Source organism: Bos grunniens, chromosome 21, assembly GCF_055505025.1.
Source record: "Bos grunniens cultivar Pamir isolate PY7600 chromosome 21, Bosgru_T2T1.0, whole genome shotgun sequence".
NCBI classification, from domain to species: Eukaryota; Metazoa; Chordata; class Mammalia; order Artiodactyla; family Bovidae; genus Bos; species Bos grunniens.
In genome coordinates this window covers 50,905,700-50,976,631 of record NC_141185.1, presented here as the reverse complement: position 1 = coordinate 50,976,631, position 70,932 = coordinate 50,905,700, and the positions used below count along the sequence as shown (strand labels likewise).

At 47.1% G+C, this 70,932-nt stretch overlaps 3 protein-coding genes across 8 annotated transcripts in view; 1 reads left to right on the top strand and 2 right to left on the bottom strand.

Annotated features, from left to right (window-relative positions):
* Window positions 1–19,103: 19,103 nt before the first annotated feature.
* On the bottom strand, window positions 19,104–28,391 carry MRPL46 (mitochondrial ribosomal protein L46). 2 transcript variants are annotated; one of them, XM_086364671.1, is made up of 4 exons: window positions 28,146–28,391; window positions 26,654–26,875; window positions 25,509–25,682; window positions 19,104–19,498 (listed from the first exon to the last, which is right to left on the bottom strand). In XM_086364671.1, exons 2-4 carry the CDS (start codon window positions 26,838–26,840, stop codon window positions 19,248–19,250), a joined length of 612 nt encoding a protein of 203 aa, XP_086220797.1. In that variant the 5' UTR covers window positions 26,841–26,875; window positions 28,146–28,391; the 3' UTR covers window positions 19,104–19,247. The 2 variants fall into 2 exon arrangements, with proteins under 2 accessions (XP_086220797.1, XP_086220796.1); XM_086364670.1 differs by having other exon boundaries at window positions 26,654–26,840.
* A 60-nt stretch (window positions 28,392–28,451) lies between these two features.
* MRPS11 (mitochondrial ribosomal protein S11) lies at window positions 28,452–39,370 on the top strand. Its single transcript, XM_086364672.1, has 6 exons — window positions 28,452–28,580; window positions 28,711–28,836; window positions 34,416–34,514; window positions 36,629–36,758; window positions 38,228–38,293; window positions 38,974–39,370. Exons 1-6 carry the CDS (start codon window positions 28,516–28,518, stop codon window positions 39,079–39,081), a joined length of 594 nt encoding a protein of 197 aa, XP_086220798.1. The 5' UTR covers window positions 28,452–28,515; the 3' UTR covers window positions 39,082–39,370.
* Window positions 39,371–66,720: 27,350 nt separating this feature from the next.
* DET1 (DET1 partner of COP1 E3 ubiquitin ligase) overlaps window positions 66,721–70,932 on the bottom strand; it is a 24,913-nt gene continuing 20,701 nt past the window's right edge. For 3 of the 5 annotated variants that reach the window (XR_015150096.1, XR_015150098.1, XM_086364669.1), the window contains one exon: window positions 66,721–67,379. Coding sequence is in view for 2 of the 5 variants with exons in the window: in XM_086364669.1 (XP_086220795.1) it covers window positions 67,190–67,379 (190 nt within the window). In the remaining 3 variants the exon portion in view is untranslated. Of the gene's footprint in view, window positions 67,380–70,143; window positions 70,246–70,932 lie in introns of those variants that run through there. The other 2 variants (XM_086364668.1, XR_015150097.1) reach the window with 2 other exon arrangements.

Below are 70,932 nucleotides of genomic sequence, written 5' to 3'. Positions count from 1 at the left end.
CTGCTGAAATGAGTGTGTTACTTACACTGGATATGGCTCATCTCCCGGCCCCTGCCCCTCAGGCTGTTCTCTATCTTTTGGATCCTTCTGACAGACTTCTTGATTCATGCTTCAGGCTCTCACTGGACTCGGAAAAAAGAGCAGCCTTGCATTCTGCCCAGGTCTTTAAAATTATACACTACACTGGACTTGACAATCTGGACTACCAATTGGCCCTATGCAGCTAACTATTTTTCCCAAGTGCTCCCCACCCCCAACCCTGCATACACACATATGCGAACACACAACCCTAGCAACTACAGTTCTTTCCTTGCCCCCCGCCCCCACCCAAAGATCTCATCCTATTTGAACTCAAAGCAGAGCGTGCTGTGATCCAAGGATTTAAGTGGTTGAAGGACTATTGACCATGGGCACCAATGGCCTTATCAATCAGATTCTTCACATTTTCCCCTGTTGTAACACTTGAGAGATATGTGAAGAATGTAAGAATGAAAGACACCCTAAGTACAGACAGATTTAACAAAAATTTCAAAGCATTTCTCAGACAACTAAGATATTACAATAATTCAGTTATCTCATCAGTAATGGTGAATTATTTAAGATCAGGGGATACAAACCTACAGCCTTATGGGCTAAAAAGCAGTTAGCCCGCAAAAGTATTTCCTTCATTCTGCAGAACATTTTTTAAATATTGGAATTTTTTGCTACCTTGAAAATGAGATGATTTCACACTAAAAGAACAATCATCTGGGCTTCCAATCAATAGAGAAGGTCATAGAAGACAGTCACTATCACCATAACAATGGGAAAACATCAAATAAACCGTAAAATTATATATTGGAAACCCAACAAAGAGTTAAGGATGCAGAGAGATCTAAATGAACTAAATTCTAGACAGAGACAAGCCTTTCATAAATGAATAGAGACCAGCGGCTGTTTTTATTCTTGGAAACACGGGCAGGCAGAGAAGCAAATTTATAATAGACAGGGGTACTTTGCTGAACTAAGAGGAAACCAGATTAACTCATAATGACCAGAAGGGCTGGGATAATGAATTGGATTTTTCTGATTGAGCCCTCAGGTAGAGATGGCAGTCACTACCTGCCAATCCTCCCCCACAGGATGTTTATCAACTATGCCGCAGCATGTGGACTTGGGCTGGAAAGAAAGCAAGAAGTCTCCCACAGAAGGAAAATGTGAAAGCAGGAAAGGGAATCAGAGAGAGAGATTAAGGTCATTTACTATTTAGGGCCCAGAGAAGAGCCCTGATCCTATCTTTAAGGCATTTGAAACCAATGATAAAACCACTATTTTACTGCCGAAGAAAGGACATCGTCTTTCCAGGGATAAATGTTACCTTCTTCACTTTCTACTGTTCTTTTCTATAAAACATCTAGCTTTTGACCCCAAAATACAATAAATGCAAAGAAGGATGACAACTCTAATCAAGAAAAAAATGGTCCAAAGGAGCACACCTACAGATGACCTAGATAATGAATTAACAGACAAGAACTTTGAAATGACAATTGTAAATATTTTAAGAAATTAGTAGAAAGTATAAACATGATGGGTAAAACAATGGAGAATTTCATCAGAGACAGAAACTCTGAAGAAGAATCAAATGGTAATTTCAGAACTAAAAAAAATCTGAAATAAAGAAGTAACTCAATAATGAACTGAACAAAGAAGAAGAAAAGACCAGTAAATTTTTAAAAAAAGATCAACAAGAAAATAACAAAATTGAAACACAAAGAGAAAAAAAAAAAAAAAAGAAGGAAAAAATACGCACATCAGAATGCTGTGGGAAAAACAAATCAAACAGTGTATATAAATGCAACTGGAGTCCAAGAAGAGGAAAGAGAGAACTGAGGTAAAACAAATATCTGAAGGTAAAATGACCAAAATTTTCAAAAGTTTATGGAACACATCAATCTACAGATTTGGGTTTAGTGAATGTCAAGTTGGATAAATACAAAGAACAGCACATCTGATGACGTAATAGTCAAATCACCGATAACCAAAGATGAATAGGAAATTATAAAGCAGCCAGAAAAGGGAGGGACATTAAATTTAGAGTAATAACCATATGATTTACAGAAAATATCTCAATATGGCTTATAGAAAACAATAGAATGACATAGTTTAGCTGCTGCAAGGAAAAAAATCTATAATTCTATATGCTGTGAAAATATTATTCAAAAATGAAAGCAAAATAAAGACATTTTCAGCAAAACAAAAGAAGAGAATATTCACCAATAGCAGAGTGCACCAAAAGAAATACGACAAGAAGCTCTCTGACTGAGGTACAAATGGAGGTCTAGATCTTCAGGAAGGAAGGAAGAGTAAAAGGGAAAGGGTAAATATTTTTTTAACTTTTTATTTTATATTGGAGTATCCATGCATGCGTGTTAAGTCGCTTCCGTCGTGTCTGACTCTGCGATCCTATGGACTGTGGCCCACCAGGCTCCTCTGTCTATGGGATTGTCCAGGCAAGAATACTGGAGTGGGTTGCCATGGCCTCCTCCAGGGGATCTTCCCCACCCAGGGATGGAACCTGTGTTTCTTGTCTCCTGCATTGGCAGGCAGGTTCTTTACCACTAGCGCCACCTATGGTTGATGAACAATATTGTGATAGTTCCAGGTGCACAGCAAAGCGACTCAGTTCAGTCCAGTCGCCCAGTCATGGCCGACTCTTTGCAACCCCACGGACTGCAGCACGCCAGGCTTCCCAGCCCATCACCAACTCCAGGAACTTGCGCCGGGACTCAACCATACACATACATCTATCCATTCTCCCCCAAACTCCCTTCCCATCCAGGCTGCCATATAACACTGAGCAGAGTTCCCTGTGCTATACTGTAGGTGGAAAGGGTATATTAGTATATTACATATTGGTATAGGTAAAATACATTAAAAATAACACCAATGGTGGGAAAGGAAGTAAAGGAATCATACTTTCTAAGGTTCTTACATTATTAAATGGAATAACACTAATACTAATTACAAAATTTAAGTTAAGAATACATATTATAATGTCTAGAAGAGACATTTAAAATAATATAAGGAAGTACAATTTAAAAGCCAACAGGAGAATAAAAAGGAATAATTTAAAATGCTTGATTAACTAATCAAAAGAAGATTGAAAATAAGAAGCATATAAAAAAGAGATAGAAATTGGACACAGAGTAAAAGGGCAAACTTAAAGCCAGTTATATCCTTAATTACACTAAATGTAAATATACCAGACACTTCAACTTTTTTACAAAATGATTGTCTGGATAAAGAATCAATCTCAAATTATGCTATTTGTAAGAGGCACACTTTAAAGACATAATTTGAAAGCAAAGGATGAAAAAAGATATACCATAGAAATGTTAATCAGAAGAAAGTTTGTATAGCTATATTCACATCAGACAAATATTCTTCCAGACAGGAATATTACTAGAAATAAAGGGAACACGTCATAATAATAAGAGTCAATTCATCAGGAAGATCCAACAACTGTAAATGCATATACACCACATATACACCTAATAATAGAGCTTCAAAACACATGAAGCAAAAACTAACACAACTTAAGGAGAGAAACAAATTCACAATCATAGACGAATATTTTCAACTAATAGAACACCTAGTCAAGAAATCAAGAAGTATATAGAAGATTTGAACAGCACTATCAATTAGCTGGATCGAATTAATATTCCCAGAAAACAATATTCAACGACTACAATCTGCACCAGTCACCAAAATAATCCACAGTCTGAGAGACAGAGCAAACCTTGATAAATCTCAGTGGTTAAAGTCATACAGAATATGCTCTCTGATCACAATGAATCAAAATAGAAATCATCAACGAAACAAAACCTGAAAGTCTCTAAATATGTACAAATTAAGTAACACTCTTAAAAGACAAAACAAATAATAACAACAAAACTCCAGGCATCAAAGAAGAAATCCCAAGGAAATGAGAAATATTTTTGAACTGAACAAACAGCATGCTAAAATCTGTGGGATGTAGCCAAATAATGCTTAGAGGGAAATTTATTGCTTTAAAAGGTGCCTATTAAAAAAGAATAAATGTATACAATGGCCAAAGATTTTACCTCAAGAGGCTAAAAAAGGAACAAAATTAACCCAAAATAGAAGAAAGAAAATAAAATATAGGAGCAAACAATCAAAAGAAAGGACGACTTCTCTGGTAGTCTAGCGGTTAAGAATCCACCTGCCAATGCAGGGGACATGGGTTCGATCCCTGGTCCAGGAAGATCCCACATACAAAAGGGCAGTTAAGCCCGTGCGCTGCAACTACTGAGCCCTAGAGCCGATGCTCTGCAACAAGGAAAGCCACTGCAACGAGAAGCCCACGCACAATTAGAGAGTAGCCCCTGCTTGCCACAACTGGAGAAAGCCTGTGAACAGCCACGAAGACCCACTGCAGCCAAAAATAAACAAATAAACAAAAAAATTTAAAAAGACAAAAATAACAGAAATCTCAAAAAGTAAAAACTTCTGTTATTTAAAGATTAATTAAATTGGCTAATGTCTAATAAAAATAATCAAGGAAAAGGAGATTAAACATAATACTAATATTAGGAATAAAAAAGAAAATTATTATAGATCCTACAGATGTTGAAAAGATAATACGGGATATTATGAGCCACTTTATGTTAATAGATTAGACAACTCAGAGGAAATGAAAAATATCCCTTGAAAATCACCACTGAAACTGACGTGAGAAGAGGAAATCCTATTTCATTTTGTTCATTTAATCTGTAGTTTAAAATCTTATATAAACTTCAGACCCAGATGGCTTCACTGATGGATTCTACCAAACATTTGAGGAAAAAGTAGCAGCAGCACCAAGAAAGTGAAAAGGCAAGCCACAGACTGGGAGAAAACAGTCATAGCACACATCTGACAAAGGACTAGTGTTCAGGATATATAAAGAACACAGAGTATATATGTCCTTCTCCAGGGAACCTTCCTGACCCAGGGATCGAACCCGGGTCTCCCGCATTGCAGGCAGGTTCTTTACCATCTGAGCCACCAGGGAAGCCCAATAAAATAAGGCACTCCAATTTTTAAAATGGTCAAGGAATTAAAGAGGAACACCAGAACAGAAAATACTGAATGGCCAATAGATGCACATAAAGGTATATCAGTAGTCACTGGGATATACACACTGAAACCACAGCGAGGCACCACTACACTCCCACTAGGATGGCCAAAAGTGCTGTTGAGGATGCAGAGTCGCTGGAACACCCACACACTGCTGGTGAAAATGTAAACTGACATAACCTCTATGGAAAATTGTCCATTTCTCTTCTTTAAAAATTTATTTATCTAGTTGGCTGTGTTGGGTCTTGGTTGTACATGACACCTTTGTTGTGATACGCAGGATCCTTCACTGCGGTGTGCGGGTTTCTCTCTAGTTGTGATGCATGGGCTTAGTTGCTCTGCAGCACGTGGGATCTTAGTTCCCCAGTCAGAGACCAAATCATGTCCCCTGCATTGGAAGGCGGATTCTTAACCGCTGGATCACCAGAGAAGTCCTGAAAATTGTCCATCGATAATTAAGTGTCAGATTTATACTATGGCCTAGCAATACTACCGGAGAAGGCAATGGCACCCCACTCCAGTACTCTTGCCTGGAAAATCCCATGGACGGAGGAGCCAGGAAGGCTGGAGTCCATGGGGTCGCTGAGGGTCGGACACGAATGAGCGACTTCACTTTCCCTTTTCGCTTTCATGCATTGGAGAAGGAAATGGCAACCCACTCCAGTGTTCTTGCCTGGAGAATCCCAGGGACGGGGGAGCCTGGTGGGCTGCCGTCTACGGGGCTGCACAGAGTCGGACACGACTGAAGTGACTTAGCAGCAGCGGCAGCAGCAATACTACTCCAAGCTGTGTGTATCTGTTATACACACACACACACACACACACATATGCAATAAACCCAAGAGAAATGAGTGCCTGTGTCCAGGAAAAAAAAAAACTTACACTTGAAGGCACATGGCAGTTGTAGTCACAGTAGTCAAGAAGTAAAAGCAGTCCAAATATCCCTCAACAGGAACATGGGTAAACAAAGTGTGGCATTTGGTAGTACTCAGCAATAAAAAGGAATGAACTACTGATAACATGTGGGCTTCCCTGGTGGCTCAGCTGGTAAAGAATCTGCCTGCAATGCAGGAGACCTGGGTTCGATCCCTGAGTTGGGAAGATCCCCTGGAGAAGGGTAAAGCTATCCACTCCAGTATTCTGGCCTGGAGAATTCCACAGACTGTATAGTCCATGGGGTCACAAAGAGTCAGACACGACTGAGCAACTTTCACTTTCACTGATAACATGCCAGATGGAAAACCTCAAGGGTCCTATATTGAACAAAAGAAGCCAGACTCAAAAGTATACATGCTGTAAGATGTCAATCGTAGGAAGTTCAAGATTAAACATAGCTAACTTACAGATATAGAGGTCATGGTTACCTTTGGTGAAGAAGGGGTAGGTACTGACTTAGAAAGAAGCACAATGGAACTTTTAAGAGATGGAAATATTCTCTATCTTCATATGGACAGTGGTTATGTATGTAAAATGTATATATATATGCTAAAAAATTTGTATACTTTATTGTATGCACATTATGCCTCAAAAATAAAATCCCACATGTATCCCGTTTCTTTTGAAAACATGAGAAAATCTGGCAATACAAGGTCCTTATTTGGCCACAACTGGCTGGAGGAACGCACGCGCCACTTCACCACAGTCCCCACCACTCTCTATTGTCACCCACAACCCAGCACACTCATTTCTGCCACCTGTCTGGGTCCCTACTACCCCAAGATCCAACTACCTCAGCACACAGGTCAGGCTGGGAGTCCTGAGGGAGGGCACCACAGCGGCCACTCACCAAGACAGCCTGTGAGCAGACTAGTCAGACTCCAGTTGTTTTTCTGCCTGGAACTTAGAAGTAAGCCTTCTTCCTTCATCCTGAGCCAGTGATTCACTGGGGCAGGAATTCTCAAAAGATAGCCCCTGAATAAAACAGACTGCTCAACCAAGCACTTAACTGAAGACATAAAAGAAATGTGATAGCATCTGCATTCCGAGCTGGTGAAGCAGGTCATATTGATTACATTTTTTAATCATTGAAGCAAACCATCTTTAACAGAGGTATATACTGTTGCCCCAGTTCAACCTCCAGATAGATGCAGGGCTCTGCCTTTGTCCTATAGCTGTGCTGGGGAGCACTGTGGGGATGGGGCTGCACAAGGTACCTGAGGGTGGTGGGCCAGGCATCACATCCACAAGCCAGGGTGACTCAGCTTACTGGCCCGACACCCCCAGGCTATAGACCTGTGATGCCAAATAATTTACCTACCGGTCTGGCACATCCTTGAGCAATCAGAACTGACACTGGCCAAATCACAGGAAAGGGTTCCCATAACTGCTTTAGTTAATGGACCGGTGGGAGCTCTGGGAGGATGGTAAGGGGAAGGCCAGGGTTGCTAGAGTGGTAGGAGGACTCTTGAGCCAGTGGCTATTTACCAACCAGTACAGAAAGTTTTAATATTTATTAAGCAGCCTGATCACACCATTAGTCCTGGACCAGAGCTGTGCCAGAACCAGTCTGCACCAACGCCTAAGAGTCAACGATGAGCACACCTCCCCAATCCTTTATTTAGTGGTACCACGGTGGTGGCTCAAAACCAGCCGGGTAGGAGGATTCACACCATGAAGTGAAAAAAGTGAGTGTTAGTCAGTCCTGTCCAACTCTTTGCGACCCCATGGACTGTAGCCCACCAGGCTCCTCTGTCCATGGGAGTCTCCAGGCAAGAATACTGAAGTGGGTTGTCATTTCCTCCTCCAGGGGATTTTCCTGACCCAGGGGTCAAACCCCAGTCCCCTGCATTGCAGGCAGATTCATTACCGCCTGAGCCGCCTGGGAAGCCTTATTTACACCACAGAAAGTGGCAAGCTCTACAAAGCAACACTCCTGCCCCACTGCCCACCACCTCCAAGGACCTGTCCACCAGCACACCACTGGCACAGACTAAGCATCAGCCACAACCTCACACTCGGGATGGCCTCTGGACTCAGGGACCCTTCTGTTTTATTATAATAAATGTATTATAGTAAACATACGCACTCATTTGATACTCACAGCTACCCCATAAGCTATGTCCTCTGTGTAACCCCATTCTGCAGACGAGGCACAGAGAGGTCGAATGACTCGCCCCAAACCACACAGACATCAGCGGGGCAGAGCTAAGTTCAGACTTGGCTATCTGGAGCCAGAGTCCAGCTGCCTCTCCCCTCCATGACACAGCCCTGCCTCTCTTCCTCCCTCAAAAGCTTCGGTGGACTCTGGGCCCATGAAAGTGTTAGTTGCTCAGCCATGTCTGACTCTGTGCGACCCCATGGACTGTATAGCCCTCCAGGTTCCTCTGTCCATGGGGATTCCCCAGACAAGAATACTGGAGTGGGTAGCCAGTCCCTTCTCCAAGTGGATCTTCCCGACCTAGGGATTGAACCCAGGTCTCCCACCCTGTGGACAGACTCTTTACCATCTGAGCCATAGGGGAAGCCATAGAAAGCAGAACCCAAATTACCAGCTACAGAAAACCTGACTTCCTATTCCTTGAAGGCAGGGCAGGCTAGGCTTCAGAAACACATTCTATCTCTCAAGCTATCTCCATTCTCATGGAGGATGGGAGATCTTTGCATCTAATCTTGATAAAAATCCTCCTCCCCTCAAACCCCCAGACCCAGAAATGTGCCTAATGAGGCCTTTGAAAATGCAAGGTTGAGTTTTCATTACATGAGCAGGTGGGCCGTCCATCTGTGGTAGTAACGGTAATGAATGGGTTCCCGCATCCCTCCTTGAGCTGCAGCTGCTGGGCCCTGCCTTCCTCTCTCTGGCACAGGGGGTAGAAACCCTACGAGGACCCTTGGAAAATCCTGGACTGGCCCCGGGCCCGACAAGCACATCCAGCCCTGGCCCAGGCCCACGCAGGGCCTGAAAAGACCTCAGGGAGGTCCTGGCCAGCAGTGCCAAGACCAGATGGCAGGGGAGATGACTATACTTTTATTTCCACATAGCCCATTAACATGGATGAGCCCGTGTCCCTTCGCATGCCTTATCCTGGAATCCCAGGGAAGCTGTGCAAAGAGTCCAGTTCTCCCACCTCCACAGGCCCCAGATACTGAGCAATCCCGGGTGAGGGATATAAGGGCCAGGGAGCCCTACCAGAGGAGAGGCCATCACCAGTGCCGTGGCAGCTCTTCAGAGCCTGGCATTTGAGAGCGGGAGGGGAGTTCCCTAGGCTTCTAGAAGTAACATATCTCACACTGGAGCCATGAAGACCCCACGTGGCGTCTGGGAAACAGCCTGGGGCTGGAAGTCTGGACTCCCTGGGTCTCCTGCCTGGGCCTCTGGCTCTATATGAGGCCTGAGATGAGAGGCTCTCCCTCTGGGCCTTGTTATCTGAATGTAAAGAGAGGCACTTCCCCGTGGCACTGCAGGAGACAGAAGAGATGCAGGCTCGATCCCTGAGTATGAAGATCCCCCGGAAGAGGGCATGGCAACCCACTCCAGTATTCTTGCCTGGAGAATCACATGGACAGAGGAGCCTGGCAGGGCTGCAAAGAGTCAGATTCGACTGAAGCAACTCAGCACGCACACGCACAAAGAGAGAAACCGAAGCATGGGTGATTTGAGGAGCTCGCTGGCTTCCTGTCTGCCACGTGTGACTCTGGGCAGCACTGCCTTCATGTCTCACGGACAGAACCATCACAACCACCCTGAGGCAGGTAATCACCCCATTAACTGTTTCCAGTACCCAGGGGTATCCTTACTGGCTCATGAGGACCCCGGTTGACATTCCAGCTCTGTGACTGGGTAGGTATATGACAAGGGCCTCACCACTCCACTTCCCTGGCTCCCGGTTACCTGTATCCATCAATGGGGGCCAGCTCCACAGCCCTGCTGTCCTGGGGCATGCTGTAAGGATCACATAAATGTAGGAAGCTGGACGGCAGGGAAATACAGCATGTCAGTCAGTTCAAAGTAAAACTGTATTAAATTGAATCATGTATGTGTGAAAATGCTTGGATGTTGTTATTACTTTATTTTTTCTTGGTTCTGTCTTTCCTTTCAAATTATACCTGTCCCGGGTACCCACACCCTCTTCGTGATTCTGTTTAATCCTACGAGCTCATTCTAATGTGTTAATGACTCCGCCTCACCCTGTCACTGCATATTCGCAGTGATCTTCGATGCTTCAACTCAATTTGTTATAGGCGGAGGACTACTCAGAGGAACTGGCATGCCGGGGAGGCTCTGGGGAGGAAGAACATGGGCTTTCTGACTCCAGGGGCATCGTGGCCGCTTGGGCTGGAGCAGCGTCCGGGGCTGTGTATGAATTTGTGTGTGGCGCCTCCCTGTGGACAACATAAGTACTGCCTGAGACCCACCCCGACCACCAGTCACCAACCCCTGGCAGCCTCCAGCCTTGTGAAGACAACTTCCCTAGGTTGCAGATGAGAAAATATACGTGGGTATGTATTAATGTTCAAGACTAAACCGTTCCTTAGACATTTTATAAACGGAAGTAAGTGATGGGTCATGGTCCCTCGTGATTCTATAAGCAGGATCCTGAGACAAATAACAGCTTGCCCAAGTCAGTTTCAGAACTAGGAATTTACATTCGAGGGCATTTCTCAGACCACAGGTGCACTCAAATCATGAGAGACAGACACTCCCATTCCACTCCGTTTATCTCAGGCATCGAGAGTCCCCTTGCTTCTGATACCACATCTGGCCCAGTGATGCAAAAATCATAAGGCTTCATGACAGCTTCCACGACTCAGCTGAAGGTCACTCACCCTCCACTCTCCAAATGGGCTCTGGCTGAGATGGCCTGGATCTCTATGAGGCTGTGCTAAATGTGGTCATCACAGTCTATCTAGAGAGGGCGGAAGGTGCCCCGAGCCACCTAGTTCAGGGGTCCAACAAGCTCCGCCCCAGAAAAGTCCTGGAACAGGAAGGGGCACTGCACCCATGCATCAACAAATACTGAAGCCCTACTCTGTACCAGGACACCATCCAACACAGACACGAGCACGGCTGGAGGCAAGTGTCGGTCAGGGATGAGACTGTTTTAAAGGGTGGAGCAGTGGCCAGGGTCCAGTTAGGGAAAAGTCACCCATGCCAGGTAGCTCAAAGAAGGAATTTAATACCAAGAGCTAGTTACAGAAGTGTCAGAAAGACTGGAAAACTAAAACGGGGGATGATGAAATGACGCAGAGGTTAGCAAGAGTAGAAGCTGCCACCACCCCTAGAGCTGGAGGGACAGAGGAAGGAGGTGGTGCTGTCAGGACCCTTGCCATCCTTAGGACCTGGAATCATGAAGAAGGCTGCTAGCAGGGGAGGGGACCACAGAGGGATGCTGGGAGAGCGACCCAAACAAAGGAGGGGAAAAGCCTAGCTTCTCCCTTCACCCTCCCACCTGTCACAGGTCAACTCTTATTGGCCAAACCCAGCTGGAATCCAGTGGCAAGAAGGCTTGGAAAATGTAATCTTCAGGGATCAGCATCCCCCCTCAACACACACACACACACCCACACACACACACACACACACACACACACTGCAGAGCAGAGCAGGGGAAGGGAAGGGAATAAATCTGAGAGAAATAGGTAAATGACCTAAACAGTGAACAGCACGTGAGGTGAATCTTCAAGGGTCTGTGTGTGATGTGAATATGCAAGAATGCGCATGTGTATTCTGCTATCAGTTTCAAAGGCATGTGTGTGTGTGTGGAATGTGCGTGTGTGTGTTTCAGTGTGACTGTTCAAGGATACGTATGTATCAGATGGATTTCAGGGGGCTGAATAAATGGGTGATAGGAACAAGCATCCAAGGGTTTGTGTGTGATGTGAACATTCAAGGGTATGTGTTTATGTGACAAGAATATTTAAAGCTCTCAGGGTGTGTGTGTGTGTGTGTGTGTGTGTGTGTGTGTGTGTGTGTGTGTGTGTGCGCTGTGAATGTTCAAGGAGGTGGGTATGTGCTGTGCATGCTCAGAGCTGGGTGATGTGAATGTTCAGAGGTGTGAGACATGCAAGGTGTGTGTGAGACTGCTGAGGAGCGGGGCTGGGAGAGTGGAAAAGCAGAGATGTTCCCTATGGACATTATGGACATGGGAGAAGATGGGGCCATGTGTCTTTGCTGGGGACAGATGTGTAACTGAAACTCTTCATTCAAAATGAGTAAAAATGATGATGTTCAGAGAAGGCTGTATGTAAGAGGCGACTACAACAAACAAACTTTTTTACTATGTTTCCATCCAAATGAGTGTCACCTGCTTCAAAGTAGCAGTCTTAAAAAAATAAGTCTTCATTTTTTTAAAAAAGGAAAATGTTAAATTTGTGTTTTATTGATGCAGCCAAAGTGCAATGAAGTTTTGGGACCTGCCTTCAGTCAGTTTGTGTGCCACATGTAAAGTCTACACTCCTTACTATCATCGTCACTTATTCTTATTGGTTGAGGTTAGAATTATCCAACTCTAATCACTTAATCAGTCTCATCTCTGGCTTTACTTGGAACTTTTCCAAAATGCAAATCTCTCACCTTAAAAAAAGAAAAAATGCTTGTTGATATATGGCAGAAACTAACACAATACTGTAAAGCAATTATCCCTCAATTAAAAATAAAAAAATGTTTTTAAATGCTAATGTGTCACCTTTGAGGTCAAGCCTCCTCTGGGTATGTTGGTTATTTGGGTATAAGCATCACTGCGTGATAATGAGCTGCTGCAGATGGGAGTGTACTGGGAGCTTCAAAAAGGAACTAGGAACCAAATGAATACCATACAATCACATCATATGTACATCTGACTTTTATGAATTCAAACTATTATACTGGGGCTTTTTTTTAAACCTTTTGGCTACACCATGCAGCATGTGGAATCTTAGTTCCCCAACCAGGGATGGAACCTGTGCCCCCTGCAGTGGAAGCATGGAGTCTTAACTGCTGGATCACCAGGGAAGTCCCCTATACTGAACCTTTTAAAGAGGGGACCAATAATCTGTCAATAGCACAGGCATTTCCACCCACGATTGATGAGCTTACTGCTCCCAGGGCTCCCTCCCCGCAGCAAGCCTTCGACGGGTGAGGCAACTCCATCTTGGGTCCTGAAGGCCTATTTATGTGTGAGCATCTCATAACTATGTGTGAGCAACTCATAACATTTCCTCATCCTCTCCCAAACTGCCCCAATTCAGGCCTTTCCTGGTGGGGGGAACAGACCTGTAGTCAATTGCTCCTCAGTGACAGGAATGGGAACCCTAGCGATTTATACAATAGAGACCTAAAGCCAAGCCAACCGGTTCATCTTGTGCTCAACCAGATAAATCATGATGGGTTCCATCACTGGGGAAACACTGGCCATGCTGGATTCCCCCGACAGACCATGTCAGTCATATATGTGATACCTTTCTAAGGGACAGTTCAACAGTAACTTTAATTGTGTATGATTGTGACTTGTGCACTTGGCTTTCTTTTGTTGTTTTGTTGGCCACCCCATACGGCTTGTGGGATCTTAGTTCCCCAACCAGGGATTAAACTGGGGACCAAGGCCATGAAAGCACAGAGTCCTAACCACTGGACCACCAGGGAATTCCCTAGGCACTGACTTTGGAATTCAACCCCCAGGTCAGATGCAGCTTCACTGTAGTAAGAGACCATGGAACTCATTTTCCTGCCTTCGGACAAAACAACTCAAACTGTCTGGGACAGTTAAGGAGGTCAAACACTAAAATAATTTCCACATGCAGCCCCACAGAATTTCCTTCAGGCCTCAGAAGGCAGGAGCTCCCTTCCGCTCTTCCCTCCCCAGCTCACTCCTTCTTATCCTTCTGGCCTCAGCTTAGCCAAGTCTGTCAGCCCAGAGGCATTCTCCGAGCCCCTGACCAGGCTGAGTGAGTGCCCAGCACATGCATGTCCTTCTGTGACACGACACCCTTTGCTGGTTGATGGGTCTGTCCCCTGCCCCCAACCTCAGCCCTAAACCATCAAGAGGACACAATGGCCAGGAGGCTTTTGATCACCATTTTATCCCCAGTGCTTGGCAGTCAAGCCACCTCCTCCACACACATTTGTTGAATGAGGACTGGAATGTCTCAGGAATTCATTTGAATGTTTAGTAATCCTAAATGTCAAGGAACTCTTCCCATGTTGTAATTTCCCAAAGACTCCCTCGCTGCATTCCGAGCTTATTGCTTCTAACTCAAAGGAGACTGGTTGACTTCCCCTGCATAATTAACACACGCACTCGAGGACCATGACTCTCGTCCTTCTCTTCTCCAAGCTCAGTAACTTCAATCTCTTCAGTCTCATCGTTCTCCCCTCCAAATCCTCTTCACGTTCTCCCAAACTTCTCCCAAAGCTCTGGCCTTTCCAGGGGCCTGGGGGTCTGCAGTAGGTTGCCCCTTGGGGACAGGTGTGGGAATTCTGACCCAGAGGTAATCATCCAGGTAACACGGGCAGCAGTGGGCTTTAGAATCTCAAAGTTCTGGGTTCAACGGCTCCACCACACACTGGCACGGAGACCCTCACAGACTTCCTTCACCTTCCCGGGCTTGTCTGCTGATCAAAACACAAGAGAAGCTGCCAGGCAGGGATGCTGTGAGATCAGGCGAGGCAGAGTATGTGAACACACCCCATCTGCCCTGGCCAGTGCTTGTCTCACCCCAGGGGACAGGGCGCCGGGGCCTCTCCAAGGCCAGAACTGGTCAGGCTGTGGGGAACAAAGCGGTTGTCAGGCGAATCCTGCCACCTTGTGGAGCCCATGCGCTTGAGAGCCCACCCCACCCTGCTGAAGCCCTGCCTCACCCCTCTGCCTCCAGCCAGCTTATTCCGGGGTGTTCCCTCTCCTCCTCTCAGCCCTGCTACCCCAAGGCTTCCCAACACATCTTCCCAAACCCCCAGCCCCAGGGTGTTCTCAACTTTACCAGTCCTGTCGTCCTCAAAACGTCCTCTTCTAACACTATTAGAACCATTTTCTCCCTCCTGGACCAAAACAGAGCCTGGTGGGGGGTGGTCCTGTCCCCTATCTCTGTCCCTTCATTAGCCACTTAGCAGCTATATGAGACCCAGACATCTGATTTTTTCAGTGATCAATGGTGCGTCTGTGATGCCAAATCCTCTAAATAGAACATGTTGCTGGCTCCTCTGGCCCATCGAGGATGGTTTGGGGCAGGGGGTGTGTGTGCACATGTGGTTTGGGGCAGGGGTGTGTGTGTGTGTGCTTTGGGGCAGGGGTGTGTGTGCGTGTGTGAGTACACACGCACCTGTTCCTTGCTCTGGGCTAGTGATGTCCTCCTTGGCCATCCCCTCCCGACTCACAGGGGACCTCCCAGGGCCAGCCTCTCAGCTGCAGCAGTGTCTCACTGTCTGGACCCTTCACAGAGGCACCTATTCTGGATACTTCTGCAATCAAGGACAAGACCAGTTTCCTCCTTCATGTCCTGTAGTCTTATGCACTGACATTCCAAGGCAGGTGGGTGGTGACTGCTGGCCTGGAATGACTGGTTACAATCCAGGCTTCTGGGAAATAAAGCAGAAGACACTAGGGGACTGAGGCTGCCTCAAGATTTCAGGCAAACAGGCTTTTACATGCTGCGAGTGCTTGCAGCTTGATGATCTATAAGTTCTTTTTTTCTGATTTACTTACTTGGTTGCACTGGGTCTTAGTTGCAGCATATGTGATCCTGTGGCATGTGGGATCTAGTTCCCTGACCAGGAATCGAACCTGGGGCCCCCTGCATCGGGAGCAGAGCCTCAGTCACTGGAGCACCAGGGAAATTCCTGTGAGTTCTTAATAACTGGGTTGCTGGCCCTTCTGCTGTGCTCCTCTTCCCCCTGCTGGGGTGATGGAAAGGGTCAGCCCGTCCATTCTGGTTTTAGCGCCCCATAGGAATGGGCCTAACAGTGGCTCTGGATTTCCTGGTCCACGGTGGGAAACAGGCCTGTCCAGATGCATGCGTATGTGGGACTGACCTGCCATTCATCCACTCTGAGATGGGCTGATGGAATCCATCAATGTCCAAACACCCATGTCCCTCTCCAAATAGGTAAGAAATGCTTGGCTGTCACACGTATAACTTGGAAAAGGTGAGGACAGGAGTTGTAAAAGCTAAAGACCACACAGTTGAACTCTGGAGATTTCAGGCACCTAACTATGTCGGAAGACAGGAACCATTTACTGAGTGTTTATAACAAGCCATGCATGGTGCTAAGTGCTTTCACATAAATTAACACATTACCTGAGAAATAGTATCATCTTCATTTTAACAGATGACAAAAATTAAGACAGGTTAAGAACTAGTTTTGTACACAGATCTGGGTTCAAATGACTAGTGAGTAACCCTAAGCAAGTTGACTAACCTCTCTGGAGCCTATCCTCTCATCTGTCAACTGGGAGTAACAGTTGCCTGCCCTGCGTGTTGCAGGTGCCAGCTCGTCTGGTTTCCGGCACTCAGGGGTCATTCCACTGTTGTTAAACAGTGACAGTACTTGTAATTCGCCTAAGGTCATACAACAAATTCAAAACTGGATTTTCTGACTTCCAAGTTCAGTGCTCATGAGGGAAAAAGCTGATTCACTTAAATATGTCCTGAGTATGGCCTTGAAGCAGGTTCTGCCCTAGGATCTGGAAGACCAGTTAGGCTGGGAGCCAGACCATGGCCCTACGAAGTGTGATGCGTAGATACACGTTCAAGGTGCAGAAGCGGCCCAGCAGGAGGTGGCTCTTGCGGCTACATCACCAGGAAAACAAGTTGACAAAAGTGGTGGTATTTTTTCTGTAGCCCCCGCAAAGGGGGAGAAACAGAAGTGACTGGAAATCATTGGGGAAGAAGATGACCAGGTGGGGCTAAACTTCTAGAGAGGTCTTCTAGTGAGGTGGTCTGTTTTACATGTTACACACACCCACACCCCCACCCCCACCCCCACACCCACTGAGGTGGTCTGTTTTACATGGTATACACACACACACACACACACACACACACACACACACAGTGGCATTTCTCTACTCAGAGCATACAAGCACACCTCAACTTGCAACTCCTAACACCCATATCACACACAGTATTCTTTCCTCCTCTCACTGATTTCCAAAATACAGAGAACATGTATTTTACTTTGTTCCCTGGTCATCTCCCCCGCAAGAACATGCCAGAAAGTTTCTCGGTTATGTCTGGCAGGCAATGGAAGATGCAGGCTGGCACTCAGCATATCTGGTCATTTCTACCAATAATATAGTGTCAAAAACATTTGCATTCTGCAAAATCACACTCCCAAAATAGCAGGACTCGTGAGCTAAGGAGGCTGGGGAAGACCACACAAAATCTATAGAATTTTGTAGCCAGGGTGCTAACAAACCAGAATCGAGTCCCACACCACACTAACACCATTAAAGCCCCACTGCCATGTGCATTGGGCCCCTGCAGCCTCAAATCCTGACATTTCTTTCTTCTTCCCGAGACATACAGCAGCTTCTTTGGGATGGGGGGAGAGGGGGTGGGGAGGGTCCCAGCAGAAACTAGTTCCATCAAAATCAAAAATGTGACCCAGGATGGGGCCTTCGTCATCAACTGCATAAAACAAAGCAGGGTTGGGGGTGGAGGGGGAGGGTCTTCCTTCCCACCTAGTTTCCCCCAGATAGTCTAACAGAGTAGGAAAGCTCGTGGTATGTCTTGAAGCTACTAGACACTCCTTGTGATAAAGGAAGGCACTTCTATAAAATTCTTAGCTTTTGTCTTAAGGTATTCCACCCTGACCCTGATCACTTCAAAATACTGGGGAAAACCTCACAGGAACCGACCTATAATTTCAGGTTGACATGACACAGTTTCTCCCCTTACCAATTTTACAGATGCTGTTTCCCTTTAAAGAAACAACTCTGTAACAAAACAGCCCATCTTATGAATGGCCATTAAGATTGTGGGATCAACTTGAAAGCGTGGGATTTTTTTCCCCACACCAAGCAATTCTCAGACACCAGCTAGATGTCCAACAATTCAACTCAATTCTGACCCTATCTACCTGAAGAAAGCGGTGGATCCCACAGGCTAAGGGCTTCCATCCTACCAGACCCCTTCTCTCCCTCTTAGGTGTCAGCTGCACCTAAGCACTTGGACTTCCAAGTGCTCATGTGTGCTTCTGACCCACTGGGTATAAACCAGAGGCTCCCAGGATCCCTCTTGTGTGCAGACTGCTAGAGGCCAGTCTGTTTAACCCAGAATGCCTTCTGAGAGGAAACCAGGAAGTCTAATAGGATCCAGGACTGCAGTCTTGTTCCTGGGACCACTATTCTGGGCAGAAACAAGCACGCTTAAGACCCTCCCTCCCCTCCTCTCATTTAGCAAATGTTCACTGAGTGCCCTCCATGTGCCAGGCACCAGGCCCAGTGGGGACCCAGGCAACATGGCGAGGGGTCCAGAGCCCCAGCCAAGAGGCAGGGGATAGGCAGTCTCCTCCTGCACCATCAGTGACCTGCAGCAACTCTCAGCCAGTCACACCTGACCAGGACTCCCACCCCCAAGATGGCAGGTAACAGGCTGACCCTGCTCACTTCACATGACTGTTTCAAAATATATAAGCAGCAATTCTATTGCTTAAATAGAAAATGCCGTTAAAAAAAAAAATGAAAAGAGGAAGGAAGGGAGGGGAGGGGGAAGGAAGCAAAGCAAACAGAAAACAAGGAAGGAATCGTTTCCTCGGCTAAATTGATACATTTTCATATCAAGTAGGAAGAGAAATACAAAACAGAAAATGACTAAGAAACTACAGAGCACGAGGTGTTGTTTTTTTTTTCTTGGACCTAGAGGCTTTCACAGAAGCTCAAGGTTTTTAGAAAGTTGATTCACTTCCTTCTGCTCTTTCTTCCTGGGCGCACGAAGCCAGCTGATTCACTACGAAGCAATGCAATACTACTTAATCACGAGCTCGGGAGAAAAAGGATAAAACACCCTAAGAGATGGCTCTCTCTTCACAAGGAGAAGACAACAGTCCTCAAAGGATAAATCAACTGAGACCCACACAATGGTAAACCCATTTATTTCTCAGAACTTAGTTTGCCGCTTGATATTCCCGTAGAGATGGGAACACCACACCACGTCCTTGAGGCCCAACCGCAGACCTGTCCAAGCACTGTCCACAGGCAGCTCAGTCCATCAGAGGTTCGTCAGAGGTCCAAGAGAAACCTCCTAACCTGGGCCAGGTATTTTGGCTTCAAATAGTCACCCAGTTCCTCCTTGCTGGCCCACACGTGACGGCCCTTCTCCACGGCCGGGGAAAAGTCTCCGGTTAGCAGCAGGGCTTTGAAGAAGAAGATCTTGGCCCCGAGGCTGCCCTCCGCCCGCACTGCCTGGGGGAACTTGAACTTGTAATGGCCGCAGGGCGCATTTCCCAGGAACTTGGCTTCCAGGTTGTTTTCTGAGGAGGAGGGGAGCGGGGAACAGAAGTAGAAGATGAGGACACACCCACCTGTTTACCCTAGTGCCTGAAAGCATTGGGGGGTCTCTGTGAGAGCTGCTTCTGGCCTGAGGGGAACGCCGTCCCGAGGATGAGGACTAGGGTCGGTCCTGAAGACCCTCATCTCCTTTCAAGCCAAAAGCTCCTGGCCCGTGGGTTCCAGATTCTCTGGGTGCATTCCTCATGCCAAGCTACTGCTCTCAGACTGAAGTCCACAAGGCAACCTAAACAGCCCTACCTGGGAGTCAGAGCACTGAGCTTCTAGACTCAGCCCGGTCACCAGCTGTTGACGAAGGACTGAGACACTTGTATCTGTAAAGCAAAGTTCATCAGCCCTTTTAAAGGGAATATCACATGGAAAGTATGGAAAGGTCCCAATTTGACTGCTGCAAGGTGAAAACCGAAGTTAAAAGGCAAAGACAGATGGAGCATCTCTGCAATCTATAACAATAGGTTAATAACACCAACACAGCATTTCAAAGGACAAGGAAATAATGGATCAATTACTAAATGGAACCGGGAGAATGGGCTAGCGAAGAAATAAAACTGGATCACAACCTCACTCCTCATATCCAAACTGACACCCTACAGATCAAAGATCTAACACAAAGTTAAAATTTTCACAAAAGGTTTGTTCATTTTTGAGTGATGGTTTCATGGATGTTTAATATTTTCTGAGTTTTTCTGTATTTTAAAATTCTTCACTAAAGAAAAAAGAAACCATAAGAGTACTATTAAAAAAAAAATGTGGGATACTTTCTGTATCATTTTTGAGAGGGGAAGTGCTAACCAAGACACAAAATGCAAAAAAGAATAGGCATATTTATTTACATAAAAGTTAAAATCCTTCTGCATAGAAAAATGAAGCATAAAAAAGTCACAGACATAATGACAAACTAGGAAAAATATTTTCGACACACTGAACAAAGGAGCATCTTAAGATAAAGTGTTAAATAGGACTTAGAAATCAGTGAGGAGAAAGCCAACAACTCTGAGAGAAAAACGAACCAAGCATGTGAACAACAAGTTCCCATGAAGATAAATTATCAATGAACTATAAACTCATAAAGACGCTCAACTCATTAATAACTCAATAAATACAAACTAAAACAACAAAGACATACCATTACTATTTAAGTTCAAAAACTTTGAGCAGTACACTGCTCGTCAAGGATAAAGGCAAACTGGGTTCTCTCAAATGTACGTGGTATATAATTAGCATAACTGCTCTACTTGGCAGGAGATATCAATTTTAATAATACAAACCCTTTGATCTAACAATTCTGCTTCTAGAATTTCACCCTCCTCAATATATTTATTTGCCCATGTGAGCAAAGGAGTGTACACAGATGTTCACTGAAGCTTTTTTTTAATAAAAGTGACAGACTGCTTAAACAAACTGCAGTACATACAAATATGAAACATTACACTGGTGTTAAAAGTATAAGATATGTCTTCACTTGCTGATACAGAGATATGCTTAAAAGCTGTGTATAAGAAAAGGAAGGTACGTAACCATGTGTATATACATATATGTACATGTTTAAGTACATGTTAAGCCCATTTCATGGAAAAAAGGAACAGATGAAAAAAGTATGTGCTTGCAATTGCTAAAAGGATACACAAAAAAACTATTCATGGCGGTTGCCTCTAAGACGGGAAAATTACCTATTACTCTTACAGTTTTACATTTACCAGACACTGTGATACGTTTTCACCATATACAATGAATGGCTTTTGCCAATATTAAAAACAGTAACAACACTATCAGCATTAGATGAGGAATCCACGTATGATGTGAGCTCACCTACAATATAAAATGTCAGCAGTGGGGATCTATGGGTGGTGGAATTACACTGGCGTGATTCTTTACACGTTTCTGAATTTTCCACTTAAGTCAATGGATACATATTACTGTTCTATGACCTGGGGAAATGGATTAAATTAAATCAGAAAGGGGGAAAAAGATGGTTCATTATAAACATGAGCAAAGAATCTAAATAAGCGGTTCACGAAAAAAGAAGAACCAATAGCCACGTGAAAAATATGCAGAGATGGCCACTCTAACCAGTAGCCACTAACCCAAATAAACACATTACCTAACAAAAAAGAAAGGAGACCGCTAATCTAAAGATCTTTTTTTTTACTGACTGGACAGTGAAAAATTTTTAAAGTATGTTCTGCAGGGCACTTTGGTGGTACCTTAGCAAAATCTTAGATGTGTCCATCCTTGACCATGAATTTCACTTCTAGGAATACCATCTTGCAGAAATACCCAGGAAGTATGCCAAACAGAGGGAAAGGAACAGACTCTGACTTTTTTGTACTTATAAGCTGCCCGAGCTTTCCTTTGTCATTTTAATTATTTCATATTATTTATGATTTTAATGAATTTGAAATAAATCAACCTATTTCATTTTCTATGCACCTATAAGAAACCACTATATCTTTTCACTCTTCGTTATGGCAACAGGAATGTTCAAGGGAGGAAAGTGTGGTACCAAGAGGAGGGGAGCCCCTTTCCATGTGGTGCCCAGCAGGCGAAACTGAGCACTGTGAGTGAGCAGAAGAAAGCTGAGGATCTGAGCTCAACGATCCTGGGAAGAAACCCAGCCACCAACTTTTGCGTGATGGCTGAGGAAGCCTGGAGTGTAGCAAAGGGCCCTCCTGTTTTCCCATTTCATTCCACCATCTCACTCCCTCTCCTGCGGCCATACAGGCTGCTGGCGGGACAGGATCAAGGGGGCCACACAGAGGCTGCTTATGTCTCATTAGCAGTACTCACGCTGGTGGCAGAGCCAGAACAGTAGTTGTGTGCTTACACTACCATATCATTTACTCATTAAACACTCAGCATTGGAAGAAAAGCTATGACAAACCTCGACAGCATATAAAAAAGGAGAGACATCACTTTGCCAACAAAGATCCATCTAGTCAAAGCCATGGTTTTTCCAGTAGTCATGGACGGATGTGAGAGCTGGACCAGAAAGAAGGCTAAGCGCCAAAGAATTGATGCTTTTGAACTGTGGTGTTGGAGAAGACTCTTGAAGAGTCCCTTGGACTTCAAGGAGATCAAATCAGTCAATCCTAAAGGAAATCAACCCTGAATATTCTTTGGAAGGACTGATGCTGAAGCTGAAGCTTCAATACTTTGGTCACCTGATGCAAAGAGCCGATTCACTGGAAAAAATCCTGATGCTGGCAAAGACTGAGGGCAAGAGGAAAAGGAGGCCACAGAGGATGAGATGGTTGGATGGGCCTACGGCCATACCACCCTAACACGCCCAATCTCGTCTGATCTCGGAAGCATTTGGATGGGAGATGGTTGGATGGTATCACCAACTCAGTGGACATGAGTTTGAACAAACTCCGGGAGATGGTGAAGGACAGGGAAGCCTGGTGTACTGCAGTCCATGGAGTTGCAAAGAGTCAGACATGACTTAGCAAACGAACAACAGCAAACATTCAGCAAGTGCCTGCTCTGTGCCGGGTACTCTGCTGAGAACCAGGATGATGGAAAGGACAAAATCCTATCCGTATTTTCAGAATGCTAGCTGAGAAGAAATCGTCTGTTAATCAACAATTAAACAGCAATGGAATGAAGAGCATCTTCTTCCCTAGGACATAAGCCCCCAGGAGGCCCAGGTAGCGTCCTGTAGATCACTGTGACACCACTGCCTGGACAGTGACCAGCAACAAGTAGGCACAGAGAGAGTGTCTGCTGTATAACCTGAGTAAGGGCACTCTGTGAGTGTTACAGCAGCCTAGAGGGAGGAGTCGAGCTCTCTACCCAGAAGCTTTCACCACGGAAGGCAGAAGGGACGAGCTGAGTTTTTAAAACCGAGCAGTCAGACTAGGTAGAACCAAAGCTTTGTCTTGGACAGGCAGGCCCCAAAGCCGGGACACAAGAAATACCACATTATTCAAAAGCCTTGCTAGGTTTGAACTTAGAACATACATGAATGAGCAGCAAGACGGAAGACTGATGAGCTTGGGACCAGAGCAAAAAGTATGCGTAGGCCGTGCTCAGAATTCTGCTTTTATGGGAAACCTTTTAAGATTTCGAGCAGAGAAGTGACAAGGTATTTGTGTTTAAGAAGGCTTGTTCTGGCGGCACTGAAAACGACAACACAGAAGCAAGAACGGGGCTTGTGTGGTGTCTGCCTCAGTACTCCAGGGTGGCGGCTCTCAACCAGAGATCCACACCCCAGGTAATTTCCAGCAGTATTCAGTCATTTTTGGTTGTTACACTAGGGACAACCAAAGTGATGTTACTACAATCAAGCAGATAGAGGCCAGAGATGTTGCAGTAAATAACCTAGACAGAACCACAGAAGCCCCCACAAAGAATGATCCTGCCCCAAATTTCCAGAGTGCCAAGGCAAGGCTCAGAAACCCTGATCTAGTGGGAAGTGAAACGACTCCCTGAAGAGCTGCAGGCACAAAGACGGGACTATTTAGAACAGACCAGGTAGAACTCAGGAACTTAGCGGATGCCGGAATGAGGTCACAGATAACTCTGAGGTGTCTAGTTGGGTGAATGCGTCAAGTGGTGCTGCCAACAAGCAAGGCCACAGGGACAAAAAGAGAAGCAGGCTGAGGCTGGCAGGAGCATCAGTTCTGAATGGACTACATTTTAAAACCTCCACGGGGCAAGGAACAGCACAGGGATAGCACCTTCAACCTCTGTCCCCGAAGCGTGTTTCTGCAGGCCCCTAGATGTGTGAACTGTCCCCCACGCTGATGCTTTACGTTAAGCAAATGAACCTCTTTCAGAGAAAGTCTGGGCGTTTCTTGGTTGGCTTTCTCTGTGCTGGGCCCTGGGACAGAATCTAAATCACAGGTCTGTTAGGGACAACCCATATTGTCAAATGCTGAGCAATATGGAGTAAAAGATAATTACCAACCAAGGGATCTTCCTCAAAATGATACCAGATGGCCAAGGAATGAAAAATCTCATTTTTCAGTGAGACACCCAAAATTCAAAGTCAATTTGAGAAGGCAGTGGGTCCCCTAAAATCAGGTTCTGCAACACTTGTTTAGGATCTGAACTATGAGATGAGGAGAGAACTGAGTACGACAGACCATGCTCTAGATGTGACAGAATTAAAGAAATTCCACGTCCTCTAAATCCTTAGCACAAAAACGCTGCCTTAATAGGGGCGAGGGGAAAGGAGTGACTGTGTAAAACAGATCAGGAAAAGATTCACACTATGTGGAGGCACACACACACAAAATCCACTTCCTCAAGAATCCATAATTATAAGAATCAAAAATGTAGGAAAGGAGAAAACCATATAACTAATCCTAATCAATTTTGTGACAGGAAATCACGAACAATGAGAAATGACACTTTGAGTGCCATAAAAACTGAAGCACATTTTACTGTAAGTGTTGATCACCAGACCCCGCTGGAACAAATAGCTTCACTGGTGCTCCGAGTGGAAGGGCAGAAATGCCACTGAAGGGAAGGCGAGTAGAACCTATTAAAGCAACAGGATCTCTCATAGCTATGATGACAAAATATTTTATGATACTGGGCCCCAAAGAAGATCGGGGCCACTTAAGCCAGAAAAAGTACTACAATCACCTATTTTTATAGATTGAAAAATTTTAAAGAATGCAAAACTGGAAACTGAGAGGTGAATGTTTTGTACTTTCTTGGGAAGACAGCTTTAGTGAGCAGAGGCTGAAACTCTCCATCCTTCAGGTAGGCTCCTCTGTCCATGGGATTCTTCAGGCAAGAATACTGGAGTGGGTTGCCATTCCCTTCTCCAAGGGATCTTCCCAACCCAGTAATCGAAGCCCAGGTCTCCTGAATTACAGGCAGAGTCTTTATCGCAAAGCCACCTGGGAAGCCCAAGTTTCCACTAGCCTACTATTAAAAGCCAGGCCCACAGTCAGCCTGCAAATCCTGAGGCTGAGTCTGGAGTGTGTCTTGCGGGATTTAGCAGTGAGGCAGAGGGCTCACCTGAGAGTGTGGCCAGGGTTCGTTCAGCTGTTTGGCGGAGGGTCTCCCCGGGTTGCCACTCGGCCTGGGGCAGCATCCAAACATCTTGGTCTCCAAGCTTGTCTTTGACCAGTAGAATAAGGTTCCTGTCAAGCTTCCGGTGCAGTGAGCTTCGGTCATTCTTTACGTCAGCGTCTGTATAGAAGAGATGGGGAGGGTCACAGGAGACAGGAGGAGCATGTTCTGCCAGAACCAAGAAGATTAGGGCTTTAGGATCCTCCTTTAAGGCAGGGCCACAATCTTTGCCCTCAAAGAACTTATAATCAAATTAGAACCCTGACCACATCTCTCTAACTCTGACCTCTCTCAGGATAGAGTCCCATAATCTTGAGGAAACTAAAATTTAACAAGAAGAAACCCAAAGCTGCACTCCTCCTTTGAAGAGCAGAACACAAAATACCTTTGAGCCTTTGGAAAAGAAGCAATTCCCAGACACTACTAATTCTTTGGTTTTGACACTATTACTGACTTAACCAGGCTCTACTTCAGTTTTCACTGTGAAACAAGAATAAGAGAACTTAACCCCCTGCTTTGGGAGGGATTCCAGATAAAACACAGGAAACGAGTGGGAAAGGCTTAACTTCCCCTACTCTCAGTCCCAAACTAGGAGTTAAATCCAGATAACATTCCTGAGGCTTAACTGAGACCCAGCTGTCCCAACACCCATGTGTACTCAGTCACTCAGTCGTGTCTGACTCTAGGCCACCCCAAGGACTGTAGGCCACCAGGCTCTTCTGTCCAAGGAGTTTTCCAGGCAGGAATACTGAAGTGGGTTGCCATTTTCTTCTCCAGGGGATCTTCTGAACCCAGGGATCAAACCCACCTCTCCTGCAGCTCCTGCACTGGCAAGCAGATTCTTTACCACCGAGCCACCTGGAGAGGTCCCTCAATAACCATACATCCTACTCAAAAATAACACAGACTTTTAAAATATTATATTAGGATGGATGTGAAGAACTGTGAAAAGAATTGTTCTCCCATGTTAAAAAGTTTTATCATTTGAAATTATTATTTAAAACACAAAGCAGAGAATAAGCAATTATTCTTTATTTGCAAATCAGAATATCCACTCTCCTACCTCTAACTGGCCTGAAGAGACCACAAACCTGTTATTCGAGCTCCAGGTTTGAACTGCAGGAATTTCTGCTCCCACATGTCTTCCAAGTCCTGCACCAGCAATATATTCTTCTCGTCTTTTTCTTCATAAAGGTCACTTTTTTTCTTTTCCAGTTGCTCAGCTTCATCCAAGGCACGAAGTTCATGGTCTGAATACAGGCTTCTCTCTATCTCCATCTGGGAAAATTAAAAGAGCAAAAATCTACCCCAAACTGGGAAAATTAAAAGAAAAGAAAAACAATAAAACACAGTTACAGTGCACTTGACAGATTCAGAAGTTTACCCCCAACATAACCAGACACATGATCAGAACACCACAAAGAAAACAGAGGAAAACTGCCCTGTGGGCTTGAGCTGCATTTCCTGAAATATTAAAATGCGTTCAAACATCAAGACTGCCACAACCAAGAGAGGACTAGGACTGGCAGTGCCTGCCCACTCACCACCCTCCAGTCATGCCAGTCTCTGCCCAGAATCTCACTCTCCATGGACTATCCTGCCTCAGGCATTTTACAGATGCTATTCCTTCTTTCTAGAATGTTTTCCCTCATGCTCTCCTGGGAGATTCCTACTCATCCTTCAGATCTCAATTTAAATATCACTTATTTTAAAAGATATTCCTTAACACCTTCCATTAAAATCAAATTAACATCCCTGTTAAACAGTATTACAGTACCCTGTGTTTTCCTTTATTACACTCACCAGAGACTGCAATTCCATAACCATGTGGTTATTTGGTTATTGATTGACAGCCCCCTTCACCAAACTGAATCCCTCTAAGAACCAGGGTTATGTCTGTCTTATTCACCACCACATCCCTACAACCTAGCACAGTGTCTGCACAAAGTTTAAAAGGTGATGTTTAAACGTTTGCAGAGTAAGTTAACAAGCCAAATAAAAGGCACAGAAAGGAAGCTTGTATCTCTCAGTAGCTAAGACAAAAACGCCTCAGGTTCTAGGTAGACATAGTATCTTTAATCACTACCTGTGGGGATTTAGGACCTTCGTTGCCAATACACCGTTTTTGTCCATGTTTCTTCACCTGCCCCTCACATAAACAGACTCTATCACAGACATCTTACGGATGTGCCCTTTGCCTTTTCTTTACGCTCATCACATGACAAAGCCATTTTCCTCTCCAAACTGTCAACCACCTATGATGGGGACTGAATCCGTCTACTTCACCATCGCACCCCTATGTGTCGGAAAAAAAGAAGAGCCTCTCCAGAGAGCTGCCGAAGGTAACGACAGAGAAGATCAATGAAAACGACGTGCCTCTTACTGAACGCGTACAACGTACCGCAGGAACCCAGAAGGTACGTACCATTTTGCAGGAAAGCATACCGAAGCTCAGAGAAGTGAAGTGACTTGCCCAAAGTCACACAAGCTAATCAGTGGTGGGGCCAGGATTAAACCCAAGCCAGCGTACCTCTACTGCGTCCCCAAATGCACCTAGAAGCCACAACCCGCACCTCAACCCACCTGCTGTAGCAGGGCTGCCATCTCTTCCTGCATCGGGGTCAACTGCTTCGAGACCAGCGGTGGCCGCTGCAGGCACAGCGCACCCAACAGGCGCCATGGAGATGCGCTATTCGACGGTGCAGCCGCAAGGGTCAAGCTACGAGAACCCAGACTCCAGGGGCTCTCGAACCGCCGCCAGCACCTCGCCAGCCCTAACACAGTGCGCCTTGTGGGCGCCGCCATCTTTCAAACTTCCCACAACGCTCCGCGGTTCCCGGCGCGGTCCTGGGCCAATCCTATGTTCCCACAAGGCAGCGCGGGAGCAGCATGACGGGAAGAGCTAAGTCCCGCGGTCGCCGCGGATGGGAGCTGACTGAGGTCAACTTAAGTTATGCAGGTTTTAAGAAACGCTGGGTCCTGGCTATTGCGGTCATGGGCTTGGCCGCCGACGACCAGGTAAGATGGTTACTCATTCCGAGCGTACAGTCAATGCGCTCCTGCCCGTGTCCCATGAGCCACTTGGACTCCTAGAGTCCAGTTAGGACTCGCTTAGGTCTGGACCTCCCCGAGCTTTCTTTCTCCGCAGGGTCGTGGCCGGAGTGCCGGCCCCCACCATCCACATGAGCGCCCAACAGATGCAAGACGCAGCGGCCAAGGAGGAGGTTGAGAAGGCGGAGACTCCGGCTCCAGCTCCGAGCCGCAGCAGCTTCAGGTAAGGGCCACTTAGGTCCAGCCCTCTGGCGAGTAGCACCACCTTCCAGGGTCAGAACACCAGTGAATTCCCAGCTCTTTGTCACTGTGGAACCTTATGCAGATTAACCTTAGAGCCTCAGCTTTTTCCTCTTAAAGTGGAAAGAATAGTGGAAAAGGTTGTAAGGATCAGTGAACTTTTGATGAATGAGTGGATGTCGAAGGTGTATAATAAATATCACCACTTTTGTTTCCCTCATGGGATCAGAGTCTCCGATACAAAATGGGCGGAAGGGGTAGTAAGGTAAAGGTTGTTATGCGTTTTTTAGAGTTGGTCTAAGGTCCAGGGTGGTTTTTGTACTCAGCTTCAGCCAGCAACTGGCATCTTGCTTCCTGCCAGGGACACTGCCTCTGTGTGCTAGTTGTACTTCACATGCATTTAGCAGACATTTACTAAGAACCTGCTTGGTTCTGAGGGTACAAATGCAGACAATCATTCCTTCGCACAAGTAGTTCACAGTCAACCAGGAAAGACAAACATGCACACGTCTTCACCGTTAACTGATCAGTAGTTTACTGGAGGTAAGAGCTGGTTGCTTTGAAGTATGAAAGAATGAGTGTCTAACTTCTGAGGAAATCAGACAAGAGTGCCAGGAAAATAATGTGATGCTAAGAGCTGAATTGAATGGGAGCTCAGCTGGAAAAGATGAAAGGTCATTTTATGCAAAATTAACAGTCTGTGTAAGGCACGTGGTATGAATGTTGTGTAGTCAAGTGTGTGTGTGTGTGTGTGAGATGGTAGATGAGGCCAGCAGGGTGAGAAGGAATCAGAATGCTAAGAGCCTTATCTGTAGATAACAAGCAGTCTAAAACCGTTGGCCTAAACAACTGGAAGGTATTCCCTGGTAGCTCAGATGGTTAAGTGTCTGCCTGCAACGCGGAAGACCCAGGTTCGATCCCTGGGTCAGGAATATCCCCTGGAGAAGGAAATGGCAACCCACTCCAGTGCTCTTGCCTGGAAAATCCTATGGACAGAGGAGCCTGGTAGGCTGCCATCCATGGGGTCACAAAGAATCGGACACGACTGAGCAACTTCACTTAAACAACTGGAAAGATAGAGTTGTCATTAATCTGTAGGAGCTTGGATTTGTATGTTTAAGTTTGAGATATTTGATTAACATCCAAGTGGAGATACAATATTGGCTATTAGAGATGAAGTTCAAGGGATAGATGTGAGTCAGACATAGACATTTGGAAGACTCATCACACAGATGATGTTTAAAACTACAAGATACAGTGGGGCTTTTATCCACTCCCCACTGTGGGCAGTGGGGAGCTGCCAAAGGAATTGAAGCGAAGATTCTGTTGTGGTCACTCAACAATGTCAGATACTGTTCAGGGTGTTGGGGACACATCAGTGACCAAACACACAAAAATCCCCGCTCTGGTGAAACTTAAATTTGAGGGGATAGGGGACAGTAAATAGAAAATAAGAAAAAGAAGTATGACAGATTATAAGAGTGTGTCTAGTGTCTGAGCAAGTCTCACTCCACTGCAAGAAAGCCACAGTGGAGTGAGAAGTAAAAATGAATGGTGAGAAGAAGAGGGTGAGGGGTGCGTCAGGCATGCAGGGCTACATCCTGTTGTCCCCTGTGGGCCATTGTGAGGAGACAACCTCACCTTATTCTGAGAGAAAAGGGAAGTCACTGGAGAATTCTAAGTGGAGGGTTGACATGCTCATGCTTACATTTTAAAGGATTCTTTTGGCCACTGCGTTGATATTAAACTGTAGGAGAGCGAGGATGGAAGATGGGAGAAGTCTCCTAAGCAATCAGAAGACTAATGAGATAATCTCAGTGAGAAGCGATGCTGGCAGGGACCAGAGTGGCAGCTGTAGAGATAGTATAAATGGTCAGACAGATGCACTTAGAAGGTGGAACCAACAGAATTTGTTAATGTAAGGTATGAGCAAAGGAGAGAACTGAAGGGACATTCTAAAATTTTTGGCCTAAACAACTAGAAAGATAGAGTTGTCGTGAAGATGGGGAAGACTGCAGGAGCTTGAATTGTAGATTTGAGATGTTTAATTAACATCCAAGTGGGGATACAATATTAGCAATTAGAAATGGAATTCAGGTCACAGATCTGAGGTAGACATACACATTTGGAAAACAATCCATAGATGATTTCTTTTTCTCTCACACGGCTTTTAAGATTTTAGTTCCCCAATTAGGGATTGAACTCAGGGCCCCTGGCAATGAGAGTACCAAGGAATTCCCTAGATGATGTCTAAAATCATAAGATACAAGATCATCAAGAGAGAAGGGGAAGGTAAAGTGAAGGAGAGGTCTAAGGACTGAACCCTGGAGCCTCTGGCTTTTAGAGATTTGGGGAATCAGCAGAAGAGAAAGAAGGACCCTCCAGAGAGGTACTAAAAAAAACCTGGAGAGACTTTTTTTTTCCTGTGATTCAAAAGTAGGTTAGCTTTATCACATGCTACTAATATGATTGACTAGTCCATAGACTGATAACAGAACTGCTCGTAGGGCTTAATACTGTGAATTTGTGGTGACCTTGACTAGGGCACGTTTGGTGGAGTATGAAGGGCTAAGGTTTGAATGGTGTGGGTTCAGGGAGAATAGAAGACAGGAAGAAGCAGCAGGTATGGTCAGTCCTTTAAGGGGGATAGAGAAACGGGCAGGAGCTCAAGGAGGCTTTGGCATCCAGAGGCTTCTGTTTGGTTTTAGACTGGGGAAATGACTGCATGTTTTGCCGATGGGAATGATGCGGTGGAGAGGGGGAAGAATGCAGATGATGGAGCAGGAACGTTGCCGGAGTGCTGTCCTTGAGGGGCAGACACGCAGGTGGAATGTCATCACGGGAGACAAGGCAGAGACTGGGGGCACAGCTGTTCAGCAGTGGGAGCTGAAGGAAAACCTGATTGCTTCTATTTCTTTGTGAAGGTCATCAGCTGGCAGCAAGGAAGCAGGAAGGAGTTGAAGGTCTGAGGGGACAAAAGAAAGTACAAACTAGCCATCCAGGACAGTGAATGGGCAATTAAGCAGGGGATGCGCTGTGTGATTGCCAGCTGTACTGAGGGCCCACTTGATGCTGGAAGTCATTAAAGTAAACCAGCAGTTCCCAGCCTGGGGCCACTGTGTCTCCAAGGAGACTTGTAGCAACGTCTGAAGACATTTTTGATTGTCACAGCTTAAGGGTCAGTACCTAGTTAGGTAGAGGCCAGGCTGCTGTTAAGCACCCACAGTGCTCAGGACAGCCCCCCTGCCAAAGAATCCCCCTGCCCAAAATGTCAGTGGCACCGAGGTCAAGAAACCATGACATGGAGAGAGGACGGTAGGCACTCCTGTGTATTTTCCTCTGGCCACCTGTGCCTCCTATTTTCAGTCCTCGTCAGCCATTTGAAAGACATGCTGTGTGTGCAGACGTGCTTTGAGGATGGGTGTGAAGAGCCAGCAGAGCAGCACCAGAAAGCTTTGTCTTTCCCTTTCCTGGGCTGCCTTGGGGTGAACCACTTGTTCACTGGACGTGGGAAGCTTAAAAGCTTGATCTTGTCTGCACCCTCAGTTAAATGATTCAAGCTCCGGATCCTTTCTAGTTGGAAAATCTTGCCCTATTAAAGGCACAATGCTGGCATGTTCAGACTTCAGAAGGCTTAAGTGTTTGACCTGCAAGTCCATAGAAGAAATTATTAATGGGGAACTTATAAGGTTTTAAACATTAATGTCATCTCAGAGCCTCATACTCTGTCCAAGGAAATCTCAAGGACAGAGGAGCCTGGCAGGCTATAGTCCGTGGGGTCGCAAAGAGTCCGACACGACTGAGCGACTGACTAAATAACAACAGAGCCTCCTTCACAGTCAGTCTCAGCATGTAGCCGATAAGCTGGCAACCTGCCGAGATGCTAAATCATCTCTAAGATCAGGCAGAGCAGGAAGGAATACACTTGTAATTCCTGAATACCCAACAGTGTTACAGTTTTGTTTTGTTAAATATCTCCAGGAAAGCCAGTAGACAGGATGGTGCTCAGATAATAGTATTCTCTGGATCAGAGCCCACCGTAGTTCAGGTGGCTGAGCAGGTACAAACACGGATCTGATCTGTGCACGCGGGCAGGGTGCAGCAGCAGGTTTGCTTGAGTCTGGAATTTAAAAACACAGGTGGTGAGCAAAACTCTGAACCAAGGTAAAGCCCCTTAGCCCAAGGCCTGGCTTCCCTGTTCCCCTATCAGTACTGTTTCTCGACCTGAAAATGAAGAGTCCTGAGCAAGAGATAGCCAGAGGACAGAGCAGACTGGCGGGTGGCGGGCAGGGGGGTTTTCAACTCAGCAGTGTCTGGACCAGTGTGGTGAACCCCTGAGTTCACATCTGACTCACCTGGGCTACTTCAGAAATGGATTCTTAGGTCCCATCCAGAAATCTAGGGCAGAGTGGAAGCATCAGAGTCACATGGTCCTGCCATTCAGCCAGCCTGATATCCACTGGTCTTGGTAGGGGCTGGCAAGTTGGCCCCTACCCACCCACCTGTGGCCAGTTGAGTGATTTTTATAAATAGAACTTTATTGGAACATAGTCACACCTATTAACTCACTGTTGTCTGGGCTGTTTCTGCACCTCAGTGGCAAAGTTGTGTAGTTGCAACAGAAGCATCATGGCCAGCAAAGCCTAAAATATTTACTCTCTGGCCCTTTACAGAAAAAATGTGCAGGCCTCCACTCTAGGGGATACTGGATTTTTTTTTTTTAAACAACAATGATCTTTATAAGTATTACTGTAAGTTTATTTTGTCTTTGTTTTTAACAAAGATAGTCGAGGTATCTGTGGTTGATACAGCAAGAAATAGAGGTTTGACTTAATTTTTTAAATAATTTTATTTATTTATTTTATTACTTATTTTTGACTATACTGGGTCTTTGTTGCTACATAGGCTTTTCTCTCGTTGCAGCCAGTGGGAGCTACTCTCTAGGTGTCGTGTGTAGGCTGCTTGTTGCAGTGGTTTCTCTTGTTGTGGAGCACGGGCTCAAGGGTGTTCAGGCTTCTGTAGTTGCGGCTCCTGGGCTCTAGAGCACAGGCTCAATAGTTGTGGCGCATGGGTTTAGTTGCCCCGAGACATGTGGGATCCTCTCAGATCAGAGATCAAACCTGTGTCTCCTGCATTGGCAGGCAGATTCTTCACCACTGAGTTACAGGGAAGCCCATGTTTTATTTAATTGCAGAAAGAATAGTATATAGAGGACAGAAAAGAGTGATCTGATTATACCAGAAGAGATAAGGGAGGATGGGGATTATGGATTAAGTTCTCTTTCCAGCAGAAAGTCATTAGCTGTGTCCAGAGTCAGCAACTCAGGGAAACAGCCACTGGAGGACGGTGTTCACATATGCCGTGTTCTGGCAGCACCAGAAGTGTTGGGGGCAGCAACCTCAGCAGCAGGTCGGGCAGAGGGCGGCTGTCTTTTGTTACCAGTTTGTTTATGCTCTTGGCTTTTTTTCAACTACGTGGTTGTTTTTTGGGGTTTTTTTGTTTTTTTTAATTGAAAAACAAATATCAGAACAACTTTACCTAAAATTTTTCTTCTAATTGCAGCATTTACCCTCCAATTCCAGGACAGGAAAGCTCTCTGAGGTGGGCAGGAAAGAAATTCGAGGAGATCCCAATCGCACATATTAAAGCATCCTACAACAAGTAAGTGCGGAAGGGACTCCTGGGCAGGGCTGGGGGGGAGGCTTCTTTCCCCTGCAGGGGGGCGAGCAAGTCACATGGGCCCCGGTGCACAGCACCCCACCAAGTATTCCTTCTTGTTTGGGGAAATCTCCTCTCTTTTTATAAAGTTGATTCAGAATAAATGGAACTGTGAACTGGGTGCCCGTATCATATTGTTAAAGATTCCTTTGCTATCCTTGGGAATTGTATTTTCTGGTTCTGCTCCAGAGCTAGAGTATATTTTAGGGCCAGAAGGTCTTCCTGTGAAAGTGTAGTTGTTAAGTGTTGGTACTGGGGATGGATGATTAATAAATGAGGGAGATTATTTCAGAATATAGGGTTTACTAACAAACTAAGCAAAGGGAAACCTCCAAATAAGGGTCAACTTAAAGTACTTGCCCTTGGTCCACTGTGGACCAGGTCTCTGCCTTTGTGGGGCTGAGCGAGGTTGGAGGATTCGCATTCTGTGTGGCTTTCAGATGGTGCCGGGGAAGTTCCCAACTGTGTGTTGGCAGCGGAAAGCTTGCTGACATCAGTGACATCCTCACAGACCAGCCCGCACTTAGAGATGGGGTTGGTATTTGGTCAGCAGTGGCCTGCGAAGCAACTTAGAGGACAGTACAAAAGACGGTGGATGGTCAGGGCTAGAGGTGAGGCGCCAGGCGAGGTGCCGTAGGACGCGTTTCAGCTGTCATCTTACAAGCCCAGAGTCAGAGCCCCTGGGTGTCCCTCTCTTCTCAGGCTGGTAACGGTTAGGCTAGCTCTCTTTGTGTCTTTGCTTTTTTAAAGAGGCCTACTCTGTAGAACTCTGCTGAGGTTGTCTCGGGGACAAGCAATCCTCTTGTGCTTCTGTTTGGTGTAGAAGACCCAAGAAGCCGTGGGAGGGAAATGGCAGCCGTAGCCAGGCCCGCAGCAGCTGGCCCCAGCCCGGGGCTGGTTCCAACAGGTCACCTTATAACCACCCTCCACTTCCCCTGCTTGTGAGTTCTCGAGGGCTTTTCAGCCCATGAGACCGGGTGGTGATTAAGGGGGGAGTGGAAAGCAAATCTAGGGATTTATGGAAGTTATTCTTAGTTTTAATTTAACTTGTTGAAGACTACTTATGTTTTAGAGATATATACTGAAATACAGATGAAATGATGGGTCTAAGATTTGCTTCAGAATAATCCCTTAGTAGAGAGTAGAGGAGAGTAGAAGAAACAAAGTTTATAGATGAAACCAGATTGTATATTAGTTACTAATTGTTGAAGCTGAATGGTGAGCCCAGGGGAGTTCAGACTTTATTGTATCCGCTTTTGAGTATATTTGAAACTTTAACAATGAAAAGTCATTAAAAATTACGTGATGAAAAGTCATTAAAAATTACGCGATGTGAAAATTCAATTTATTGGGGAGGTGGGGGGCTGGAGAATGCCAAAAAAGATTTTGAATCTACTTTAAACACTGTCTGCAGGGAAGATGTGAGGGGGAAAATACGCCACCCCTCCTGTGGATGACACTCAGCGCCCTCAGATCATGGCCTTGGTGTAGCAGCTCAGGCTGCTACAACAAAGTACCAGACTGGGTGGCTGAAACAGCAGACGTTTATTTCCACAGTCTGGAGGCCACAGGTCAGAGATCAGCATGACAGCAGGGTCAGGTTCTAGCAAGAGCTCTTCCATGCTGCAGGTGGCTAGCTTCTCCTCATGTCCTCACATGGTGGAAGAGACTGCTGAGGCCTCTGGGGTCCCTCTGACAGGCCATTGATACTCGCAAGGGCTCCACCCTTATGACCTCATCGCCTCCCAAAGGCCCCACCTCCCAGAGCCATCACATTAGGGGTTCGAATTTCAGCATGAATCTAGGTAGGGGGACACAGACTTTCCATGTATAATAGCTTCTTGTAGAGTTTGCGACTTGTCAGTTTTCAGAGGTTTAGGGGTTGATTCTGACGTTTTCTGACGCCTCCTACCAGAGTTCAAAATCTGATAACCTCAGGGTGGAAGCAGCTAAATGGTGTTTTCCTTGCCTCACTGGGGCTTGTCTGGGCATAGGTTGGTGCTCTCTCACTCCCCTGAACAGACATCATATTCTGTACACCTTCCCTCCGTCCCCAGCACACAGATCCACGTGGTCTCGGCCGCTCACCAGCCCCTTGCCCGCGCCTCCTGTGGCACAGAGGGGTTTCGGAATGCCAAGAAGGGCACGGGCATCGCAGCACAGACAGCAGGCATAGCTGCCGCGGCGGTAGGTGTCTGTGTGTGTGTGTGTGTGTGTGTGTGTGTGTGTGTGTGCGCGCGCGTGCGTGCGTGTTCTTTCCGGCTCCCTCTGTGCTGGGCTCCGCTTTCTGCACGGCTGATCACCGGGAGGAGGATTGTCCTTGCACTAGCCCTTAGAAGCACGAGTTTGCCAACTCGTGTCGGGTCCCCTAACGTGAGGGTAGCTAGAAGGAGCAGGGGCCAGGTGCTGAAGTCTCAAAAGGCCTCCTGGATTTAAAGACCAGAGGGCTGGGTGGGGTGGGGTTGTGGTGAGAGTCCACCTGGAGAAGGTGTGGTGTGGTGAGGACGCTTCTGCAGTACTAGACTGAGCATGAACTGCTGCAGATCTTTCTAGAAGCAAATTGGCAGTGTGCTGCTGTTAGTATGTATTTATGGAGTATCTACTATGCAAGCTTCCCTTATGGCTCAGCAGTAAAGAATCCACCTGCAAATGCAGGAGACTCAGGAGATACGAGTTCAGTCCCTCGGTGGGGAAGATGCCCTGGAGAAGGGCATGGCTACCCACTCCAGTATTCTTGCCTGGGAAATCCCATGGACAGAGGAGCCTGGCGGGCTACAGTCCGTGCGGTAGCACAGAGTCGGACACAACTGAGCAGGGCAGAGCATATCTACTACACACCAGATACTTTATGTTCATTATCTTGAATCCTCGAAGACCCTCAGTATTACCCACGTTTTTAAGAGTCAGTTGGGATTCAGAGTGTGTCGCTTGCTCAGAGCCGTGCAGCCGGTCAGGTTCCCTGAACTAACCGCCCAGGTCTGGGCCCAGAGTCTGTACACTGGCTGCTGCGACACAGGCTCCACAAAGGTTCACACTGCCAAACCCAGCGTGTCCCCTGAAGGAGACCCTGACCCTCGAATGAAGCTCCATGCCCCGAAATACTGACAGCACTGTATTAGTGACCATCAAAATGCCACCAACGGCCACTAAATGAACACGTTATATACACTTAGAAAATAATGTCAGTGTTAACTAACGGTGGCTTCCGCATGGTGGGTTGAGTGACTTCTGTGAGTTTTCCAGACTTTCTGTAATAAACCGCCTTTATAATCAAGAAAGAAAGCTTTCAACTGTAATGAAAGATTTAAAATGGTCAAAAAATACGCTCTAAGAGGGTACTGAGGCTCAGCCAGGAGTCCAGGGATTATTATGGTCTGAAATTCTGCATTTATCCAGAGAACAATCTGAGCAATATTTTGAAGTATCCACTAGGTGGCAGTGCCGTCCCGGGCGGAAAGGGCCCCCAGCTGACTGCACTAGTCTGTCCTGCACCGTAGCCGTCAGCCCTCTGCTTCCTTCCCTGTCCTCTCCTGTTTGCCTGTGTGGGTGCCTGTCCCCTGGAGCTCATAACCCTGTCACTCCAGTGGGTGGTAGCAAGGGCTGGGGTTGTTGCAGTTCTTTCCCAGGAGCACTAACCACTTGCTGCTCCTCGCCAGAAAGCTACAGGGAAAGGCGTGACCCACGTCCGAGTTGTGGTCAAAGGCCTGGGGCCCGGGCGCTTGGTAAGTGACCTCGCTTCTTCACAGTCCAGCCTGTGCGCTTCGTCCTTCAGTTAGTGAGAGAAGTAGGGGTAGGGGCAGAGGAGGGACTGGACTTCCCTGATGGCTTGAAGTTTGTCTCCGTTGCTTCTGATCCACTGAACCTCTCCAGGCCAGCCCTGATCACGTAGTTTCAGTTTCCCAGACGCTTACTGAGTGCCTGCTGGGGACAGGAAGGGGTTCCCTGGGGCCTGTCACAAATGAGTCCCTCGGGACAGACTCATGGGTGCAGCAGGGAAGCTTGTGCCCCGGGTGCTGGGAGCCCCTTGGGTGTGATCACCAAAGTGATCACATATGATCCCCATAGAGGTGACATTTCTACTGATTTCTCAAGAATGACAAGGGACTAGCCAGGTGTGTTTATGAGTTTGGGGGTGAGGGACTCATTCCAGGCAGAGGGAACTACAAAAGCAATGCTTAAGACGTGTTGAGGTTTACAGTAGTCTTTGTCTTTAAGTTGTAAAGGGCAGGGTGGGGCGTGGCAGGTGGGACCCGACGTGGGCAGCGCTGAGGGCCTGGGGGAGGGGTTGGGAGGAGGGGATTGGATTGCGGGCGCAACCCCTCATCCCTGTCCGAGCCCTGTCTGGACACCGGGGCATCGTCTCTGGTCCGTGCCATCAGCCTGTTCCTCCTGCCCCTTCCAGTCTGCCATCAAGGGCCTGACCATGGGGGGCCTGGAAGTGATCTCAATCACAGACAACACCCCCATCCCACACAACGGCTGCCGCCCCAGGAAGGCGCGAAGGCTGTGAGGGCCAGGAAGCCTACACCTGACACCATCTGCCTCCAGCTGGGCCTCGTGGAAAATGCACTGTCCAGCCTCTCCAGGCAGGGCTCATTGAGACCCTGAGACAGTAAGGGAGAGCTTCACCTCCTGACTCGGGGGCCTCTGCTTGTTCCTCTGACTGGAAAGCGGCGTGGCTAGAAGTGAGGCCGTGCCTCTCTTGGACACAAGGGGAGTTAAAGGACAGCTTGACCCAGACTCCCAGCAGTAAATGCTGTTTCTCTTCTGAAAAAATAAAATTATTTCCACCATCTGTAGTAATTTGTGAGTTTTTGGTTAATTTTTTTGCTTCCAGCATTGCAGACCTAAACCTCCCTGCAGTTCCTGAAAACAAGACTGTGAATTGAGGTGAGACCCTCAGTGGAAGGAGTCAGATGTAAATATGGGCAACTGAGCACCAGACACCGTCCCCCTTGGCTTCAAGTATTTCCTCTTTAGCCCCTAAACCAAGGTTTCAGAGCTCTTTAGCAACTTTGCTTATTAACTTGTAATTTGACCCCAAATTGAGAGGTTTTTGCCCCCTACCTCTGGAGTATTCTAATAGTAGGTTTCACTGTTAATGGAAACATCTAAAGTTAGCCCTAACAATACAAGAGAATTGCCCTGGGATCGGGTTTTAAGCGTGAACCATCACCTCTGCTAAATGGTCTGTGGTTACCTAAATGGGAAGGAGATCCAATAAAAGAGGGAATATATATAGGCAATTCACTTTTCTGAACAGCAGAAACCAACACAGTATTACAAAGCAACTATACTCCAATACAAATTTTAAAAATAAAGATGTCAACCCTTACGTGTAAAAAAAAAAAACCAGCGTGAACCATCAGAGATTCCCCACAGTCAAGGCATCTTTCCACATTCCATGGGCGTCAGCAGTCCGAACACCCAAGATTGTGTGGCCCTGAAGGAGGGAAGGGAGAATGGTATAAAACAGGAATTAGTGTGGATGGTGGGATGGGCAAGCACAGAGCCCAGACAGAAGTGCAGGAAAGGGAGTCCCCACCCAGGTGAGCTCAGCCGGCCCCACCAAGTAGCACTGCCTGCTCAGCCTGGGCTCTGGGGTCACTGGATGCTACACAGAAGCCACAGGTGGGGGCTCCAGGGGCCCAGCCGGAGAGACCTCTCCTTCCTCAGACGAAGAGGACCAAGGATGAAAGCATCACAGGAGATGAAAAGGTGCACGACTCTCAGAGGTGAGTCTACAGGAAGGGCCTGCTGACCTCTGACAGGTTTCACGTGGGCCCAGCCAGCCAAGTGCTGCGATTTGCCTGAGCTCCGTGTAGTAAGTCCACAAACGCCCTCTCAAATAGGAAAGCTGCTGTGCTGTACAGGCTAGAGAAGGGAGAAAGACCATGATCTAGATGTGAATTTAGGAGGAAAGTGTCTCCCTGCTGCCTTCTCCATCCTGAGAAGGACCTATGAAGGATAACTTGTGACCAATGACTAAGGAACCCAACTGAAGGTTTCTGGTGTTAAAGCCACTGCCGTAGGGAGTTAACACTTTTCACCATAAAACTGCATGTAAACATGATGCTTAAAAAACACAGGGCTCATGCGGGCCTGGAGCAGTTAATCAGAGCAAGAGGCAGATGGTTCAAAAGAGGGGCTTACTGGTGGCTCAGATGGACCTGGGTTCAACCCCTGGGTCAGGAAGATATCCTGGAGAAGAAAAGGACAATCCACTGCAGTATTCTTGCCTGGAGAATTCCATGAACAGAGGAGCTGGTGGGCTGCAGTCTATGGGTTCGTGAAGAGTCAGGCACAACTGAGCAACTAACAATTTCACTTTACAGAAGTGCCAACAGGGTCAGGATAAGCACGTTGGAGCCCTTGAGGACCAGCAGGGGCAGGAGAAGGACCTGTCCCCCGAGCCTGGCCAAAGCTCCAGTCACAGGAACGCAGCCTCTGCCAAAACTTCAGCCCCTCAGAGGCAGAGTGAAGAAACACCCTGACTGCTCCAGCCTCTGACCACCCAACATCCCCAAGGGCTGAATCCAACAAGAACCAGAACACACGGCAGTTTCTGGTCCATCCTTGGAGGGCATGCCTCCGAGGGAGCAGGTGTGGAACTGCTCGGGAGGGGCATGTGAAGAGGAAGCACAGGTGGTCTCCATCATTCCAGAAGTGAAATCCTCCTTAACGCTGTAGTTTTAGGAAGTGTTATTCCCAAGAGGGCTTTGAAAAGGACGATACTAAGAGTGCCTACAAGTAGCACGCTGGGGACCTTAAAGGATCACTGGTCTTAGACCAGAAATAGCGGAGGCCTAGGAGCCAGCTGGGGTGGCGCTGCTGTCAGGGTGCCCTGGAAGATGACACAGCTTTACTGCTGGGAGCCCCAGGGCCCTGCTGGGTCCAGGCTCTAAGAAGCCAGTGAATGTGTGCTTTCTTAGACTATGCATCAGAGAAGGCAATGGCACCCCACTCCAGTACTCTTGCCTGGAAAATCCCATGGATGGAGGAGCCTGGTAGGCTTCAGTCCATGGGGTCGCTAAGAGTCGTACACTACTGAGTGACTTCACTTTCACTTTTTCACTTTCATGCATTGGAGAAGGAAATGGCAACCCACTCCAGTGTTCTTGCCTGGAGAATCCCAGGGACGGGGGAGCCTGGTGGGCTGACGTCTATGGGGTTGCACAGAGTCAGACACTACTGAAGCGACTTAGCAGCAGCAGCAGACTGTGCATGAGTTCAGTCGTGTCCAATTCTGTGCGACCCTGTAGACTGTAGCCCACCAGGCTCCTCTGTCCATGGGGATTCTCCAGGCAAGAATAGTGGAGTGGGTTCCCATGCCCTCTTCCAGGGGATCTTCCCGACCCAGGGGTCAAACCCACATCTCTTACGTCTCCTACATTGGTAAGTGGGTTCTTTACCACTAGCATCACCTGGGAAGCCCCTCTTAGACTATCACCTCTTAATCATGGGGTCTTGACCTCAGAGAGTGGACCCTCCTCAGGGGGCACTAAGGCATCTTCACTGACCACTTAAGGCTTTATTGTTCACCCAAAATGCCAGTCTGCCTTGTCCCCACTGGCACAAGCCCTTCTCTGAAGCCAGCCTGCCAGGCCTGAGACACAGGTGGCCATGTGCTTGCACTTCCCCTGGGCAAAGAAGACAGAGCCCAGCCCTGGGTCCTGAGTGTTTGCACAAGCAGAGTGTTGGCATCAGCACGTGTGACACACTTCCTTGTTTCCTGGCAGCAGGGCCTCCGGTTATTGCTATGAATTTGTCTGCAGCTCAAAGCTGGTGGCCTGGGACTGGCTACATGAAGAAAGCCTCTCCTCCCCTCTCCCCTCACTTCTCCTCTCCTCTGCAGGCGAAAAGGCAAATGTAGTTTCTTTCAGCATAGATGCAGTGTTTTCCCTCCTTTCAGTCAAGGTCAGTCACTGACACTGAGCTGTACCGTCACCATCAAAATAAGCCTGTTTAACACTCAAGTGATCAAACCAGTCAATCCTAGAGGAAATCAGTCCTGAATATTCACTGGAAGGACTGATGCTGCTGAAGCTGAAGCTCCAATACTTTGGCCACCTGATGGGAAGAGCTAACTCATTGGAAAAGACCCTGATGCTGGGAATGATTGAGGGCAGGAGGAGAAGGGAGCAACAGAGGATGAAATGGCTGGATGGACATGAGTTTGAGCAATTCCAGGAAATGATGAAGGTCAGGGAAGTCTGGCATGCTGCAGTCCATGGGGTCGCAGAGAGTCAGACACGACTGAGTGACTGAATAACAACAAAACTCAGGTACCTGGATGCTCGCAGAATATAACCAGGCACTTTAGGAGAAACCACTTTCCAATCACCTCTGCCTGCAGCCTGACTCTGATGTGTCCATTTGTAAAAAATGCGTGTACGCCTTCCCCCGGCTTCCTTTGTTCTTTCCTTTTCCTACTCTGGATAGACCCATTGCTTTTCTGGTTTTGGTATTTTAATATAATTGCTTTACAATGTTGTGTTCATTTCTGCTGTACAACATCATGAATCAGCCCCATGTGTACATATATCCCCTCCTTCTCGAGCCCCACCTCCATCCTGCCCTTCCAGGTCATCACAGAGCATGGAGCTTAGCCCGCTGTGTGCCACAGCAGCTTCCCACGAGCTATGTTTTACACGTGGTAGTGTACATATGTCAGTGCTCCTCTGTGCCTGGAATTCACAGTTCCCACTGAGGTATTTCCCTCAGTGGAGCAGTATAGTCCCGGCTCATGGACGTGCCCTGGGACCACAGGGCCAGCACAGCACCACCAGCACCTCCAGGACACGCCATCACTTTCAGTGTGGCCAGCATGACCATGTGCGAGGAGCTGAGAGTTCAGTTTTATTCCATTCAAATTAATTGGAATGTATTAGGTTGGCCAAAAAGTTCGTTTGGGGTTTTTCCCGTGACGTGCCATAGAAAGAGCAGAACACACTTTTTGGCCAACCCAATAAATACTTGAGGCCGTTGGCTACCGTAGTGGACGGTGCGGCTGAGACGGGCTTCCATGTGGGTGCGCGTAGGCAGAGACGCATGCTCACTGACTCACTGAGTAATGGAAGGAGACTGCAACCTAAATGCCCATCAACAGAGGCTAAAGAAATTACAGTCCATCCGTATAACAGCATGTTAGCCCTGAAACAAGCCAAGATGTATCTGCTAAGTGAAAAAGCAGAGGTTGTGGGTGGGACGGGCAGGAGAGTATGTGGAGGACAGTCATGCATTGTTGTAGAAAAGGGCAGGATTTGTATACATAAATGCATATGCATTGAGTTATCTGGAAAGACATACTCCAAATGGTAACATTCTCTCCAGGGAGAGAAATGATGTGACTGGGAAACAGGAAGACTTTTTACCTTTTCCACCTTCAGAAGAAGTTGCCATGTACAGCTGACCTTGAACACCAGGCCTAGGGGCACCCACCTTCCACGCACTTGGAGATCCACACAAAACATCACAATGACCCTCTGGATCCACTGTTCATATCCACGGATTCAACCTGGGACATCGTAGTACTGAAAGGATTTAGTGGAAAAACAAAAACTCCACGTATAAGTGAACCCTCAAAGATCAAACCTGTGTTCTTCAAGGGTCAGCCGTCCATGTTGTTGCTTATTCAGATTAAATAATGAACTGACTAAAATAAAATAGAAATAGCTGATTTATAAGAAACATGTAGAAATTGCAGAGTCAGGCGCTATGTCAATTACCTGAAGTGTGCAGATCACATTTTTTAATAGACGTTTTGACACACTCAGACCTGTAACACCCCCCACCCTGCAGCTGGCCCAGTATTTGGGGCAGGTCTTCCGACCTGGCTCTGCAATTTGTTCTGGTAATCAATCTGGCTTCTCCCCTCTGCCTGCCCAAGTTCAAATTAAATTGTGCACATGCCCTGCAATTCAGCCTAACAAGTCTGGCCAAAAAAGTCAGAACAGCAGTGTCATTACTGCTTGGCTGGAAGGTGGGGGCAGACAGAGCTCAGCACCCCGTTTCCATAGCGCCCTGAGGCAGCTTAACCACCTCGGATTTGTGTAATCCCCTTGGACCCAAAGCAAATGTCAACTGAGGGGCAGTGTGGTGTCACGGGGGGCCCTGGCTGGCAGGACACTTGTCTCAACCCAGCTGGAATACTGACTCAGCAGGCTGTCAGCCACATCCCCTCCCCAAGATGGACCTCAGTTTCCCTCTGAGGACCAAGAGGCAGTTGATGGATGGGACATGGCACCTGGGAGCCACGGCTCCTCCATGGCGGGGAGGACAGCCTCGGATCAGATGTACTAGCCCACACTGGGTAGAGGGAAGCCGCAGGGCTGCGACACAGACCTACTGGCTGCCCTGGAAACGCCCTTGGCTCTTCTGGCCTTGCACTTCCCCCCAGGGCTCCCAGCCGCCCGGTCCTGCCAGCCTGCTTGCAGTGGAGAGGGCTGGGGCTTTGGAGACAGCCAGCCCTGGCTGGAACCCTGGCTCAGCATCAGTCTGACCCTCAGTTATTCCACCTGCATGTGGCAGTTAGGTGCATCCGCCCAGACAGCTGTGTACACGCTTGGCCCTTGAGCTCTTTCCACACTGCTCCCTCGGGCCCCAGTCTATGGGGTCCTGGCAGAGAACAGTGGCGGATGCAGATGCAAGCCCATCTCACTGCCAGGATTATCATTACTATTCCCAAAGCTCTCTTCCCTGTGATTTTAATCAGAAAATGTTCTGTAGGAGCCAACCACTCAACCTCCTCCTCCCTTAAATCCACTCAAATGTAGATTAAGCCAGATTGTTACAAATGTGCAGCCAAAAATTAAATTTAAAAGCCAAATGATTCTGAAGTCTATTTTCCAGGAGTCTTTCTTCATCCCTCCTTCCTTGAAAATGTTTCCATGCTCAGATAAAATAAGTCTAGAGCCTAGTGGCTGCCCCTCAACAGCTTTGAGGCTAGCAGGAGAGAGAAATTCAGAAAAAGTCCATTGTAATCTCCCTGGTCCTACCACAGACAGGGGAGTGTGTGTGTGTGTGTGTGTGTGTGTGTGTGTGTGCTGGTAGTGGTGATGAGAAGAGATGTCACAGACACTTCCTACAGGAGGTGAACCTGAGCTCAAAACAAGAGTAAGCATTAGGGAACTTCCTTGGTGGTCCTGTGGCTAGGACTCCAAGCTCCCAGTGCAGGGGGCCCAGGTCTGACCTCTGGTCGGGGAACTAGATCCCACATGCTGCAACTAAAGATCTCGCCTGCTGTAACTAAGACCCAGTGCAGCCAAATAAATAAGAGAGTGACCATCAGGAGACAAGTTCGGGGAATTAGGGGCGACGGGTGACCTTTTCTGCAGAGAGGGTGCACGCATGGACAAACGGTAGAGGGCAGAAATGACAGTCTGTGCAGTAAACTGCCAACAGGTCACAGCATAATGTGAGGGGAGTTGCGGGGAGGGGCGCTGCAACAGGTTGAGTAACGGCCCCCAGAGACAGCAGATCCTAACCCTGGAATCTGAACGTGTCATCTTATTCGAAAACCAGGTCTTTGCAGATGTGATTAAGTTAAAGGATCTTTAAAAAAAATAAAAAATGGGGATATTATCCTGGATGATCAGGGTGGACCCTGTGGGATCACATGAACCCTTAAGAAACAGAAGCCACGGGAGACAGGACTACACAGGAGGACGAGGTCATGTGACCATACGACCGAGACTGGAGCCAGACAGCCGTCAGCCAAGGACTGCCTGCAGCCAGCAGAAGCTGGTAGAAGCCAGAAACAGGTTCCCCCCTGGAGATGAGACTGAAAGTGAGAGTAGGACTGAGAGCAGAGAGGCAGGACTGCAGGGCAGGACGCGTTCAAGAGTGGTTTACGAGGCAAACTTGCTCTCTGGGTTGAAGGGGGCTGAGAAGCACCAGAGCTGCCATAGTGAGTGAGTGTCTAACAGGAGGGGCAGGAGGGCATGCGGACAGATGCCCTGAGCCAGTGGGCCTTGCCTCTGCGATACTGACAGGGCTGCCTCCCCAGGCCAGGCAGCTGGGCCTCTGAAGGGAAGAAGAGCCTCAGCCGTCGCAAGTTGTTGCTGTTCAGTTGCTCAACTGTGCCCGACTTTTTGTGACCCCGTGGACTGCAGCATGCCAGCTCCTCTGTCCTTCACCATCTCCCAGAGCTTCCTCAAATTCATGTCCATCGAGTCAGTGATGCCATCCAACCATCTCATCCTCTGTCATCCCCTTCTCCTCCTACCCTCAACCCTTCCCAGCATCAGGGTATTTTCCAATGATTTGGCTCTTCACATCAAGTTGCCAAAGTATTGGAGCTTCAGCTTCAGCATCAGTTCCTCCAATGAATATTCAGGACTGATTTCCTTTAGGATTTACTAGTTTGACCTCCTTGCTGTCCAAGGGACTCTCAAGAGTCTTCTCCAGCACCACAGTTGAAAAGCATCAATTCTTCAGCACTCAGCCTTCTTTATGGTCCAACTCTTACATCCATACATGGCTACTGGAAAAAACCATAGCTATGACTATACAGGACTTTGTCAGAAAGTGATATGCTGTCTAGTTTTGTCATAGTTTTCCTTCCAAGAAGCAAGTGTCTTTTAATTTCGTGGCTGCAGTCACTGTCCACAGTGATTTTGGAGCCCGAGAAAATAAAATCTGTGCTTCCAAGGATCCTCTCCAGCCCTCAGCCTTGAGAGCAGAGCACACACAGCCTCTGGGAGAAAAACATGGGGACCGTGAGATACGTCCCTGGGAGCAGGCAAAGCACAAGTTTTTGTCCTATTCAGACTGGGATAATTGGAGCATTCTTGGAAATGCATTTCTCACCTATTTTCTGTCTGATTGAAAAGTTCTTCACAGTCATTTAGGACCTTCACACCCCTATAATCAGAGCGCGTGTTGCTCAGTCGAGGCAGAAAACTGGGTCACCACAAGGGCTCCAGAGCCTCTTGGATGCGAGAAGCAAAGAGTGCAGGCCCACTCCCCTGCCGTGCTCCACCAAGGACACCGCCAGCTCTGTGCAGCCCCTCAGCCAGGGCCAATTCAGGAAACAGGCTGAACTTGGACTCTCAGGATACAACTTTATTTTTCTCCCATCACTGCCTCGCCTTACCTATATCAGATCTCCTTTTCTATACAGACCTAAACCCTCATCTCAGGAAAATTCCATGGCCTTCTTTTAATTGTAAGAATAAGTCCCACTTGGGGACATCCTTGGTGGTCCAGTAGTTAGGAATCCGCCTACCAATTCAGGGGACACAGGTTTGACCTCTGGTCCAGGAAGATCCCACGTGCTGAGGAGCAGTTAAGCCCATGCTCCACAACTACTGAAGCCCCTGCACCTGGAGCCTGTGCTCTGAAACGAGAAGCCACTGCAGTGAGAAGCTTGCACATGGAAATTCATGAGTAGCCCTCTCTCAACACAATTAGAGAAAACCCACGAGCAGCGATGAAGACCCAGCGCAGCCAAAAAAATTTTTAAAAAGAAGAGGTCCCATTTTGACTTATCCTGGTCTTCCAGGGATCTAAAAGTCCAGTCAAATCTCTTAGAAAACTCTGATCTCCGGGCCTTTCAAAGCTTCTCCCCTCGCCTCTCTGTAGAGTCTGTCTTCACTTCTCCAGGGTCAGGATAAGGGAGGATGGAACGAGGCGGAAGTGCAAAGCTCCTTCTGCCTCCGTGGGGCTCTCTTGGCCGACACTGGCCATCACTGCACCTCCGTCATGACAGGCTGGCTCTCACCTGGGCCCGTGGTGGCTTCTCTGGGGCCAGTCCCCACCCCCGCCTCATGCAGAGTGCTCTACCCTGGGCCTTTCTGTGGTGGACATGGAGATGCTGCTTAGACACCCCACAAAGGAAGGGTCTGTTGCCTAGCTGCTGTCAGCCCCAGAGATAGCCACAGAGAGCAGTCACCCTTCCAGTGGCACGTCCATCCAGTGGCTGGTAGAGGCCCAGGCATTAGGGCCTGGCCAGCTCTGATGGGCCCCTGGGGTTCGGTTTAGGCTGCAACATAGCCAGCTTTCTCTCTGCCCACCATGCCGCCTTCCCTCCCTTCCCTTGGGTCACTCCTGGACCACTCCCTAATAAATATCCCCCACCCAGGAGTGTCTCCGGGTCTGCTGTCTGGAGAATCCAAACACGACCGCTTTAGTGAGAAGCACATGCTCTCTGGCTGACCCCTCCCCACCCGTCTCAGCTCCTGACCCTGTGGCCCATCCCACCCAGGGTGCTCCTACAGGGACCTGTGAACCCCATTAGGTGAGTGGGGTACCAGCAATGCTGACTCAAGCCCAGCTCCCTCCACAGTCCCCACTGAGCCACAGGGATCCTAGGGACACCTCACTTATCCTCGACCCACCAAAGGCCAGCAGTGTGGCTTACCCAGCTTACCCTATCCCTTTGCCCTGCTCTGCTGACTTCCCCCCTCCAGAATACTCCTGGCCAGAAGCAGGCACCACCCTCCATCTTCATGAATACGCCCCGCCCACGCTTCTTGAGATACCCTCAGTGTTTTGCTCCTGAGAACACTTGAACCCTGCTTGAGAGATGGCACAGAACACGCTCTGGTTTTTTCCACCCCAGTATGCTACCAGCCAAGGCATGAGACACCACTGTCTCCTTCTGATAAGTGCCCCAAGTTCTGCAAGCTCTTCTTCCATCAGTTAACCTCAAAGCAGGGGAAAGGAGCCGTGGCTACACAAGCAGTTCCGCAAATTAGTTGTGCTTGCGCTAGGTTTGGAAGGAAGAAGAAAGGCACAGGCAAGCTGCCTTGGGCAGGGGGTTCCGTGCTGCTTCGGTTGGGGAGATGCTGGATTTTTTTTTGTCAGTGTTGAGAGGCTGCTGTGGCAGTGGCCGTGGCAACGTCCCCATCCTCAGGTCAAGGAGAAGCAGTGGACTGAGGTTGCCCACAGCCTCAGTCATTCCTGCAGCCCTGCCTTCCAGGTGAGGCTAGGCAGCAACTCTGTAGAGATTCTGCAGGTGGGTTCCGGTTCCTTCCATCAGTGTAAACACTGAATTTCCAGTAACAAATCTTCTTCTACTTAAAACCACCAAAGTGGTTTCCGTTTCCTGCAACTGTGAACCTGACTGGCGTAGAACACCCTTTTCGAATCCCGAATCTCCTTTGGGGTGGTGGGCATTGGATTCATTTTGCTCTCCTTTATTAAGTCCTGTGTGGGTATGATAGTCCTTCCCCTTCTCATCCTCTACTGAGCATGCAAAATCCTTGGGGACCCTGTTAAAATGTGGGTTCTGATGTGGTGGATCTCAGTTGAGACCTGAGAGTCTGCATTTCTGACAAGTGCCAGCTAGCGCTTTTGGAGTCACTCCCACCCCCTGCAAAGAGCACAGCTATAGCCTGGGAGGATACTGAACATCTCTGGTCCCCCGTTGGGGGCCTTTAGCAGAAGTTCCAAGGGAGCATGAAGAAGCCCCTTTACCATCCTGCCTAAGTGCAGGCTGGGCTAGGCGCATGGTGGGCGTCGTGAGGAATGAGACACACTGGGGACCCCCAGGATCACGGTGGGCCAGCTCCTACCTTGCACAGAGCCCCATGGGCCCTGGGGACCTAGCTTCCCACCTTCCATGTCTTGTGACTAAAGGATTCATCCCGCTCCTCAGACACAAGCAAGCAAGTGCTTACTGGCTGGATGGGGGTTTCAGTCCCTCAGTGGATGAGCTCGTTAGGAGCACAGCAGAGCAAGGCCCTCATTCTGGCGGCAGACCAGGGGAGGACAGCGCAGGGGGCTGCAGCTGCCAAGCATCACGTGCAGGTGTGGAGCAGTGGAATCATGACTGGAAGGCTGGAAAACATCCAGGTCAGGCTGGGCGGCGTGTTCTGTAAACAGCCCTCCTGATCCACACGTGGGTCAGGATGAGCAGAGTCGGGGGCAGGGTCGGCTGGGAATGCCAAGTGGAAGGCCTGAAAAGGGGCTGAGGCCAGGCTGGTAAGGCCAGGCAAAGGAATCTGGTGCACCCCTAAGGATTCTGAACAGGGCTCTGATCAGAGGCATGACAGCATTCGGGGGATGGAATGGGGTCCAAGGAGCAGACATATAAGATAAAAGGGTTCTAAGGTCACATGTCCTTCCACCAGCCCTGGATTATAGGAGCCCAGCTTCGTCGGCCTTATTAACTATCTTATAAACAGAGCCACTCACTCCGCTGGCTTTCATGTCTTTTTTTTTTTTTCCAAAAGTAGAACACTAAATGGAACACCAGAAAAGAACATGTTGTCCATTTAGATTACACAAAAACATGCACTTTTGAGGGGCAAATGGAAAATAACCATCACGGCACTCAATAAATATGTGTTGAATGTGACCCACGAATGAATGAATGCAGAAGTCTAGGGCAAGCTGCCTTGGGCAGGAGGATTCCAGGGGAGTCCAGGGTGGCCCTAATCACAGGCAGTGTGGCACTGGGCAGCCTGTTCCTTGCGGACCATCCCTCTGCTCCTGCACACCCAGCCCAGATTCAGAGAAGTGCTGACAGATCACTAGAAGTTTGTGGAGCTTTTTACTGACTGTCTCATAGGTATCTCGACCCAGTCTGGCCAAAATAAAACTCTTGATTCTCATCCCCTCTCCAGAAACCCTTTCCCTCTCCCAGTCTAACATAAGATAGCTAATGGAACCATTTCCCAGTTCAGGCCAGAAAACTCTGGACACATCCTTGATTCCTTTGTCTTACCTCTACGCAGAACCCTGCAATTGTCCCAGTCTGATCGCTTATCACCACATCTGCTGCCGCACCCTTGTCTTGCCTGGCCTGTTGCCCTGGCCTCTCAAGTGGGCTCCCTGTTTCCCACCAGCCCCGGCCATGAGCACAACCCATTTTCTACCCAGCAGCCAAAGGGATGTTGCCAAAACATAAACCAGATGATGTCACTGTATTAGTTTTCTCATTTGTGTTCTGTTTTGTCTGCTAGGACGGAACACCAAGAACGCAGGGACTGGTGGATTCACAAGAGCCTAAGAAAGTGCTCAACACGTGCATGCTAAGTCGCTTCAGTCGTGTACAACTCTGTGCAACCCCATGGACTGTAAGCCCACCTGGCCCCTCTGTCCATGGGATTCTCCAGGCCAGAAAACTAGAGTGGGCTGCTGTGCCCTCCTCCAGGGGATCTTTCCGACCCAGGGATCAAACCTGCATCTTCTACATCTCCTGCATTGGCAGGCAGGTTCTTTACCACTAGCACCACCTGGGATCAATAAATGTCTGTAAATCTCACTGAATCAAGGGGCCTAAACCAGTGACTGCAGTGGGGGCCTCGCCTCCAACCTCAGTCACCCAGGACTTCCCAGACTGGCCCATGCTGCCGGGGAGCCAATACCCAGTTACAAACGCAGCCATAATCCAGATACTATGAGAAAGTTGGCGAGCGTTAGAAAAATGTGATTTTTTAAATGGTTTTCTAGAACATTTCTGGAGAAACATTCCAAGACAATAAGGAAAAGACTCTGGCTTACCAAGATGCACACTTAAAATGATACGTAGTAGTGAATTCTGAAGTGTTCACTAGAATTTAAAACACTAGCCAGCATATCTGATTCTGAAAGACCACCATACTGATGGCCCCAAAACATGACAAAAGAATTTAGAAATGCAAATAGTGGAAATACTTTGCTGCTTCTTTTTTTTAAAAAGGTACTTAATATTTATTGAATTAATCAAATTCCTTTGTTACATGAAAAACAAAATATGCCCCAAATGTCGTTCTAAGCATTAAAGTATTAAAGACTAGAGTGGTTCCAGAAGCAGTATTGAGAAAAGGGGTCGCTAAGGGATCCTGGCATTCCATACACACCTTGATGGCTTACCCATACAGTCCTCTGGCCCCAAGTTACTCAAATACATATTTCACTATTCTATTCTCCACCGGCTGTGTATGGAAGTGAGAGTTGGCCCATAAAGAAGGCTGAGCACCGAAGAATTGATGCTTTCAAACTGGTGCTAGAGAAGACTCTCTAGAGTCCCTTGGACTGCAAGGAGATCAAACTAGTCCATCCTAAAGGAAATCAACCCTGAATATTCATTGGAAGGACTGATGCTGAAGCTGAAGCTCCAATACTTTGGCCACTTAATGCAAACAGCCAACTCATTGGAAAAGAGCCTGATGTTAAGCAAGATTGAGGGCAGGAGGAAAAGGGGACAACAGAGGATGAGATGGTTGGATAGCATCACTGACTCAATGGACGCGAGTTTGAGCAAGCTCCGGGAAATAGTAAAGGACAGGGAAGCCTGGTGTGCTGCAGTCCATAAGGTCTCAAAGAGTTGGACACAAGGGCTTCCCTGTGGCTCAGAGGTTAAAGTGTCTGCCTCCAATGTGGGAGACCCAGGTTCGATTCCTGGGTCAGGAAGATACCCTGGAGAAGGAAATGGTAACCCACTCCAGTATTCTTGCCTGGAGAATCCCATGGACGGAGAAGCCTGGTAGGCTACAGTCCAGGGGGTCGCAAAGAGTTGGACACAACTTAGCAACTGAACAACAACATTATTTTCAATGTATTTTTGAGAGCTGCTTCAAATCCTTTGTGAAATGAGGCAGGAAACAGACAGGAGGGCAGACAAAACCAATGAAGTCTGCAGCCCCAAATCAAAGCAGATACAAAGCATGTGGACCAAAGAGGGACTGAGTAGGACAGGAGAGAGACAGTTCATCACAGTTACAGATGACCCTGGGCCCATCATCTTAGTTGGGCATCTTACTTTCTAGGAGAGAGGAGTTTCTCTGATCATTTGGAAAAGCTCCCTGGCCATCAAGAAGTGGAAGATTCCACGGCCTTAGCGATGGCCCTCTCACCTCCTGCTGCCATGGGGACAGAGATTAGCAAGCACTAAGCTCCCCAGGTTTGGAGGTGCTGGAGGGACCAGCCAGAAGGGCGCAGTGTGCATCTCCTCCCCCCTCCCCCCGTGGTCACTGAGGTTGCAGGGTACACCTAATCCAGCTGTCACCACGCACTCTGCAAACAACAGCTGGTCAGGGCCGGGCTCCATGGCTGCCCATCTGTCACCCACCCTTCCTGGCCAGAGATGCTCAGGTGTCCTTAAGATGGCCCTTATCCCTCACAGCATCCCTCCTCTGTCCCCCTGCCTTGGCTCTGCGGCTCATATGGGGATTTTCCACCCTTCCCAGAGGGCTGGCTGCTGGCAGTGAGTCCCAGACATGCCATCTGCCCTCAGGGATCTCATGCCCTTTCCCCGGGCCCCTGATTACACACAGCGTGGAGCAGGCCTGAGCTGCTGACACTGAACTCCATTTGAATTCTGACTCCAGCTCTGTGACCTTTGGCAAGTTACCTCATCTCTCTGTGCCTGAATCCTTATCTCTAAGATGGAGACAAGGCACTTCAGAGAACTGAGTCAATTAGTTAACATGCATAAAGAATGTGTGACTCAGTGCCTGGCTCATATGCTCAAGAAATGCTCACTCTCTTTAGACCCTTCCATTCCCTCTGACCTCTAAAAGGCACCCCTGGCAGCTGACCTCCCCTTTAACTCCAGCAGAGCCTTCAACTCCAGCTGTCTGCACTCTCTTAAGGAGAGCCAAAGAAGTTATTTTAAAACTCTCTTTGGAAAGTGTCTTGAAGTCTATGGGGACCTTAAGAATTCAGTGGAGAGACTTTCCTGGTGGTCAAGCGGTTGGGAGTCCCCCTGTCAATCAATGCAGGGGACACATGGGTTAGATCCCTGGTCTGGGAAGATCCCACTTGCCTCTGGGCAACTAGCGAGGTGCTCCGTGAGCCAGCACTCTAGAGCCTGCGCTCTGCAACAAGAGCAGCCACCGCCAGGAAAAGCTTTCGCAGCACATCTACAGATTAGCTCCCGCCCGCGGCAACTAGAGAAAAACTACACGCAGCACAGCCAAAGATAAATTAAAAAATAATTTTTTAAAGTTATTAAAAAAGAATTTAGTGGAAAGGCTGCAGGCTGATGCTGGCCCCGTCAGTGACTCCCTTGCTCTCGTTCTGTAGCTGGTTTCCTGGTCCATAACCTGGGAATCATGTTGCCTGAGCCCCATCACTCCAACAGCAGCATCTCAATAGCTGACGCTGCTTCCTGATGGGAACTGGATCTAGAAAACAAAGTTTTAGACTAAAATATCAATATCTGGGGGCTACGGCCCTAGGAAGGGGGCTGCCTCTGTATCCTTCCTGTCCAGCGGGCCAGGAAGTCTGCCCTGGTAGGCCGACTGGCAGAGCCTCAGCTATGAGGCCCCATAGAGTAAGCTGGTCTTTGCTCCCTATTGTTTTGTCTCGTGCTCTGTCATGTTCAGCTCTTTGCAATCCCATGAAATGTAGCCTGCCAGGCTCCTCTGTCCATGGGATTTCCCAGGCAAGAATACTGGAGAGGGTTGTCATTTCCTTCTCCAGGGGATCTTCCCGACCCAGGGATCGAACCTGCATCTCCTACGTCTCCTGCATTGGCAGGCAGATTCTTTACTGCTGAGCAACCAGGGAAGCCCTGGCCCCCTACTGGGACTCATAAAATGTAGAATCTACAAACCCAGAAAGAGGCTCAAATGCCAGAGGAAGTCAAGATGACGAAGGCACTCCATGGTCTGAAAAGCAGAACCGTAGGGGAGAGCCCACTGAAGTCAATATAAGGGTGAATGGAGGCCTTGAACTTGAAACTGTTGGGCATGTCTGAATCTCATGGCCTCTCATGAGGTCAACACGGGAACGCAGCGATGCCTGACTGCCTTCCGCCCTGTGCTCCTTGCAGCACCGGTGGCCCGAGCCCGCTCGCTCTGTTCTGTTTCTAGAGAAGGCGTGTTGAGGACGCACTCTTCCCCAGCCTTCCTCCACACCCACCCCTCAGCGGGCGTCCTGTTGTGCTGTGGCTTGCACAATATAAAATCCACACCCAGAAGGTGTCCACAGGCTGAGACAAGCTGGCCTTTGCCTTCGCGGTGGGCGAACCCGGAGGGGGTGGCTTCCTATTTTCACTTCAACTACAAGCAGCAGCTGGAAGGGAAGGCAGAAACATGAGTCGCCATCTCCCATGGCCTCTCTAGAAATGGGAAAAGCTAGTCCTGGCTTGCCATGGGTAGAATGACTTGAAAATGCCAGGTTAACCCTTCAAACACTCACTTGTACCCACCCGGACCCAGGGAGAGGGCGTGTGCTCTCTGGGAGGGAGGCAGGCAGGGGCTGCCCAGCCTGGCATTTGACAAGCGTTTTCTGCCCCAGGTACTGGGCACCCGCTATAATGCAGGTGGGGCCCAGATGTGCAGGCTCTAATTCCATCCTCACAATGGCCCTCGAAAGTCAGTACTCTTATGCCTTTTTATGGGGCTTCTCCAGTTGCTCAGCTGGTGGTGAATCCGAAGGCCAATGCAGGAAATGCAAGAGATGTGGGTTCAGTTCCTGAGTCGGGAAGATCCCCTGGGAAAGGAAATGGCAAGCCACTCCAATATTCTTGCCTGGAGAATCCTGTGGGCAGAGGAGTCTGGCGGGCTACAGTCCATGGGGTTGCAAAGAGTCAGAGACAACTGAACTCACGTGCATCTCTATGTGAAGAATCAGGCTCTGAGAGCCCACACTCTAGGGTCAGAGACTGAGAAGGTACGGAATGAGAATTCTACAGAACAAAGTCTCAGCCACTCCCTGGCCTCCCTCCCTCTGGGATGGTCAGTGCCTCTGGTGGACTTCTCCTCTCCCCTTTTCTCATCAGGCTAACCCTTCTCATCCTTCAGAATTCAGCTGAGGTCTCAGCTTTGCCAGAAACCTTCCTGGACACCACCAGCCTGGGTCAGGTGCCCGAGTCTCTGCTCCCCTGTTTCCTGCGCATCCATCTCCTGCCTGCTCTCAGTGACCTCCCTCACCCCAGCCTGCTTCCTTCTCTGTCTCCCGATCCAGTCCATAAACTCAGGTCTGCAAGGACCATGCCTTCCCATCCTATTAGCCCAGTGCCTAGCTCAGGCTGTGATGCTCAGAAGAAGCTCAAGAAATGTTTGTGTAAAGAGCTGAGTAAAAAAAAAGAATTAAGCAGTAAATACAAGTGGACCACTGCAGAAGCAACCTTGTTCACACCATGGATACAGAAAGGTGCAGAGGTCACAGGGCAAATGGGCCAATACATGAGTGAAGTGGGTTATGCAAGCTGGAGACACACACGCCCGGTCTAAGAGGACCCCAGCCGTGGGACTCAGGCTGCCTAATGGCAATGTGAAAAGGCAGAATATTTTATAAACCTTCAAATCTGTAAAAACACCACTATGGGGCTTCCCTGGTGGTCCAGTGGCTAAGACTATGCTCCATGCTGAGGGCCTGGGATCAATCCCTAGTCAAGGAACTAGATCCCACATGCCGCAACGAAAGACCTGGCCCTGCTAAATAATTATTTTTAAAAACCCCACATGGGGTTTGCAGTGTCCAGTTTGCAAACTCTGTGCAAGCATTTGGGTGGAATCAGGCCTAGAGTCTGTTCCTGGGTAGCCATTGCTCACACCCTGGAGGGTGGTGAGTTCAGATACAGGGTGTGGCTTCTGCTGACATCTTCTCACCCCCAACCCCTTTCCAAAAGCCCAGGAAACCCAAAGCAGTTGGGGCCACCTGGAATGAGGCTTTCTTTTCTCTCTGTGCCCAGGATAGGCGCCCCCAGAGACCCCCTCACACACACACCCACAACCATCCCAAAAGTCAGGCTCTGCCTACTGTGGGGCAAGTTCCCCCTCTCTTGCCCCCGAGTCTCCCAGCTGCACTTCACAAGCCCTGCAGACTTTCCTGGATCACATTGCTCCATCTGTGTTATAACTGGTGACCTTCTCTCTGCTCTAATCATGAACTTGAGGGAGCGGGGTGAAACAGGTAGGTCAGAGGTTTTAGCCCCCTTTCTGGCTTTACAGGAATAATAGGTTCAGATCACCCACTTCCCCTGGAGAATTAGCCACCCCCACCCCCTCCCACCCCAGGCTGTGACAGCAGGTGGGCAGGCCACCCACCTGGCCTGGGGAGAAGCAATCAGGCGAGAGTGCCCCCCCGTTGCTAGGGAGCCACTGGCAACAGCTGGCTGAGGAATAAGTCGTGTCCTTGGGAAAGCATGTTCTCAGCCTCTAATTAAATGCTGCTGCACGTCTCTTCCTTCAGGGAGCTATAGAAATGTGCCGAATCAATGCAGGTAGGAGCAGGCAGGGAGCAGCAAGTTCACAAGCATGTTAAGGCCTCTCTGTCTGGGCAAAGGAAAGGCTCAGGGGGCAGGAATGAAATTGCTCAACCTCCAGGAGGCTGGTAAAGTAAAGAAAATCATGACCTCAGACTACTCAGCTCAACTAAGCCCACAGAGTGGCTACTTCTGTTGCTACAAGCAAATTCACATTAAACACTTTTTAAAAAGCTCTTTAAATCCCACTTCTGGGTATTTATCCAAAAGAACTGAAAGCGGGATCTCAAAGAGATATATGTTCATAGACACATCATTCACAATAGCAAAGAGGTAAAAGTAACCTGTGTCCAGCAACAACGAATGAATAGATTAAACAAAATGTATTCAATTGTATATACATTTGAAAGTGAAAACATGTTAGTCTATCAGTCTTTGCAACCCTATGGACTGTAGCCCCCCAGGCTCCTCCATTCATGGAATTCTTCAGGAAAGAATACTGGAGTTGGTTCCTGTGCCCTCCTCCAGGGGATCTTCCCAATCCAGGGATCCAACCCAGGTCTCCTGCATTCCAGGAAAATTCTTTAGGGCATCTGAGCCACCAGGAAAGCCCAAGTATATACATATAATGGATTATTATTCAGCCTTTAAAACCGATGCTCTCACATGGATGAACTTTGAGGACATTGTGCTAAGTGAAAAAAGCCAGACACAAAAAGACAAATACTGCATAATTCTACTTATCTGAGGTAATTAAAGTGGTCAAATTCATAGAGACAGAAGGTAGAACAGTGGTTACCAGGGGTGGCGTGACAGGGAAATGGGGGAATTCTTGTTTAATGGGTTTGAAGTTTGAGTTTCGCAAGCTGAAAAAGTTGTAGTTTCAGATTTGCAAAATGAAACTGTTGTAGAGATGGCTGCTCAACAGTGTGAGTGTACTTAACACTACTGAGCTGTGCACTCAGAAATGCTGTACGCGCAGTAAAGATGGTAAATTTCATGTCACATGTTTGTTTACCACAGTTACAAATTAGGAATAAACTCATTTAAAAATTTTAAGAAATACATGTTCACAGTAAAAGAATCGCAAAGATAAAGAGGATAAGCTAAAAAGTGAATGTCCACCTTCCCTCAGCCCCAGGCCCAGAGGGAACCACCATAATTGTGTCTTCTGTGGGCCTTCAGAAATGTTTTATGACTCTAAGAATATGTATGTATTTATGTCTATGTTGATTTTCATTTCAGATTCATTTTTCTTTTTTACAGAAAAGAGCATCACACTAAACACACTTGTTCAATTAATATGTCTCAGAGAGCTTTCCAAATCAATATGTATGGATCTGTTTCATTACTTTTAACAGCAGTATCAGATCCCATTTTATGGATATTTCATGATCTATTTAGTCTGTCTCTCTTGACGTACATTCAGCAGTTTCCACTTTTTCATAATAAAAAAGTTGCAATGAAAAGCCTCATGCATATATCTCAGGCACATATACATATGTTTTGGCTTAATAATGTACCATCTAACTGAGCTAAAAGATATGCACATTTATTAAGACGCTGCTCTTTGTCTTTCAAGAAATCTGAATCAACTTTCTGTCCCACTAACAGTGGGTGAGAGCACTCTACCTTCTTGACAATACTGGGTCATCAAATATTTTTAACCTTTGCTAATCTGATTAGTGAAAAATAAATATTATACACATTTTTCATATAGTTTTTGACCATGCATTTATTTTTTCTGTGAACACCCTGCTAATAATACCCTGGGCCCATTTTTTCTTTGGGATAGTTCATCTTTTTGTTTGACTTAGAATGAAAAGAATGCTAGATTTCCAATTTTAAAAAAAAACATATGCAACAAGCAACAAAGGTTTACTGTGTAGCACAGAGAACTATAGTCAATATTTTAAATGTTTTTAAACTAAGGAAATCAATCCTTTGACAAACGGGTTGATTTTATTTTGGTAATTTTTCCCAAGTTTCCATTTGCATGTATTATCGAGGATTTTTTTTCCCCTTCTTAAAAGGGGCTTACTCACTGCAAAATTATAAATAGAAATCTAGAAGACAACAGCACCTCAGCAATTACAGGTTCATTTTGTATCCCTTACCTTTCTCTGACCTTGGCACTTGCTGCCTGCCCCTCCCTGAATCTTCTCTTCAGGAGCTCATAGAAATGTTCCTTCTCAGGGGCTTCACTGGTGGTCCGGTGGTGAAGACTCTGCCTTCCAATGCAGGGGGTGGGGTTCAGTCGCTGGTGGGGAAACTAAGATCCTACATGACCCATGGTGAGGCCAAAAGATTGAAAAAAAGAAAGAAAGAAACGTTCCTTCTCCAGCTTTTTCCATTCTACCTTTTTTTGTGTGTGTGAAATCCAACTTCTTTCTAACACAATGCTTTCCAGCCTCCCTAAACACATCTCCCTATTTGATAACCAGAAAATCTTCTGTTCCTCTAGGATGTTTTAAAGGATGTGTCCCAGTTATGAATCCCTGTGTCTTCTTGCTTAACCTCAGCAGATAAGATTTTTTCCAGTGTCTCCAGTTTGTAATGTGAAAACTTATACGTATTTTCCATTTTTTCAATAAAAATGGTTACCAACTTGTTTTTTCAACAGAATCTCCCTCAAGATTTGAATATGCCCACCGCTTCAATCTTAACCTTAACTGATGCTAAGTTGAGAATCACTTTTCAGGTAAACTTTATTTAAAAAAAAATATAAACAGAATGGCATCTAAAGTTTAAAAAAAAATATTGTCTTGGGAAAACAGTCCAGAGGCAATTTATTCTGAGCAACACATTCCTCCATAAGGATATATTTCAATCCTTATAACCCCCAACAAAAACTATTAGGGAGAAGCCTGAAAATTACCTTTTACTTTTTTCAACTGTTCAGAATATTTCCATTCCTTTTTTTTTTTAGTAGACATATAGACCCCATGTAGGATCTTAGTTTCCCCACCAGCAACTGAACCCCACCCCCTGCATTGGAAGGCAGAGTCTTCACCACCGGACTATATGAATATTGATACCACGTATAAAATAGATAACTAATGAGAACCTACTGTGTAGCACAGGGATCTCTACTTAATGCACTGTGGTGACCTGAATGAGAAGGAAGTCCAAAAAGAGGGTGTATATGTATAACGGACATCTGGCTGATTCACTCTGCTGTGCAGCAGAAACTAACACAGTATTGCAAAGCAACTATACTCCAAGAAAAAATAATTTAAAAAACAATGAAGGATATAAGCTTCCCTGGTGGCTCAGCTGGTAAAGAACTTGCCTGCCAGTACATGAGACGCAAGAGATGCGAATTCAATCCCTAAGTCGGGAATGTCCCCTGGAGAAGGGAATGGCAATACACTCCAGTATTCTTGCCTGAAGAATTCCATGGACAGTTTGGCATGAATTGGTCACACCAGGCCTCTCACTGCATTAGGAACTTCGTCCATTTAATCCAAAGGATGGGATGGTTTTCCCATCATTCATTTGCCCTGTTTTGTGTTTGATAGGCAAGCCTTTTGCACCATTCTCAGCATGTCAGTAAAATTTCAATTACTAGTGTGTATCTTTCTTTAATTCTAAGGTGCACTGGGGGCTTCCGTGGTGACTCAGGAAAGAATCTGACTGGAATGCAGGAGACCAGGGTCGGGAAGATCCTCTGGAAAAGGGAATGGCAACCCCCTCCAGTATTCTTGCCTAGAGAATTCCGTGGACAGAGGAGCCTGGCAAGCTACAGTCCATGGGGTCACAAAGAGTCAGACACGATTGAATGACTAACACTTTCATATCACTTTCAAGATGCATCTGATTGCTGTTTTGCAAAAAATACTACCTCATGTTCATTCCTAAAATGGCAAACCTTTGCTTCATTAATACCAAAATGAATCCCACTGCTCTGCTTCTATGGGCTTCCGTGGTAGCTCAAATGGTAAAGAATCTACCTGCAATGCAGGAGATGTGGGTCTGATCCTTGGGTGGGGAAGATCCCCTGGAGAGGGAAATAGCTACCCACTCCAGTATTCTTGCCTGGGAAATCCCATGGACAGAGGAGCCTGGCGGGCTACAGTCACAGAGAGTCAGACACAACTGAGTGACCAACACTTTCATTTTCAAACTGCTGCTGTACCATTCTGAGTACAAAATAACCTTTCACTGTAATACCAAATCATGGTACAACGCCTTTTTTCTTTTAAATTGGAGTGTAACTGCTTTACAATGTTGTGTTAGTTCCTGCTGTACAACACAGCGAACCAGCTATCTGTATACATACATCCACACTTCCCATCTACCCCTCTAGGTCCCCACAGAGCACAGAGCTGAGCCCCCTGTTCTATGTAGCTGGTTCCCACGAGCTGTATATTTTACATATGACAGTGTATATATGTCAACCCTAATCTCCCATTTCATCCCACCCTCCCCTTCCTGCTCTGTGTCTACACGTCTGTTCTCTACATATGTGTCTCTATTCCTGCCCTGGAAATAGGTTATTTTCTAGATTCCACATATATGCGTTAGCCAGGACATGCAAACAACCTAAATGTCCAACGACAGATGAACGGGTAATAAAGATGTGGCACATGTATGTGATGGAATACTACTCAGTCAAACAAAGGACAAAGGAATGAAATTGGGTCATTGCAGAGATGTAGATGGACCTAGAGTCTGTTATACAGAGTAAAGTAAATCAGAAAGAGAAAACCAAATATTATAGGTCAGTCTTTTGGAAGACACGTTAAACAGCACAGAACTTTAACACATGTCACATGTCAGTAATGCATATTACTTGGTAGAAATGATGACACAATGACTATGCTCAATGTGATCACTCAGAGGAGGTGACAGTAGTGACGTCACAACTGTCACCTGGCTGACACTCGAAGATGCCAACTTTAGATAGGGTCCGATTTTGAAAACTGCATCCCAGAATGGATGCAGTAGTACACAAATCCCTTCCTGTGTGAGGTGCTTAACAGAGCTTCTGGTCCATGATAGACGTTGTGAGTCACTCAGTCACGTCTGACTTCTTGCAGTCCCATGGATTATAGTCCGCCAGGCTCTTCTGTCCATGGAAATCTCCAGGCAGGAATACTGGAGTGGGTTGCCAGTCCCTTCTCCAGGGGATCTTCCCAATCCAGGATCATACCCAGGTCTCCCACGTTGCAGGCACATTCTTTACTGTCTGAACCACCAGGTCCATGATAATAAGCTCTTACTAAATGCTAACAATCAATGGTAACAAACTCTCAGCAAACAAAGTTCCCTTCTAGCCAACATGTCTGGCTGCAAAGAGGGTTAGGGATGTTCTGATCCTCTCAGACATGGGCGAGTGGGGACAGAGGTAATGCTACCAGTCTCCTGGGGGTGATCAGGAGCTGGGCCTGGAGGAGGCAAGCTTATGTTGCTTGGTCACCAAGGAATGAAGAAGCATTTAGTTAATGCTCATTCAGTGCTCACACTGACCCTGAAAATGAGAAATTATCCCCATTTTACAGAGGAGAAACTAAGACTCCATCAGGTTCTCATTATCAACCCCAGGGTCACATAACTAGCAGCACAGACCTCATTTGCAAACCTGAGCTGTTCTCATAATTCTATCAGGGCTCCATCTGCAAAGGATCTGAGTCTTCCTATGCATCTCTCTGCTTCCTACATTATTTCTGCCTCTGGTAATCAAATGTTGTACAATGGAGACAGCCTTCAGAATTTTTTTTAAAAAAAACAACAGAGGATTATAGCTATAAAGGTATACACTGAGCAATGTTGTTTAATGTTGTAAACAAAATTACCCCACAGAACATCAAAACCACTTAATACACTCAAATGCTTTGGAAGCATGCACTGAGGAGAACCGTTATGCTGATTACCAATAATTATGATCTACTCATTAAGGAACATCCCAAAGGGCTTCTGCAAAGGAACACTTCATAGCTGAGATGGAGTTACTCTGTGTACTTGAAAATAATGAAGCTACGGTTCTTTTAAAAATTATCTAATTTAGGCTTTTCACTGATTTATGTGCTTCTCTGTAAGAACTCTAAATGAAAGAGGTTCTGCTGAATTTACATGGAAGCTTTCTCTCAAGGGTCCACAGCAGCCTCAAACTGACTGTTGACATGCCAGCTCCCTGCCGAGTAGGAACGAGAGGAAAGAGGTTCAGAGAAGAATTTAAATCTGAAGTCTCTGCATTTCTTAAACATTTTGGTTTCAAAGAGCTTTTTTCTCCATAGATTCTTGAGGTTTACTGGGTGAACATTTGCAGAGAGAAGACACTAGAGTTTACTTAACACAGCTTTAAATCCTTTAGAAACAAAGTTAATGTAAACAAATACACAGGATTTGAGAACTAATTATGGGTCAAGTATTCAATGTGCTGAGTGCTTTATCGCCCATTTTAGTTAAGTCATTTTAGGGACGAGAAACAGCCAGCTCAGCTCAGGTGTGGCTGAAGAGGCCTACAGGAGGGCCAGAAATCTGACAGAAATTCAAGAACAGGGATCTAAGAATGGGAATCATAATGGGGCCTCATGGACACTGGAACGGGATCTAAGAAGGTCCCCAGACACAAGGAACTTTCTGACTCTTGCCATGGGCAACTTGCCTTTCTCTTTGCATCTATTAATTTGCTTTCAACTGCAAGAAACAGCAAATCCAATTCAAGCAGCTTAGACAATAAGGAAATTACTGTCTCACGGAACTGGAAATTCAGATGTAGGGTGGGTTTCAGGGTTGGCTGATCTCATCAGCCACCTCTGTCATCTATGATTCAGGTTCTTTCTTCATTTTACCACCCAGAAGGCCAGCTTCATCCTAAGGCTGATTCTCAGTGAAACATGATCATAGGGTGTTGGATGGCAGGAGTGTGGGCTACATGTTTCCTCACTAACATATTCTTTTTTTAGATTATCTATTTATTCTTGGCTGCACTGGGTCTTCACTGCTGTGCACAGGCCTTCTCTAGCTGCAGGGAGTGGGGGTACCCTTTGTTGCAGTGCTCAGGTTCCCCATTGCGGAGGCTTCTCTCGCTATGGAGCACGGGCGCTGTGGCTCACAGGCTGCAGCAGTTGTGGTTCTCGGGCTTGAGAGTTCAGTAGCTGCAGTGCACGGACTCAGTTGCTCCGTGGTATGTGCACTCTTCTCCAGCCAGGGATCAAATCCATGTTTCCAGCATTGGCAGTCAGATTCTTAACAACTGGACCACCAGGGAATTCCCCCTCATTAGCATATTCTAGAGAGAAATGTTTCCTCAAAGGCACTAGACACCTTTATCTCAGGGTATTATTGACCTGAACTACATCACATGACATTCCTACACTAACCCCTATGCCAACTGGTCTTAGCTTAGTTCTAGTAACTAGCAGTTCGTATGAGACCACCATAATTGGCTGAGACTGCTCAGGGCACTTCCCTGGAGTGAAGTCAGATGCGTGGGGGGTGGGGGAAAAAAAAGAAATTGAGAGTAACTCCTTAGGTTTTGCAAGTAAATGGCTAGATACTGAAGTCATTTGGGAGCCTTGTAGGAAAAACAGGTTGGGGGTGGGAGTGGGAATGGAAAATATTGTTTAGGATGCACGGATTCTGAAATGCCTGTTAGATCTGCACATGAAGAGGCCACGTAAGCCAAGGGATATGTGAATTTGGCACTCAAGGAAGGAGTCAGGGCTGGAGTTACAGTTTCGAGAATCATTAGCTTATCCCTAGAATTTAAAACCATAAAATGGATGAAATCAACTAAAGAATATATAGAGAAAAAGAGGTGAGGACTCAAGGCTTCCTCTGTCCTGGCCCACATGACACACTCCCACCTACCCAGTTTCAGCATCCCTTCCCCAGCGCGGCTGTCCTTCTCTGCTTCTCCTCCAATCTCCTCTACGGGTCCGATACACACCTCGGGGGCTTTTTAGCATTTTGCCTACTCCTCCCCTCATCCTCAACATCTCGGCACAGCATTTACCTGACACATAGTAGGTGCTCAAATCTTATGTTGAACGCTGAACGAGAATGAATTTAGCTGTTCAAGACTGAAGATGATGAAATTAGTTGAACTGGTTTTGGTGGGGCTCAGCATCTCATATCCAGAGAAGGCAATGGTAACCCATTCCAGTACTCTTGCCTGGAAAATCCCATGGACGGAGGAGCCTGGTAGGCTGCAGTCCATGGGGTCGATAGGAGTCGGACACAACTGAGCGACTTCACTTTCACTTTTCACTTTCCTGCATTGGAGAAGGAAATGGCAATCCACTCCAGTGTTCTTGCCTGGAGAATCCCAGGGACGGGGGAGCCTGGTGGGCTGCCATCTCTGGGGTCGCACAGAGTCGGACACGACTGAAGCGACTTAGCAGCAGCAGCATCTCATATCACATTTCTTACACTCCCAAGGGAAGCTCGTCCCTAGACGGGAGAGGGATGGAGGATCCAGCTGTCTGCATCCACGGCTCCTTTCCCTGCCTTCTCTGAAACCCAACACTCCAGAGCGAGCTTCAAAGTCAGAGGCTGCACAACAAACTCACTTCATAAATGGTGGACACATTTATAAGGATGAACATACACGTCCTGACAATCTCTGGTGGGGAGACCAGCTGAGAATGTGAGAGGGATGCTGCCTGGCGCCTGGCAGGTGTTTGGAGGAGTGTGGTGATGGTTCAGCCATCCAGGAACAGCCCGGCTGGTCTCCTTAGGGACGCCTGGGGCCTGTCAGCTCCCACCCCTCCAAACGACAGTACGTGCTGCACAGAGCTTGTCTCTGCTGCGGCCGGAGAGGACGGCCTGCTCTCCACCTGCACAACACAGATGGCACAGATGGGAGCATGCTTCCACACAGGGACAGGCAATTAGGCTCCGTTCCTCCAGCTGTAACAATTACCGGGCAAACACCCCAGGGAAGGACACAAGCCCGGAAGAGAGCCGGCCTCCATGCCAGCCCACCCCCACTTAGTCCTACCAGCAGGCGCTGCTGGGTCTGCGGCCTCTAGTCCCTTTCACAGGCCTTGCTGGAACCTATGTATTTGAAAAGCATTTGGTGAGATCGGAACAGAAGGCAGTCCTCAAACGGGATATATTTAAGAAAATACCAAGGCTTTATTTTTTTTTTTCCTTAAAAAGACAGCCCTGCTGTTGGCTAATTGAAAGGATGTACAGAGTTCTCATGAGTAAACAAGTTTCCTGCAGGCTGCATACTGTAATGCCAAAGAAGTGACACGAATGGGGCAGAGGTGTAATGCTGTCATCTTCATAGCAAAAAAATGCAAAATAAGACAAAAAATTAAATGGACTTAATGCTGGGCATTCCCACAGGGAAAAGGCAAGAGGACTTTTAAGTCGATTGATCAGTAGTTGTATTGTGTTCAAGCCACCCTCACACCTCTTTCCTCCTGTCTCTGGCTCTCCACGCGGGCGGTACAGCCTGGGACTCCAAGGCTGGGCATCAGGAGCTTCTGCTTCACAGCCCACTGAGACGTGATGGGGCGGCAGGGTGGGCGGGCCAGAGGCTCGGAAGACCAGAGCAGCCGGCTCCTCGAGGCACCTACGTGCAGCAGTGTCGCATGTGGAAGTTGACGACATACTCAGCATTAGTCCTCTGCACAGAGATGGCAAAAGGCTCGAAAGGGTGGAAGGTGAAGGCAACGAGGCGTCGCACCGTGTGGTTGATGGGGCGGCCCAGTAAGCCCGCCTGAATCTCAAACTTGAGCAGACCAGAGTCCCGGGCGTAGAACCTAAACAGAACAAGGAGAGGAGGAGAGCATGAGACAGACATTCACCACCACCTTAAAACCTGAATAGCAGGGGACTCATGAATTAACCGGGAGAAGGCAATGGCACGCCACTCCAGTACGCTTGCCTGGAAAATCCCATGGATGGAGGAGCCTGGTAGGCTGCAGTCCATGGGGTCGCTAAGAGTCGGACATGACTGAGCGACTTCACTTTCACTTTTCACTTTCCTGCATTGGAGAAGGAAATGGCAACTCACTCCAGTGCTCTTGCCTGGAGAATCCCAGGGATGGGGGAGCCTGGTGGGCTGCCGTCTATGGGGTCGCACAGAGTCGGACACGACTGAAATGACTTAGCAGCAGTAGCATGAATTAACCTCACTGACGAAATCTCCTCTAACGTCAGCCCTCAGTCAAAATCGCCTATGTCTGATCAGCTCATTTTATGAGCACAGAGATTATGAACTTTACTATGCTGGCCTGAATCACTGGGTCATTTGTCTTTCCCAAGATGACCCTTAGTGATGGCCTTGATTACGGTTTCCCCTTTTCCAGCAGCTATCTGCCCAGCTACCTACCTGCCTAGGCCAGGGCTGGAAATGATAATGCAAGCCAAGCAGGCATGCTTAAATGTTCAGGCAGCCACGTCAAACAAGGTAAGAAGGAAAAAGTGAAAATAATTTTAATAATATTTTAGTTAACCTAACGTCGGCATCTAAAGTATTATCATGTCAACCAATGCTATAAAAGATACTAAAGAGATATTTCATTTTTTGTACTAAGTCTTTGAAATCTGACGTGCATTTGACACTTGAACACATCTCATGTTAGTGCTCACCAGCCATGGGGGGCTGGTGGTTACTAGAGGACAGTGCAGATTTAGGCGCGTATCTTGAGTTCTTCTTTCCTCTTTTTAAAATTTATTTTATGTAATTTTGGCTGGGCTGGGTCTTTGTTACTGTGCAAAGGCTTTCTCTGGTTGAGGCGGGCAGGGGCTATTCTCTAGGTGCAGTGTGAGGGTTTCTCATTGTGGTAGCTTCTCTTGTTGAGGAGCATGGGCTCTAGAGCTCGGGCTCCGGCACTCGTGGTGAGTGGGCTCAGTAACTGCGGTGCAATCTTAACCTCTGGACCACCAGGGAAGTCCTGAGTTTTTTCACTGTTAAGAAGAAATTCTTTTGGAAGGTTCTTCTTTTGCACACACAAAAACAAAATACTAACTAGTTTCTACTTTTTCATCTAACACGGTAAGAACAAAGACGCTTCCATCCATCCCAGGACTTAAATGCCTTTTGCCCATATGCAAAGCAAGTGCCCTGTGAACTTGGGAACCAGAGATGATTGGCAGGGTTGGGGCTGAATTGGAGGAAGCTCAAGAAAAAAGGAGCTCTGAAATAAAGAGCTCTACAATGCATGTCCCTCTTGGAAAGCAAATATACAGGAGATACAAAGATATTCGTAATATCCAATAATCCAAGAGCTTATATCCTCAGAATTTATTTTAAGTAAAGTAAATAGTGACGTGAATAAAGATGGCTACTATTGCATTTTGGGCTTCTCCAGTGGCTCAGCGGTAAAGAATCTGCCTGCCAATGCAGAAGACATAAGAGACCTGTTTGGATCCCTGAGTTGGGAAGATCCCCTGGAAGAGGGCATAGCAACCTACTCCAGTATTCTTGCCTGGAGAATCCCACAGACAGAGGAGCCTAGTGGGCTATCGTCCACACGGTTGCAAAGAGCTGGACATGACTGAGGCAAGTTAGCACGCACATAGCATTAGCTCCAGTGTAAAAATGCAGGTAGAGAATAAATGCTCAGTAACAGGGGAACAGCAAAATAAATTATGCTACATCTATTTTATGGAATAATATGCCATCGTCAGGACTGTAACTTTAAGGAATATGGAAAATGTTTATTAAATAAAAGCAGGCTACAAGGTACTATGCCAACCGTAACTATGACTGCATAAATGTAAACACACACACTGGCAGAGACTAGAATGGAATATATTTAATACAATAAAGGTGTTAGAGTAATGGCATTACCTCTTCAAATGACTTTAATATCCTTACATTTCTCATTTTAAATTAAAAAATAAATAAGAATTACAAGAAGTCAGGGTCAATGGCATTTCCAGATTTGTTACTTAGGTTAATTTTTTCAAATCAGAAAGGCAGGGCAGTCAAAAGGGAGAGAAATGTTATCTCGGGCTACGTGACAATGTCAAATGAGCCCAATTATCTGCTTTTATGTGTGAAAACCTTCCCCTTACCCACAAGGTCCTCAGCACACAAAGGGCTTATAATGTAAAGCTAGTTGTTGGAGCTCCGAAATCTAACTACCAGTTTACAGGAAACGGGGAAATGAGAACTGCCTGGGATGCAATGAGCAAAAATCCAGAATGTGGGCAATACCACCAGATGAACAACCTGGTTTTTTCAACAACTTCACTACAAAAAAAGTAACAGGGAAGCAGAACCCATAAAATAAAAAAGACTTAGAGGACAGCAACCAAAAAAACACATTTGGACCTTCTTTAGGTCTTGACTGGAACAAACTGTAAAAAGAATATATACAAAACAATAGGAAAACGTGAAAACTCACTTGCTATCGGTGATCTTTATAAAGGTTTAATTTTCATTTAGTCCTTATCTTTTAGAAATTCATACTGAAATATTTACAAGTGAAATGCTATGATGCCTGGGCTGTGAGACTCCAGACTGGCAGGTGGGAGGGGAGCAGTGGTGGGAGAAGGAGATGAAACAACACTGACCGTGAGTGGCAGCTGCGGAGGTGGGGTGATGGGTACAGAGCTTCATTACAGTCTTCCACTTTTATATGTTTAAAAATCTCCGCAATAAAAACATTTTCAGAACTCGATTACAATTTCCCAAAGGAAATATTACAAACAGTAATTAATCGCACAGAATATGTTACACAAGCCTACTTAATACACAACGAAGCTGGATTATGAAATACTAACTACCACTGTTTCTCTGTGAAGACCTTCCAGAACCCAGCTCACACGTCCCTTGAGATAACCCCACAGTGGAAGTGGTGCCAGCTCCTCTCTCTAGCATCTGTGAAAGCAAAAACAGAACAACCCAGGCTCCCAGCACCGAGGGACAGGAGGGTCTGTGAGCTGGACACCCGTGACGAAGGAACTGCAAGGTTCTAAGAGTAACACGGCAACCTGCGTTCCAACGTTCTTCCAACCGAGCAAGCGTGGGTTTCTCCAAAACCTACTTGTTCCCCCAAACTGTCTCACTTTTCCATTAGGTAACAGGAGGGGATAAAATAATTTGAGCTGGGTAAAATGTAAGTCTCAATTATTTTTACGTGTCTTGTGAAATGGTACTAGGTCATTAAATTGAAAAGTATGGTTCTCTTCCGTGGCTACCTTAAAAAGAGAACAATACTTACTGAATTGGATGTTTTGAGGAGAGGCAAAGAGCAGAACTAATTAATTTTTGATACTAATCCCTAAATGATCAAAGTGAAAGTGGCTCAGTCGTGTCCAACTCCTTGCGACCCCATGGACTATACAGTCCATAGAATTCTC

Coding starts and splice junctions, on each gene's coding strand:
- MRPL46 (XM_086364670.1), bottom strand. CDS start 28,367: ATGGCGGCGCCCACAAGGCGCACTGTGTTAGGGCTGGCGAGGTGCTGG. Junction 26,841..28,145: donor TGGCAGCCCTGCTACAGCAG/GTGGGTTGAGGT, acceptor TAATTTTCCCAG/ATGGAGATAGAGAGAAGCCT. Junction 19,499..25,508: donor AACCCTGGCCACACTCTCAG/GTGAGCCCTCTG, acceptor CCTCCTCCTCAG/AAAACAACCTGGAAGCCAAG.
- MRPS11 (XM_086364672.1), top strand. CDS start 28,516: ATGCAGGTTTTAAGAAACGCTGGGTCCTGGCTATTGCGGTCATGGGCT. Junction 34,515..36,628: donor ATTAAAGCATCCTACAACAA/GTAAGTGCGGAA, acceptor CTCCGTCCCCAG/CACACAGATCCACGTGGTCT. Junction 38,294..38,973: donor GCCTGGGGCCCGGGCGCTTG/GTAAGTGACCTC, acceptor TGCCCCTTCCAG/TCTGCCATCAAGGGCCTGAC.